General features: G+C 40.5%; 3 protein-coding genes across 3 annotated transcripts; 2 read left to right on the forward strand and 1 right to left on the reverse strand.

Moving 5' to 3' along the window:
* The first annotated feature begins 9367 nt into the window (after nucleotides 1-9367).
* Nucleotides 9368-20138, forward strand: LOC116718496 (zinc finger protein 710-like). The gene is made up of 5 exons (XM_032560488.1): nucleotides 9368-9496; nucleotides 12832-14409; nucleotides 17013-17204; nucleotides 17375-17546; nucleotides 19075-20138. Exons 1-5 carry the CDS (start codon nucleotides 9452-9454, stop codon nucleotides 19254-19256), a joined length of 2169 nt encoding a protein of 722 aa, XP_032416379.1. The 5' UTR covers nucleotides 9368-9451; the 3' UTR covers nucleotides 19257-20138.
* A 2145-nt stretch (nucleotides 20139-22283) lies between these two features.
* LOC116718497 (isocitrate dehydrogenase [NADP], mitochondrial-like) lies at nucleotides 22284-28244 on the reverse strand. Its single transcript, XM_032560489.1, has 11 exons — nucleotides 27862-28244; nucleotides 26137-26228; nucleotides 25849-26014; nucleotides 25146-25306; nucleotides 24914-25057; nucleotides 24678-24814; nucleotides 24393-24544; nucleotides 24189-24301; nucleotides 22967-23064; nucleotides 22792-22884; nucleotides 22284-22699 (listed from the first exon to the last, which is right to left on the reverse strand). Exons 1-11 carry the CDS (start codon nucleotides 27983-27985, stop codon nucleotides 22615-22617), a joined length of 1365 nt encoding a protein of 454 aa, XP_032416380.1. The 5' UTR covers nucleotides 27986-28244; the 3' UTR covers nucleotides 22284-22614.
* Nucleotides 28245-29084: 840 nt separating this feature from the next.
* mrpl46 (mitochondrial ribosomal protein L46) lies at nucleotides 29085-34631 on the forward strand. Its single transcript, XM_032560490.1, has 4 exons — nucleotides 29085-29706; nucleotides 29966-30164; nucleotides 30826-30996; nucleotides 34270-34631. Exons 1-4 carry the CDS (start codon nucleotides 29446-29448, stop codon nucleotides 34515-34517), a joined length of 879 nt encoding a protein of 292 aa, XP_032416381.1. The 5' UTR covers nucleotides 29085-29445; the 3' UTR covers nucleotides 34518-34631.
* Nucleotides 34632-71486: the final 36855 nt, after the last annotated feature.

A 71486-nucleotide genomic window follows, 5' to 3' on the forward strand; every position in this document is an offset into this window, starting at 1 on the left:
TTTCTAGTCTAAACACGAAGACTACAAGGGTTTTGTAGTCTTTGTGGATCCTAAACAGCTTCTTAAAAGAAAGGCATGGCGTGTCTTAAGCTTTTAGTGCCAGGTTTTATAAATTTGGTCTACTCTCATCACCAACAATGGGACATGGATTACTCATTTTTGAAGAAGGCGAATCAAATTAGAATGAAAGCAAATACTGACAAATATTTGCATCCCATCTGAGACATTTCTTTTTAAGAGGGTTTTATTTTGCTTGCTCGTTGATCAAGGAAAGTATCAAAAGCTCTTTTTTTTTTTAAAAAAAAAACATCCATTTCCATAAACCACCTGCTCTGGTGGTTTAAGTTTGTATCAGAATCATTTTGAGGGCCTATAAGGACCACAAAAGTTTCTATATTTAATGACTTCTCTGACAGAAAAGAAAAAATAATAAAAAATTGTATCGGAATCGCCAGGTTAGGCTTTTTAAAAATTTGTAATCGGCCAGAAAACTGCAATCGGTGCATCCCTAATTAGAATATTTTGTCCAGGTCACCAAACATGTCATTTATACACAAATTATTTTAGAACTTATTAAAGCTTCTTAAAACTCTTAGATAGAAAGACATCTGCCTTGTTTTTTTTTTCATACTGATCACACACCAACAAATTGACGTTATCAGTCATCACCGCTCTATACAGCAGTAATTGTTGGCCTTTGACTTTGGGATTGCTGCAACCCTCCACTCAGTCAGCTGACTCCCAGCACAATGCAGAGCCGTGGCCTAGTTCATGCCCTCTTCGGTGTAATTTTAGCCGTGTGTCATAACGTGCGTGCATTGTGGTTGCATCTCTTCGTCCCCTCTCCGTCCTGCCCCCACGTCTCCTTCTCTCTGGGTGAGGCTCATGCAGTTCTCACTCTGTCCTGTCGGTGCGCCGGTTGGCACTACTGAGTCACTCGTCGCAGTTTTGCACCTGACAACGCATTTTGTTGCTTCGCTACTTTTACGTTGATCGAAAGATGACGTCTCGTCTCTGAATCAGAAAAGTCTCCTCCGAGTTGAACGACAACACAACAAGACAAACGTCAAAAATATCAAAATATATGGGTACAGCCTGAATAAATTGTTAAAATATATTCAGTTTCTTTATGATGTGACGAGACATTTAGTTAAAATGCCTCTTCATTAACTGGAGAATCAACATTACCTTTTTTACTGAAGTGCTTCCTTAAACATCACTCTGCAAGTCTAAGTTTGATGTCTAGGGGCGCTGTTGGGTCAAAGATGTCTCTGCCTGGTGAAGAACAAGATGAGAAAAAAATTTCCCCTCAGGGATTTTGCTCAGAGTAAAATCCCTGAGGGGAAATTTGTCAATGTGAACAAATGTTCTAAGTTTTCGTTTGCATCTGTCAGTGGAATCAGCGAGGTCCCGACCCCACCGTACGGTTTGTGCATTAAAAAGACAACTGTGGAAGAGATGCCGGTAAGCTGTGATGAAGTCGGAGTAGGGATAGTACAGGAAGTAGGGAAAGATAAAACATGGGGAAAGGAATGGAGCATTTATGGAAACGTAAAGAAAGAGGGATGGGAGTGAAAGGAGAGACAAATGAACAAAATGGAGGGCTTTGGAACGATCAGGAGAGATGGCATTTATGGAGACGTAAAGACGTTAACTGATTACTTTGAGTTCAGTGTAGCTATGTTGTCCTATGGCTAGAATGAAATTTGATATGGTATACATGTCTCATTTAAAAAAAAAAGAAGCAGGGATTCCTCTCTGACATTAATCCTGAGAAGTTTTTGGAAATCCAGAGCAGGGTCGCTGAACTCCAGGTTAGAGTAGTTGGACTCTTCAGCAGCAGGGCAGGACTTCAGCTCTATCACATCGATTTCTGGGATCTTTTTAATGGACGTAATTAGGCTGCTTATGCCGGATGACGGCTGCAACTCGCCACTACTTCAGAGGGTGCAGGGCTACTTGGGCTGTTTGTGTGGGTGTAGAGAAGCTTCTCTGTGGGGTCAAGTACATAACATTTATTAATAATATGTTGTTGATCATCGGGCAATGAATCGCGATCAAATTAGACAAACTGACTTCTGCAAACGTCTAGTAAAAGCTTTAATGCACTAGAACAGCATTTCTCATATTTGTCTTGTCTGATTGAAATGTATGATTTCTGTCCAGGATGGCTGTACCTTTTCACGTGAAACAATCTGCTATGTTAATTTAATTAGACATGTTCATTTGAAGGCGTGTTGTGATTAAAATTTATTGATCATTCTATCAATTTTGACACAGACTAGCAAAAATATAAACTATACCTTATATTTAGCCTACATTTAAGTTCATGTGTGTATTGCTCAGAGTATTAGGCCTTTGTGGTCTAACACTGTTGTGGTCCTCCTTTAGTTTTTTTATACAATTTTTAGCAAAAGCTGCAGGTATAGTATGTAAGGGGTAACAAACATACTGTCGCTCTGGGTCGTTCACAGTGAACCCAAAGGAATCGTTTTCATTTGAACGTAGCGTGAGTCAGGGCCAATAAACATGCTCAGTGTAATGTCATTTGTTGTTGTTCTTTTACTGGCAGCTCAGTCTGATTCAGTATGATCGGATTGCTGGGCTTTTTTTGTGCATTTGATGGTTCATCACTGGATCAGTCAGTCCAAGTTAAAACAAACCGTCCGCTGCCCTCTGGTGAACAAAGAATATAATGTCAGAAGACGTACTCTTAACTAAACCCCTCTGTTCCTCTGGACATTTTATAATTCACTATCCTTCAGGGCTCCATGCAGGAAGCCTTCGCTGATGCTCAGTTTATGGGTTCTCAGCTTTGAAACGGCACTTTTAATCACCAATGCAGAGTCTTCCTGTCTCTCCTTTTTACAAATCTTTGATGCAAAAATAATTTTTTTTTGGCGTTTTCATTTTAAAGTTTATTGCCTTTTTAATTTTTTAAGATTTAATAATAAAAATGTCCAAATAATTAAACAAGCATTTGATTATCTAAGGTCCAAAAAGCAATTCAGTGTTGGATACTTTCACGAAGATGATGATGCTTTAATAGAAACTTTAACTAGGGACGCACTGCTCCATTTTTTTTCACTTCCGATACTAATATCTGAGGCTTATTGGCCGATATCAATCTAATACAGTGCTGGACTGATTTAAGATGGTTCTTTTATTACAAATTTATTTGTAATCTCTGCACCAGTACAGCACACTTCTTCACAAGCTGGGTCAAACATGTAAAAACAACTTTAATTTGCTCAGTCAATGCAATTAGGAGTATAACAGGTAATATAAAATAAATAATAAAGAAAACTAGGTTGACTACCTTGGTCAAACATATAAAAAATAAACAGCTGCAAATCAAAAAGTGTAATTAGGAATTCTAAATATAACATGAAATAAATAATAAAGCATGACTTCATTCACAGCACCAAGCATAGAATTAGACTGAAAAGATCTGCCTATGTTGATGGGGCACATTGTCGTGATACTTGATCTAGAATTTTTTTTCAATATTGGGCCGATACAGATATTGAAATGAGATCGGTGCATCTATACAGTGTGTGTACGGTTTTGCTGTAGAAGTGTTGAAGCTGTGGTAACTTAGAAGACACAGGGGTTAAGAAAGCTGTCTGAGCTTTGGGGGGTTTGTTAAAGGAGAAAGAATGGCAGGTAGGCTCTTACCTGCAAAGTGCTTAAATTGTTTTTTTCCCCCTCTGTCCAGTTTGTAAATGTGAAATAAGAAAAAGAACAGGAAAAACACTTAAACTGCAGCTGCACTAGTCGGGTGGGAGAAAATGCAAATGTCTAACACTTTCCTGGTGTTCTTTGAGGTCTGCACTGCTAATTCTGACTTTAAATGATCTGGACTTTTTGTTTCACAAGTATTAAAACATGTGGAGGAAGGCAAAAAAGTACATTTTTATAGAGGTAGTCGTTTTGACACCAACAGACATGAAGGAATGAATAAAAGGTCTCTGTTATTTAAAGACCTGTCCTGTAAACATACCAAACAGTTAACTCAATGGATAGTTGTATAAAGCTAACAAGTAATAATTTTGACAAATCTTCATATTTAGTTGCAGCAGATTAATGTTTTAAGTGTGTGGTAATATTCGTGGTGTAGAAAACCTACCATTGTCTCCTTTTTTTTTTTATTATAGTGTGTTCAGGCTAAAACATTTCCCAGGGAGCCTGGACACTTTTTAAAGGTTCTGTCCATTTCATTCTTGAGAAAGGAAATGATGGGGATGGGAAAAGTTTCCACTATGATTTTCAATCTTAAATCCGATCTTTTTTGTGCCGTCGTTGTTCCTAATACTAATTAAATGAGACTGCAATATTTGTGAACAAAATGTTTTGCGACTCGCTTTCACAGAAGACAAAAGTAGAAGTCAGACTGTAACGAACTGTTCACTGAAGAAATAATAATGCATGACAAAAGTTTATGGATAGATTTAACATTGTTGAGCAATGGGTGAAGGAAGCTTTCCATTGAAAAGTTCTATCCAACATGTCGACACTGCTTCCTTCTGCAGTCGTTTACCGAGCCTGGCTTCTTCTGGTGCAAAATTATGACACATCTCACGTAAAAGACTTGAAAGTTGGATAAAATGCGACCGTTCTCACTGCAGACGCCTTGAAAACGATATGGTACGTATCCAGTTTAGTACCACATTTGGAAATAGTAGAAATCCAAATTTTCTTTCCTGAAAAAAATCAGAATTGGGCTATTCAGACTGCCATGAAAAAGTCAGAAATGGGTTGCAAAAAAAAAAGTCAGATTTGTGTCGCATTTACTTGCTGAGTGAACGTTAGCGTAGGATGCTAGATAGATCTGGAGTTTAGGCCAAAGTCCTTGAATGCCTGAATAAATTCAAAATGCTCACAAATAGACTTTAGTCTGCTTTTGTAAAATTTATATTTTCAATAATTCTTCTTTTTTTTAACTAAGAAAAAGCCAGGCAGCTAAGCTGACTGGTAAATTGAGTTATAGATTTTAAATGCTTAACATTTAACTTTGATTAAATGTTTAATCAAAGCAATTGCTAGACACTGAAAGATTATTTGCAATTAACAAACTTGAATTTTATCGGACTTCGTGGAGTGATTTTGTGATTTTCTTTTTTTTTTTTTTTTGGTAGTATGCAGGGTGGTTTAAAATCCCCCCCAAGAAAGTAAAATATTTTTTGTTCGTTTGGGAGCTGTTCAATCATTCGATGTCTATTGCTGTTGATACTGCTGATCATTTGGGTAAAAATTGGCCGGTTCCAGTCTGGAGCAGATTGATCGGTGCTCCTTCTTAAGCCTGGTTCTCCCACATAAAGCCCTGAAGCGTCTCCTCGCCGTCTCTGCAGTGTTTTGGTTCCTTCAGCTTGTCATGGCCTCCTCTCTCCTATGGGCCCAGTTTGTGAATTCCTATGATGCACCAAAACCAGTCCAGATAGTAGCCTGTGTAAGAGCTGCTTTTGCAGGACAGAAGAAGAAGAAGAAGACCACTGTACTGTACTACAACGTATTTGTATTCAACATAAAGACTTCTACTCTTCTTTTTCCTCTTTGGCTGCAGCCATGTTTGTAAAACCTCAAAAACAAAAAGCGAGGGGTTCTGTGCTCTCTTCCTCCCTCACTTACTCCTGTTTTTTTTTTTTTGTACCTCTTTATTTTTCTCTTCCCCTCCCCCTCTTTCTGTTCCTCCTCTCTTCCTCTTTCACTCTCCCTCCCTTCGTGTTTCTCTGTTCTTTTCCTCCTCTCGGTTTCCATCATATTTTACCCCTCCCTGTCCTCTCTTCCTCTCCTTCTCTTTCTTTCTCTCTCACGTTGCACGCTGCCCCTCCCTGCATCTGTCTCGCTCTCACGTCGCTCCCCGTCTCATCTCTCTCTCTTTTTTTTTTCTTTCTTTTTGCTGTCTCGCTCTCAGTCTCTCTTTGCTCTCACTCTGCATCCTCCCATCCCCCACTGCAGCCTCTCATTCCCTCTTTCTCTCTCACTCCCGCCTCCCCGTCCTGCTCCCTTTATCTCCTCCCCTCTCTCCCCCCCTTCAATCCCTCTTTCATTTCATGCAATCATCTGTTCTCTCCCTCTTTCTCTCTGCTTGCTCCATTACGCCCCCCATTTTGTCTTCTGCCAGTTCCCTTTCTTTTCCCCTTTCCTCCATGTTCTCTCCATCTGGTTGTTTAGCCATACTTCTTCCTGAGATTTTGGACACAAACTTTTATTAAAACGTTGTTTATATCATAAAAATCCAACCCGACCAGAACCAAGACATCCATACATCCAGATTCGAAGATGAAATTTGCATCAAAGCACATTTGCTTCTTTTTTTTAAATTTAACCCGTCCGTCCATGGTGCCGTTCAAATCACCCATCCTATTCACATTGTTCTAAATAAAATGTGCATCTCGACCAGTGTTGATGCCTGTAACCTGTGGTTTCTCATAATGTCGCAGCTGCTTTGTTTGGATATGTTCAACAAGAGGCCAACTTTCTAGCCTGCGACATAAAGTTTTGTTCAATGTGGTTTGAGAAAAAGGGAAAACACAAAGGATGTGTTATTAGAATGGCAAACTGGAATACTGCAGGCTAGGCCTTTTACAAATGCTTATTTTAGTAACTGAGTAATCTATTGATTATTCTGGCATGAATTGAACAATCACAGAAAAAAAATGTATTAGTCGTTCTGTAGTAGCTACTTAAGCTAGCAAAAGAAAGGTGTATAATGAAAGAGAAAATGCGAGTCAAAACAATTTGGTTCCTTTTTTTAAAAAAAAAAAAGAAAACATGAAAATGCAATTTGATCCAAATATCACTTTTAGTGTCATGTTTGAAGTAGGAAAAAAACTTTTTTTATAAATGAGATATTTCTAATAAATTTTTTCTTCTTCACACCATTACTCCTCTTAATCAGCAAGTTCGTGTAGCGTTAATTAGAATGACTCTCTGTCCACGTTGGGAGTTGGTGAACCTGAACTCTGCAGACCCTCCCCAACGTCTTCCCCCACGGTGGTGGCAGCATCTTGCTGTGGGGATTCTTACGAGCCCTCTTACTGTCATAGTAGTGTCCTGTGCCTGGCAGTCTGTGTTTCATTTACATTAATGTAATAGTGAAACATACCAGAAGACTACTGAGTCTTCTGTTGCCCACAGAGCAAAGGATGTACAGAGTCCAGGCCTAGCTGTGTCTTGCTGTTGGAAAAGGCGCAAAATAAATAATCAGTGATTAATAAATAGAGTTTTTAAAATAAATTATAAAATATGTATGCAATAATTAAGTCAATAAATGTTAATATTTTACATCGGACCTGTCACGATAGCAAATTTTGCCGAACGATACGTTGTCACACGAATTATTGCCATAAATGACGATAATGTTGTTTTGAGGCCATAATGCATCAAATACGGCACAAAAATGCAAGTTTGCCCTCTCAAAAACTAATAACCAAATAAAACACGACTAAAAACGATAAATAAAAGTTAAATAAAAACCGCACACAACTGAAATCATGAATAAAATGTGTTGAGGTTTCTAAACAAAATTGCGCTTAAAAAAATTGTAATCATTAGAATGGAAATATTCATCACGCGCTTAATTGCCTATTGCAACAGCCTTGTTTTAGATTAAATGTTATACTGAATATGATTATTTTTATTTAAATAATAGAGCTCAATAGGTAAAATTAGTATTGAACACACCACTACTTTCCTAAATAAATGCTTAAAGATGCAAATGACTACAACACAAAGAAATCAAACTACAACTTTACATAAATAGGTTTGCGTAATGAGAAGAAAAAAAAAAGTGTCCCATTAGGAAAGTGTCACAGAATATCTGATATGGTAGGGTTCACTCTTCAAAGTTGTGATATGGCTGTGAAATCATGGGAGAGCATAGTCTGCTCATGTTTGGAGGTCAAAGGTCTGAGCATGTCTGGTTAACAAAGTCACTCCACACTTTCCAACTTGTTGACTTTTCAGGCAAGAGAAAGTGATAGTAAGAGGTCATTTGTAAAGATCTCGATTGGCCAGAAATGACGTCCAGCCACATTGATGAAGTTTAAATGAAATGACAAGTTGATTAGGTCAATCCCAATCCGGATGAGCCCACAGCATTTGGCTTCAACCAGAGGAACTTGGATTAGATTCTAATATTTTTAATAGGACAATAAACTGGGCAATAAACCTGCCAGGAGCAGTGCATGAGAAGCCCTGGAAAGTTTTACTTCTTTAATGCTGACTCTATTTGATTTTTTCCCTATTAATTGAATTTTTGGTATTTGAAGATCAATTTTTTGGAAAATCAGGATTTTTTGTTTTTCTTACCAATGCACTGCTTGGGTCTCCATAATTCACAGCGGTGGCAGCCGCCATCTTGTCTGACAACCGTGTTTTACAACTTGGATTTTTTTTTTTAGTTTGAATTCAGGTCAACTCTACGGGGAAGTTCAATTAACACGTGAATAACGTCCTCATATTACCAGAATAAAGTCATTACATTAGGAGAATGAAGTAGTAAATTTTGTGAGGACAACCACACAAAAATAGCAGAAAATTGAAACGAGGAAATGTATTCAAAACAGCACGTTGAACGCTTGCGTTGTCTAGAAATGTGACTCGTTTGACGCTGGTCGGCCCTGGGGCTCGTTTTCTCACCTGCTCATGGGTTTCTGCTTCCTCCCTAATTCTGCTGGAGGAGTCGAGCTAAAAAGAGACGGAAAGTTCGTCACTGTAGAAATGAAGTTGACGTAGCATAAAGACAGAGAAGGAAAAAAACCATCTTTTGCTTTGTCATTTAACTCTGTTGTCCATGTTGCATTCTTCTCCCATCCCCCTCCGTCTCTTTCGCTCGTTCTGTCTGTTCCCTCCCCTCTTTTTTTCTTGAGTATCCTTTCCATCCACTCTCATCTCCCTTCTCTCTCTCTCTCTCTTTTCTTCCATTTGCTCATCCCCTTGTCAGTCACCTTCCATCTCTTTCATTCTCATCCTCTTTCCGTCGTCTTCGTCCTCTAACCCTGACAGACGCTTCCATGTGAGTCTGTCCTTGAAACAGTCTCGCAACTATTTGGTTTTATCTGGTAAAAATCACTTAATGATGGAGGGAAAAGATGGAGATGAAGAAAAAAAGAGAAACAGGAGTAGAAGGACTGAGATGGAGGAGTAGTTGGAGAGTATAATCTCAGACGTATATGATTTCATTGTTCTGTCGTGTGCATCTTGAGCTCGTACGTTGGGACTTTGAGGTGACTTAGCTCATTTATCCTCAGCCACATGCTCGCTCGGTGGAAGAACGTTAGTGTTTGTCGTTAGCACTGCTGCTGCGATCACTTTTAAAACTGTGCATGCGACGGGGGCGAGGAGGAGGAGGAAGAGGAGGATGGGTTAGCGCTCGTGCCCGCCTCCCCTCTGTCCCTCACGCTTAAAAAGAGAGGCAGACGGAGCCGAGTGTCACTCAGGCTGAAGAATGAGGTCCTTAAAGCACCTGAAACTTCACAGCAGGAGGAGCGCGGTGAGTTTGCTGGCTGCCGTGTTCAGCATGGTGGAAGGACGCGGTCGGTGGTTGTCTTCAGGGATCCAGTGATGCTGTTCTGTTTTTGTTCATTTGTTTGGAAAGTTGCTTCACATGATTGTCAGTCATGAAGGTTTCGTTCTGTTCGCTTGTTACCACCTTCCTTCATTAGAGCTCTTTCCTTTTTGCTCTCTTTCTCTGAATTGCTTTACCTGACATTTTTCTATTCAGTCTGGCTTTCATCTTGGATTCTTTTTTTTTCCCTTCCTCTGTCTCCAGGTTACTCATTGCCTCTCCCTCCCATCCTTTTCTCTGTCTGTACTTTCGTTCTCTCTCTTATTCTTTCTCTCTTTTAGCCACTTCTTCCTACTTTCTTCCTCCAGTACCTTCCTGCCTCTCAGTCCCTCGACCTTTCATTAATCTTTTTCTCTCTCCCGTCCTGCCCCTGCGTTAGACTCATGTATGCTCTAAGCTTCCCCTCCCTCTTTCCTTCTTCCTCTTCTTCTACTGTTTTTCCCCTCTCTCTTGCTGTTTTCCACTTTTTTTATTCCTTAATCTTGCTCAGGTCTTCCCTCCCCACCCCTACAGCCTCCTCTGCACTTCACTCTGTGTGTGGAGATCAGTAGGCCATCTAATCCTCCTCAACACTCACACCATGCATAGTTATCGTGGTGGATTGAGATGCTGTCTTTCATACTTCCTGTGGCTCATGCCCCCCATCTCAGGGTTTCCTTCATTCATGACAGAGAAAATCAAGATGCACATATCAGAGATTGTGTGGCTTATTGCCTATACCAATTTCTGCTGGCATTGATTTTAGCCCGTTTCTACCTTTAAGAAAGCCTACCTAAATAAATAACAAAACAGTATATGTCCCTGGCTCGTTCACCAGATTATAGCTTTCTGCATTCTGCCCCATATCAGAAGATCATGGCAAAATAAAAAGATTATACCAGTCTGTTTAGCTTGATACTTGAGTGGAAAAGCTCTGATTTTTAGGTTGTGTGTTGTTAATTTATTGTCACTACCATATACTGGTGATTAATAAAACATTTTTCCTTTCCTTCAAATAAAAAATATACTTTTTGTTGTGACTAATGGATAATTATTTAAATCAGGACCACACTAAACTCTGCAGGGGACCAAGATTTTATTTTATTTACAATCTAATATAAAGACAACATGAGAACACACGTGACATTTTAAAGTCTTATCGAGTCATAGCCAAGTTTATTTGTATCACACATTTCATCAACAAGGCAGTTCAAAGTGCTCTAAAAACATAATAAAGTAAACAGTTATGAAACAAGCAACAAACATTACATTTTTTACCATTGGTCAAATGCCATCAGCAAAATCATAAAGAATAATCATAATCCAGCTATCAATCAGAATCAACTCTACCCAAATGGGTTTTTAGCCTTGATTTAAAGGAGCTCAGTGTGTCTGCAGTTTTGTAGTTTTCTGGTAGTTTGTTCCACAGAGTGTTGACACTTGGCACTGACGTGCTTCCTGAGAGTTCAGTTTATAGCTGGGCATTTAAAAAAAAAAAATGTACAGGGTTCCTGGGGCGTGCTGTGGTGGCGCAGGGGGTTACACGCCCCGCGTTTGGAGGCCTTAGTCCTCGACGTGGACGTCGCGGGTTCGACTCCCGATCCCGGCGACCTTTGCCGCATGTCCTCCCCCCTCTCCTCGCCCTCTTTCCTGTCTGCCTACTGTCGCAAAAAATACGAGCCACTAGCGCCGCAAAATCTCTTTGGAGAAAAAATAAAAAATGTACAGGGTTCCTGGTACACACTCTTAGAAAGTCTGGATTAGTATAAAAAATGAAAATTGAGCTTAGAAAGAAATTAAAATGTCCAGAATTTATTTCATATCATTTAAAAGATAGAAATTGTTTTGAAATTGGTTTACATTTCAATTCCGACTTTCCCTGTTTATTTGCTACATTTAAGTCTTAGTCCAACTTATTTATCACTTTGGCTCTGGAGTTACTAGCAGTTCACTCATTCATTGATAAACGTAATAACAGGCTATTTGGCCTAGAGAGTATATTGTCTTTGTTGGCCCTTTTACTTCCAAGTTTTAAACAAATCACTGATGTTCCCATGTTTCAGGGATTTTGGGAACGGAAGTTATTACTGATCACTTGAACCTGCATACATTTAGCAATCTGAAAGTAGCACTTCCTGGGACTCCTTTGTTAAGATCTGACAGCTTATGGTACCCAAAAAAAAAGCAAATAAAAAAAAATACTGAGGACTGTATATTGAAAGTTTTACTTGATGGATTCTAGAGCTTGCAATATCACAATTTCCCAGGAGTGCTTGGATGTGATGTTTTTACAGAATATGATATTTCAAGTGTCATACATTCATGTTCTGCAGGCCAATAATATCGTTGGCTAGTTTCATGGTCTCCCAATTGCTCCTACATATATTTTTAGCATACTTAAAATATATTTTTAAGTATATTTTTAGCAGCTGAGATGCTGTAGCTCAAGGACAATGGTAGGGACATTGTGAGGATGGAAAAAATTAAGAAAATGTATGTAAATCTGAACTGATGTTACTGTCACAATGTTGAACACTAGTATTGTAATTATATTAAATTAGCGATTAGCACTACGAGTATCTGTGTGTACTCCTTGGGTGGCCAGTAGATTGTACCTTAACTGTGAGGGTTTCAAAACACTGCAAACCAAGTCCAGCAGAACCAAGTTATTTTTATTAGTTATTTGTGGGAAATCTAAAAACATTGGTGTAATACATTTAGCTACCTTTTAACCAACTTTAGTCTCCCATTCAGTTTCTAAGTGGCATTCCGAATGAAAGACTGACATGCGTCTATAGAAAATGGATTCAGTACCACTCTGATACTGAAACCAGCTCACTGAGTCTACTTCAGTCATCCAACCTAAAGATTGTTATGTTCAGTGCAACCTGTAAGTCTTTATGTGTGGTCCAATTGCTGATTTTTAAAAACACAATCTGGTCAAGCAAAACATCAACTGATACCAGTCAAAGGCTAATAGAAGTGTAGCTTTGGGGATTAGTTGATCTCGGTAGAAGGGGCGTGGCAGTGAATCTTGAGTTTTATGCTAACAACTCACTTGTAAATAAAGTTGCTTCTTATTGAATGGGATTTAGTAGTATGGTTTTCTTCCTTAATACGTCAGGGTACTTATGTCATTCCATTGTTTCTGCAACGTTTTTATTTATTGTCCAATATGGACTTGCGAATGTTGACCATAGAAATCCATAAGGAACTTTGCCTCCATGTGGTTAGACTTATGCAAACAATGTCTAAAGATGAACTGTCCCTTTCTGTTCCAGGAGGAGGCGAGCCGGCGCCTGGGTAGATGTGAGCCCAAGGTAATGGCCAGGCTGGTGGACATAAGCACACAGACAGATCCCGTAGTTGTGCTGTCCTTGGCCCAGGCCGCCGTGCTAGGTCTCATCTCCCAGAATGAAGTGTTTGGAGCTACCATCGCACCCAATGGCTTCTACACCGGCGAACCCAAAGAGTCCCCTGCACCGCCAGTAGACGGAGTCGACTACGAGTACGCAGACCAGCTTATCGGTGCCAACGGAGATTACCTCGGAGACAACTTAGGAGAAGACGGCCAGATGCAGCCCAGCTGCAGCCAGAGGCGGTGGCAACAGGCGGCACCGCCACCGCAACACGTGGACACCAAAATGATCCTCCCTGACCGTCACGCCCTCCAAGGCAGTGACGTGACCTCCTCCCACGTGAAAGGGGAAGAGGTAACCTCTGCTATGCCCTCTTGCGTCCACATGCTGAACAATATGGCTCCCAGAGGGGGATTAATTCAGGTAGATCCAGCCACTCTCAGAGGCCCCAACAAGAACTGTGCAGAGTGCGAGCGCGAAGTCACCAACCAGCAGCAAGCAAACACTCACGTCCATCCTCCACCTGCCCAAGTGGTACATAGAGGGGCAGAGCAGGGTCACAGGGGACTCCAGCCCCAGCGCCCCATGGGGGGCCACTGTCGAGGAGCTAGAGGGGACGAAGAGGAGGTAGAACACCCGGGCAACACTATGATGAAGCCCAATCAGCAGGAGGAAGCTATCAGCAGCTACTTTCAGACCAGTGAGGTGGGCAGCTATGACTCTACAGAAATGGGTATGGGCGGCGAGTACGAAGATGGCGGCCAGAGCATGATGTGGACGGACGGGAGCGGCGGAGCGCAGCATCAGCAGCCCCCACATCCTCAGCCTCCCCGGCGACATGGCGGCCGCAGAGTGGACCGGCTGGACATAAACATCCAGATCGACGAGTCGTACTGCGTGGATGTTGGAGACGGCCTCAAGCGCTGGAAGTGTCGCATGTGCGACAAGTCCTACACGTCCAAGTACAACCTAGTCACGCACATCCTGGGCCACAACGGCATCAAACCACATGCCTGCCCTCACTGCGGGAAGCTCTTCAAGCAGCCCAGTCACCTTCAGACTCATCTGCTGACCCACCAAGGAACGCGGCCCCACAAGTGCACTGTCTGCAAGAAGGGCTTCACTCAGACCAGCCACCTGAAACGACACATGCTCCAGCACACCGACGTCAAGCCATACAGCTGCCGGTTCTGCCGCCGGGGCTTCGCCTACCCCAGTGAGCTGCGGGCGCACGAGGTGAAGCACGAGCGCGGCCGCTGCCACGTCTGCTCGCAGTGCGGCATGGAATTCCCCACCTACGCCCACCTCAAGCGACACCAGACCAGCCACCAGGGCCCACACACCTTCCAGTGCACAGAGTGCAACAAGTCTTTTGCATACCGGAGCCAGCTCCAGAACCATCTGCTGAAGCACCAGAGCCCGCGGCCTTACACCTGCTCCCAGTGTGGCCTGGAGTTTGTGCAGCTCCACCACTTGCGTCAGCACTCGCTAACTCATAAGGTACTCCTACCTTTTGTGACCTTTAGGTTTTCCTGCAAACAGTTATCCTGTGCAATATTCTATGGGATGAATGTGGTTTGAAAGGGCAGAATTAAATTTTTTCCATCCACATAGTTCCAATTTATAACACAATCAATTAATCAACACAATTTTTTGCTATGAAATGCTCTATATATGAAATATGACTTAAAAGAAATTTGACTTTGTAATTTCATTTCTTGAAATTGGGTCTCTTTAAAATGCTTTTAAAACTCTTTCTTTAACTCTGGTATAAGAAACTCTTAAAGGTTTCTTTGTTAAAACCTTCAGGAGTTGATAGAGACCTCCTCTATTAACTCTTTCAACAAAATTTTTACCAGCGTAACACTGAGAAGTAGCTGCTATGATGAGCTCCGGAGATCCGCAGTTCCACCAGGTGTTTGCTAATTGCTGCTGGCTAGTCTGAAGGAGCTGATTTGCAGTCGTGGGGGACGGCAGCTCTGTGAGGCAGAACCTCGGCAGCTTGGAAACTTCAGCTCCGAGGAGGCGGAGCTAGGTCCACCCAGACGTTTTGCTTAGCTGAATGGTTGCCATGGGAGATTAAAGGAATTCTCAAACATGCATGAAAGAATCAAAGCAACACTCCACGTGTGTTTTTGATGAGGGAATAACATTATAACATATACTACCCTTTTAAAGTTTCTTTATTGAGACAACAGAAACACTTCTGGGATAATTTAAATTTGATCTCCCTCTGAAGTATAATTGGCAATCTGTTGCAGTTGCTGATGGTCAGCTTGACGAGCATCTCCACGAACCTTTTGTCAAAGTCCTCATCTGATTGAAATTGAGAACTACTCAGTTTCCCTGCCTGCTCACACATTTGAAAGTCAGAGGACAGCATGAGACCGTCTTTCCCCTGGTCTCTCCAAAAACCAATCACCTGGTGAGTTCTACTCACGCAGATGATAAAAATATGCCATAGAGTGACAGATTAAAAAAATTATAAAAGGCTTTCTTGCAAACCCCACTCCTTATGATGTTGATGGGTAATAACCACACTGCAGTCCATATTCCCCCCACTGTGTGGTATGTTCCCTGTAGTGGTTTGGTTTGGTTTTGTACCTGCTGTCTGTTTGGAGCTCCCCCTTGTGGACAAACTGTTGGGTAGAGAGTGGGCAGATGGACAGTTTTCTCACACAAACACCGTCTCTCAATCCACAAGCACTGATTTGTTCTCATTCAGTCCCAACTTTTAATCTCTCCCCACACTGACAGTAAAGTAGAGTAAATGAAGCAGCGGCACATTTAGAAGAGCCTTGAGGCTGCTCCTGTTGTCTTATAAAAGATGTCTAGAAAATGGCTCGTTTCTCTTTTAGTTATCTCTTTTTGATGCACCTGCATGTTTGGGCAGCGATTTCATCCCCGGCAACATTTAATTTCCCTTTGGGATAGAAAAAAAAAAGGATCTTTTTCAACTAAAATGAATTAAAACCGGCATTATACCACAGGCTGCGTTTGATAACTTCTAGACATGCTCTTTAGTATTAGTGTGCTGCAGGACTTGAGACCTGGATACCAACAGTTAATTTGTTGGTATTAACTGTTGGTAATACAGTTACCAATGCAATTTTTTTTAAATTGCATTGTTTCCTGTAACCAAAAAATATATTGCTTTAGTTGTTAGCAATCTCATCTTCAGGGATGTACAGAAAACTTTTGCTGGAGTACTTTCTCAGTTGTAAGGATTTTATATGCCTATATTTTATGTACATTTTAACCACCATTCAGAGGAATGGTGTATGATCACTCATGGGCTGCATACAGTCTACCAGGGTGGGCAAAATTAGACACACTCTGGGTCAAAGTCATGGGCAAGTCTTGGAATTTATTGAGAAAATGTCTGCAAATCAGGAAGATTTAATGATATAATGAGAAATATTTTCATATGTAAACAAGCAAAGTTTCAGATATTAATTAAAAAAACAATGTTAGGCCTCTTCTCTCGTTGTAACCTTCAGAGTTTTCCTTAAGTGGGAACCTTCGTAGTAGCCTAACAACAACCACCACAGTGATGGTAATCGTAATAATTTCCTTCAGTAACATTTCAACCATTCAGGTCCATGTCTTTATCAAAGCTCAATGCTAAACTCATGAGGTCGCTAATGTATATCAGCAGAGAACCTTCTGGATCGCCACCAGAGCATTCTGGGAAATGTAGTATGCACGGTTTGCCAGCGGGGGATTTGGAACACATGTGGGCCAAATGTAATTACACTGTGAGTTCCACATGAGTTTGACACGTATGGTCTATATGTAGTGTCTTAAGCCACAAGCATACATTTGTTTTATTGGACTTTATTTGATAAATAAGGTTTTACACAGCTAGAATCTGGAGTAAAAGCCTATGTTGAAGGGTTTGCGTCAAAGCATATTCAAGAAAAATTGTAATTACCTGCAAGGTGGGTTTTTCTTGTTGTTTTTTTTATCCAAGACAAGCGTAATAATTAGCATTGTTGTGAATTCGAATAATCTGCAGATCACCGAAAACGAGTTCAAAACGGGTTTTTTTTTTACATTCCCTGCTGCCTTCGCCGCGCGCTGATGTCCCCTGTGTTCCACAGGGAATGAAGGGCCACAAGTGCGAGGTGTGTTCCCGGGAGTTCACCCTGTCCGCCAACCTCAAGAGGCACATGCTCATCCACAACAGCGTCCGGCCCTTCCAGTGTCACGTCTGCTTCAAGAGCTTCATCCAGAAGCAGACCCTGAAGACCCACATGATCGTCCATCTGCCCGTCAAGCCTTTCAAATGCAAGGTGAGCATTTGGACTCCCACGGTGGCGGCAGATCGACAAGATTCCGGTGACACAAATTTAATGCAAAAAGAATGAGACACCTAATCGTGTATTTTCATTTAGTGTATGTTTTATTAATGTCAACTTTTCTAAATTGCTATGTTGTATTTTTTTTTTTTTTTGTGGGCCAGGTCTGTGGGAAGTCCTTCAATAGAATGTACAACCTGCTGGGCCACATGCATCTCCATGCCGGCAATAAGCCCTTTAAGTGTCCTTACTGCACCAGTAAGTTCAACCTGAAGGGGAACCTCAGCAGGCACATGAAGGTCAAACATGGAATGGACGTCTCACCAGAAGGTCAAGGTCAGTGCTGCTTTTTCATTTCAATGTAGAGTAAAGCATCATGTCATCTTAGGTTAATAGATACTACTTACTGTTTGTTTAAATCCTTATCTTGGATTTCTGATTTTGCTAAGCTACAAAATGATACTTTCAGGGAGACTTTATTGATTTCACCAAAGGCAGCAATCGTAGCTGCAGTCGTGTTTTTGTTAAAGAAGACCATTCTGTCTCAATAATGAGTAATTACAGGAGTAGCAAACATAAGAATCTGGGCAGTGATCATTAAAAAGCCACAAATATCCACCTACGGTCGGGCTGTCAACCAGAACACAGTACTAAGACAAATGGGAACATGTTGTAAATTCTGTTCGTCAGGCGTTTGTTAAGAAGTAACAAAAGGTACAATAACTTTCGTTTTGACTCCAGAAACACATGATTGCTTGTTCTTCTGCAGAACATAACTTCAAAAATCAGCCAACAAATTTAGATTTAGCTGTCCGGTCTGGTCTAAGGAACATGAGGGTTGCATTTCATCGATGTGTCTAAACATTACACCAAATAGCAGTTTTACAATTGTTTCTTTAGCTTGAATAATGTTTAAAAATGAAAGTTTGAGTCAAAATGCTAACTTTGTCGTGATGATTATCCATACTTTTGTTAATGACATCTTTAACCTAACTAAGACTTAGACATCAACTCAGAACCTTTGTGGTTCCTTTAAAAGGCGGGTGAAGACTTCTTATCCAGACGAGCCTTTAGTGATACATTTTTATTTTATAAATCTTTTGGACATTTATTATTTTTAGGTTTATATTTGTAATTTTGCTTTTAGTTCTCTTATTGTATTGTTTATATTTTATTACAAAGCTCTGTGTAATTTGCATCTCTGGATTGAGCTACAACAATGTCAAGTTTGCTTACTTGTAGTTTTGTCTCAACAGTAATGTGTTAAGTCCTTCTCTCTTGGTGTTACTGTATCTCAGTTCTATGTTCGACACTGTTCATAACCTACTGACTGATGGCCTGGAAATGTGCGTGGCAGTGTCTGTTACTGTGCTCGGTTAGTTTAGGTAATACTTGTCAGATGGACTACTTATTTGTTATAAAGCTCAGTAAAAAAAAGATTACATTGGGGATTCCTCAAAGCTCTGTTCTCGGGCCACTTTCGTTCATCATCAAAAGCTGCAGGACACTGGTCCTCAAAACCTGGATTTGAGGACTTGTAGGCAAGGGTGAGACGTGACAATGGAGACAGAGCTGATGAGTTGCTGGGTCACAGTTGTCCCCAGGTTAATGCAGAGAAGAGCACCTTCTTTGTTTTTGGTCCCGAAGTTGGAAATCAGGCCTGAACCACAGAAACCTCTGTGTGGCTAAGTGATTGAAATTGATCTTAAACCTAAATATATTTTAGACTTGAAATTGTTCTAACCTTTTAACGCCTTTGTTTGTATTCCTTCAAATCATTTTGTGTTTTAATTGTGGCATATCAATAAGCTTGCCTTCCCTTTGCCATTAAACTCTCCTTTCCTTTCTACTTTTGAACGTGCAGAAACTCTCCCAGAAATGGAAAGCCAAGGCGAATATGAAGGCCAGAACTTTAACTTTACATCAACAGACAATATGGACAACAGCGGTTCCCAAAACCTCACAAAACTCACCACGGCGAACATAGAGGACATGGAGGAATATTACAATTTCGGGAAGGATACGAGCAGCTACACCACGCCATGAGTGTTAATGGACCAGAGAAGATGCTATTTCCCCTCCTCCCTTCTTCCTCTGAAAGCTGATGGGAATTACAGAGTTGTTTTCACAGACTCTGGGGGAAAATGTTTTTTTTTTCTTTCTTCTTCTTCTCCTCCTTCTTCTTCATCCCTTCCTAGCTCGGGCCTCCTTCCAGAATCTGACGGACGATGATGGGAGGCCTGGAAGGAGGCGCGCTTCAAAGGAGCCGTTTCAACCCCCGCCCGCCTGCAGCAGAGACTCTGAAGCTGCCGATTGTGGTTCTGGAAGCTCCTTTCACATAATAACCAGACTTACTGACTCACAAAACTGTCGCTGACGGACAGTCGAACCTCTATGTTGTGTGTATGTGTCAGTTACTTAAAAAAGAAGAAAACACTGCAGATGTGTTTAAAGAAAAAAGAAAGAGTCATCGTTCGCCATCTTCGTTCACACATCCAACACACGGCATCGTATTCTGGACTGGAAGTGCCAGCTAGAAACATTTTACGGCTCATCTTCCACCCTGTCCACCTGTTGCTCATTAAATGCTGAAGTTTTGATAAATAGTCACCACATATTTATAGATTTCAGGTCAAGAACTGCTGGCATGTAAAAGCCCTCTCACTGTACAGATGTTTTCTGCGACGTGCAGCGTGTTTACCCACCATTTCTATTCCACATGGTCTAGCTTTACATGAATAATCTATCCTGTGTAGTGAATATATCACTCTAGTTTTTGAATTACTGAGTAAATGATACGAAGCACTTTTTTTTTTTTCTTTTTGGGTTGAAACTTTTCTTTTTGTTTGTTTGTTGGGGAAATAAGATTGTAAAATCTTTCAACCCCAAATATGGCAATATTATTAAACTATATTATTAAACAACAGATTTGGCTTCACTGGCAGGGTTATTTTAACTCGGAGGTGTTTCATGGATGTCCTTTGAGACGCAAGAATTAGTTTCAGGACTAATTCTACGGCTGCGCTCATTTCAGATCCAGTTTATATAGAGCTATCAATGTAATATCTAACTAAAACAGCATGAAAACCTGGAAGAATATTTAAATTTAACCAACATTATGCATAGTAACATCGCTCTTATACACACACAAGTGAGAATAGTGTTCAATCTTGTGACATTTCTGACTTAAGTACGTTGTTCCAAAACATTTTTATGTCTAAATTCTTAAGTTTTTCATACTTTTTTAGAGTTTAGTATATTTCTAGAGTATTTATATAGAACTTCACATTGAATTTATTACATCTATTTCTAAAGAGGTTGGGTTTTAAACAAGAATTTTAAAAAAACAAACTCAAAATGGAAATTTCCCTGGCCGATGCCAATTTTAAGTTTACTCCGATGTAAAGTATTGGTCCCAATTTTTCATTTGATTTTTTTAGTAACTCGCAGTTAAAGTACATGCGCTTATGGAGCAAAAATCATTCTTCATTTTGATTCATTTAGTACAGTGGTGTCCAAACTTTCTCCTACAAAAGACCAAAAATTGTCACATTTAAAATGATTTCTAGCCACAAAGACTAAAAAAATGTCCAGCTGAAAACACAAAAATAAGCTTAATGTGATTTTTATTTGTACGTCTTGTAATGACAATGAATATTATAGTAGAAAAGTGCTCTCTAAACTTTTGTAGAGCCGAAACGAAAGAAAGCCATATTTTCTGTTTTCTTGTTCTGGAAAAATCAGATATTCAAATGAGCAAGAATAGCATCAGTGAAAATGGATTGATCCAAGTTTAACAAATGGATAAACTCAGGTCTAAACGCTCCTTACTTTGAAAATTACAATGAAAGCCAAAAGCTTGATTCATAAAATATGAATACTTTGTGGTTCACTTCAAATTTTCTATTCAAGAAAAATAAATTGATGAAAATCTCAAGCAAAATAATAAGTTTGTATCTGCTTTAACTACCGTACTTGAGCCGTTCTTGACATGTAGTCAAGGGTAACGCAAAATCCTTCCGAGGACGAACACATTTGAGACACCTATGGCTTAGAGAACAAGGAAAAAACATATATATAATTTTGTGAACGTTAACAGAGCTAGTCAATAGAAAATTGGTTAATTCCAGACTATGGCTGATTGATTGGTGTTCTTTTATATATATAAAAAAATACTTTCAATGGATAAATACAACAGTCCAATAATGAACATGGAATAATGTGTAATAATAATATTTTTCATATTCTTCTAGTCCCTAAATAGAATTCCAAATTTTTCCAGACTACATGGAAACCCGGTAAGGTATTGAACTTCAGTACTCTGTTTTTATCCCCAATGTTTAGACAGGTTGGATGATGCACCTTCGCCTCGCTATCTCCGTAATTTACTGTTTATGTCCTCTTCCAGGTCGGTTTTGATCTTTTTAATGGAGGCTTTGCGTTCTCAGAGATTTGCTCTATCCTTCCTTAGAAAGTATTTTCCAAGAGACAATTGATCATTTATCTCACAATTGCCCTTAAAGGTTGTAAACAATAGGATGGAGTTCAGGATCCTCCAGGGGGGAACATTCTGGGAGGAGAAAATTAAACATTTGGAAATGAAGGTCGTCCAAATGCTCATTTCTATTCATTTTTGATAGAGGCGTTTCATTTTCTTTGACATCTAATTTCAAACAAGGAGACCGTCCTATCTCCCAGTCAGCAGTTGTTTTGAACTTTTAGAGACGCGTCGGCTCCAAATGACTAAAAGTGAACTGAAATGAAAAAAAACGTTGGTTTCATATCTGAGAAGTGCGCTGGCCTTACGTTTGGAAGTCTGTTGCGACGGCCTTGAAGGAACCTCATCTAATTCAAATTATATGAAGCTCAGGCAAGAGTCAGTGATTTAAGGTAACCATGTATTCTGCTTTACTAGCATTGGTATTAATCTGCTTCTGAAAGTTCACCAGCTTTGTAATGTCGACATCTGCTGGCGAAACACTGCATCTGCAATTTGTAACATTTTCTGTATGCATGTCTGTGATATTTTTGCCCCGATAATCTGGATAAGAGAAAAAGGGAGACGTAACACCATTTTGTTCTTGACGTTTTTTATATTAATGTTGATACTGCATACATAGTTCAGACTTGCACTCTGCTCTGACACAACCACTGGTTAAATAAGCCTGAAACTTTCCTGTCAAAGTCAGTATTAGTTAACATTAACCTTCATTTCTATTGTAGCCTTATCTGCTTTATACAGTATAAAAGCATTCAAAGCTGGAAGAGTGCAGGCACTGAGCAGGAAGTAAAATAAAAGGCACGATTGTTTATCAAAAATATACAATTCATTCATATACAAAGATTCATAAAGGCAAAAGGTAAAAATATGGAGAATTCTTCAAAATCTGATGACATCCTCTGTTTACTTTGCCAGAGCTTTGTCCAGGTTGTTTTTAATGGCGTCCAGGAAGTCAGTTGTGTTGACGTAGTGTTCGTTCAGCTTGACACTATATATATATTTTTTAAAATGTGATCAAAGAGACAATAAATAAAGCTTACCAACATGCACTCTTGAAAGAAAATGAAAATTCAAACTCACTTAGCCAAGCCGTGGATGCAGCCTGCAAGGTCTTTGGTCATCACTCCGCTCTCCACCGTTTCCACACACACCTTCTCTAACGTCTGACAGAACCTTCGGAGCAAAGATGTGGTTTGTAGAAAACTGTTGAGGTGCACAAATACATGAAAATGAACATGAAGGGAAAACGACATACATTATTAAATCTTTGTTTCCATCCAGTTTTCCTCTGTGCTCTAGTCCTCTAGTCCAGGCAAAGATGCTAGCGATGGGATTGGTGCTGGTCGGTTTGCCCTACAAAGAAAAACAATACGTTAAAAGATAGCATTAGCTTAAGAAACCATGTGTTTACATACTGTAGTAACACACGCTAAACGTTTTCTCCCACTCTTACTGTTGTGACATGGCAAAAATATCTTTGCAAAAGTTTCCTTCAAAGCCTATGACTTGGGTCAAAAATTCTGGGTTTCCTTCCACAAGCTTCTCCTAATATTTTGCTGGATTTTTGGCCCATTCCACCTGGTGGAACTGAACCAGGTTGGTAGGCCACCTTGTTCACATGTCTTCAATGAGATTGATATCTGGCCTTTGCGATGGCCACTCTTGTATCTGATTTCATTGTCCTTAAGCCACATTGTAACTAACCAATGACTAGTTACCCACTTAATCCCAAGTTTCCCACCGATCTGCATATCGGTGGATAAATGTGTGTGCGATTGGGTGAAAGTGACTCTAGTGTAAAGCGCTTTGAGTGGTTAAAATTATTGGAAAAACAATAGATAAGTTCAGTCCATTTACCCTTTATCTGTTGGTTACAAACACCAAGAGATGCTGCATTGAGAGATCCAGAAGAACACCCTAGGGGTTCTATGACTGAACTCTTGGGAAATGTCTTGGTGAGAAAAGAAATAAATCTTTGTTCTTGCAACTCAAGAGAACAAATTTCTCTTTCCTTGCCAAGTATGTATTGGTCTTCAATATTTCCACAGATTGCACTTTCCTCGTGACGTCATCCATCAGACCCTCAACACATGTTTTTGAGTTTCCCTGAATCCTCCAGATGTAGCAGTGTTCATCATGGGCAAACACTTAACAGCTGTTCGTTAAATATCTCTCATCATTCCAGCGTTTGGAAAAATTATTGGCACAATTTTGGCTAGCCCTAAAACAGGAAATGTTTCTTTTGACCACAGTAAAGAAAAAGGGTTATGCTTCTTTTTTATACTTTGTATGAAAGTCTCTGGTTTCCTCTTTTTCTAAGAAAATGCCATTTAATGTACTGTGTTTTTGTTTTTGTCCCATCTTTATCATAAACTTCTGATTGAATCTAAACAAGATCTGAATGGAAATAAAAAATATGACAATTTTCTTTCTCCCCACGGTAAAGCCCGTCCATCAGACTGATCCGGAAGCCTTACTATTTGGTGATCTCGGTAGTGCCTGGTGACGGTGCCATGAGCAGCTTCTGCCTCTATAGTCTTGCCATCAGGACACACCAGCACTGACGTCATCAGACCCAGAGAGCCAAAGCCTTTGTACGTCACACACAGAGAAATAGAAATCACTGTGAGGAATAAGAAACGGCGATGTATGATGTCATGTTCCTGTTGCAGCACACTGACCCTGAGCCAGAATGTCTGACTGCACATCTCCATCATAATTTTTGCAGGCCCAAACAAATCCTCCGCTGGACTTCAGAACCTGGGCCACCATGTCGTCAATGAGTCGGTGCTCGTACCAGATCTTCAGCTTGTCAAACTCAGGCTTGTACGACCTGAAGGAGGACACGGTAAAAAAAAATCAGGTAACGATCAGATGCAAAGTGGTTTGGAAAGAAATACAGGATTTGTACCGAGAGAATACTGTCTGTGTTAAATGCCCAAAGTCAGAGGAACTGCTTCTTTTACTTTTCATATATATCCTCGAAGATGTCTTTGAAACGGCCGTCGTAGGCCTTGAGGATGGTGTTCTTGGTGCTCAAGTACAGAGGCCACCTCTTCTGGATGGAGTACTGGAAGCAGCTGTGAGCAAAGCCACTGATAGACTGTGTGATGAAGATATCAAAATCGTCACAACTCGACAATCAAATACCACATATAGAGATGAGATTGGCCGCATTTCAGATCCTGTAATGTGCTCTCACCTCATCAGTGTTGTACATTCCCATTCCACAGCCTCCAGCCTGGAAGTCATAGACCTCCCACTCCCGGGGGTCACTTCCGTCCGCTGGAGTGAATACCATTTTGAACTTCCCAGGATTGTCCACAACAAAATCTGTTGCCCTGTACTGAGAGCATTTCCACATTTTAAGCATTTAGCTGTTATCCTCCTGAGAAGAAATAATACAAATATCTTTTTTTTTTTTTTCCAAACACCTGATCTCCAAAGGCGTGCCTGCCAATGGTTATGGGCTGTGTCCAGCCAGGAACGAGGCGGGGAATGTTTTTACACAGGATTGGCTCACGGAAAACCGTGCCACCCAGAATGTTCCTGATGGTGCCGTTTGGACTCTTCCACATCTTCTTAAGGTGAAACTCTAAAATAGGAAAATGCAGTATGTGTTTGAGGATTTCAAAAAAATTTAACTATATCAGAAGCTGCGTTTCCATTACAAATGTGCACAAAGCTTTGTCAATATTACGCTGTCGAAAATACACAATTTCACATTTGCAGCGTTTCCATTAAATACAAAACGCAGTTAAAAATCACACTTGAATACATTTGTTTATCAGATAAGTCATTAAAAAAATATCCTCCTCCTACCACTTTTTGCCGTCATCTTTTCCAGCAGTAGTAACATCCGGTTGTGGATTACAAACCTCGTGTAATGAGAAAAGTGCTTCCATGGCGGTTTTTGCAAAATACGCTAATTTCGATACAACCATAAAACCACCTCATCCTAGCGCAAAACCTTTTTATCAAAAAACAAGTTGTTTTGTTTTAAATCGCCATGTCTTCATTAAGCAAATTAATTTCGTAATTTCAGTTTGCGCGGTTATATATCGTCAGTGGAGATGCAGCTGCATGTATACCAAATCTGCCGTTGAGTCAAAACCTTAATGACGCGTTCAGATTCACCTTCAACTCTAGCCTCGTCAGGCGTGATCGTGGCACACTTGACGGCCACGCTGTATTTCTTCGTAGCCAGAGCCGAGTCGATGGTGACCTGGTCGTCCGTCTGGTCGCGGTAGGGCAGACCCAGGTCAAAATATTTCAGCTCTACCTCCACATTTGGTAGGATGAGCTAAACAAGGTGTTGGTTTCCCCACATTGGAGTCAAAGGCAACAGAGAAAACTCAAAATCACACAGCTTTTAAACAGATTTAATCGAAAGGGTTTGACATCAGCCACTAAAGCAGGCTCTACCTTCTCTTTTATGAACTCCCATATGATGCGGGTCATCTCATCTCCGTCCATCTCCACCACCGGCTGGTCCACTTTGATGCGCTTCGTTGAATCTGAAAAATAGAAATTTAGAAATTGAGTTAACGAGGTCTCTCTAAAGGTTCAGTAGGTAAAATTTGAGCCTTTTAGGGTTGAAACTTCTATTTAAGACCAATAAGAGTTGGGTTTAAGACCAACGGATCAGAATGGGACTATTTTATCTTGATATGAATTATCTTGATCTTTTATGAATTACGGACATAAAGAGTCAAAAGAAAGTCTGAAACCTCATCAAGTAATTTAATTCGATTGCATATTATTATTTTCTTTAAATTTTGTTATACTACATTGAAATTAATATACATTGCAACTCCGTAGTCTTTGGAGTTGATTATTTTAAAATAAATAATTACAACTCTACTTTAATTTTCACCTAAATGTATTTATTTATTTTCAATTTGATTTCCTCATTTACACACTTATTTACAGTTTCATTTGCTCATTTATTTACTTACTTATTGTCCATTTTGGCAGGATCAGTCCTCCATAACAGTGTCTTCCCACTGACCATTTTCACTCCATAAATGTATCAACTCTGTGACTTTAATAAGCTCAGATAAAGGTTTGGGACATTTGCTTTCATTAATAAATATGGATAATCTTCACCTGCAGTCCAATTTTTAATGTCACTAGGGAAAGGAAAAATCGGTTGAAACTGGAGAAAATTGGAGAAGAAGTGTGATCGGTGCACTCCTAATCAGGAGCCTTTTATTTTGTCACGTTGTAAAAACACTCAAATTTCTTAACCAAAACAATAATGCATGGAAACAATCATCACATTTGTGAAAAGTCAATTTAAGACTTTGATGCCTTAAATCAAACAATTGATCTGAGCCCCAGAAATCCAAGTAAAAGTTGTCTAAAGCTACACAAGGACGTAGGAAGGGGAAATGGTAGCAAGGGTCAAAGTTTGCACACAGTCAATGCTGCCACTCATTAGGTTGGCAGTGAAGATTTATTATCAAGAGGGAAACTCTGAGGATCATAAATACTCCCTGCCTTTGGGGAGTCCAAAGGTTCCAACAGGTGTCACAGGATGTGACACCTGTTGGAAATGCTGAACAAAAGATGATGACTCACTTCATTTCTTTTTAAATAACTCAAACACAACTCTCAGGGTGTGTACGACAGGTTTTATATATGAAGCTATAAACGAGGTCAAGCTATCTCACCTTAAAGATATATGAGAGCTATGATAGCGTTTATTACACAAGTGGATGAAAAGACCAGGCAGGTTGCACTTAATTTAAGTATATCAAAAATTTTTCTTTTACAGTGATTAAAAATATTCCATAATTTGACTGTTTCTAAGCACCTGATAGGTTAGTTTTGTTCTTTTTCATTATTATTTTTTTTCTTTTTCTTAAACAAAGCGATGAATGGAGCCATTCAGTGTTAGTGAACTGTATGCTAGCAGTCTCTTCTATGTGATTCAGCAATGGCTGGTCGCCAAAAAGAAGAAACTTTCTTTTTTCTTTTTTTCAGAGTCACATTTGGGACCGTTTAAAAAAAAAAAAAAAAAAAAAAAATCACACAACTGGCACAAATATGTCCACGTGCACTGTAATGCTATGAACCTGAGCAACAAGAGCAAACAACAGCGGTGTGTTTTCGAAATATTGGAGTTTCAGTAGGAAGCTGACTTACAGTCCCTCTGCTGCTGCTGTCTCTTAATGCAGACGGCAGACGGTGAAAGCGCCGCGGGGCTCGGTGACAGCGGAGCGGCCGCGCTCCTCAACACGGTGCGCAGAGCTCTCAGGTAACCCGCCATGTTTGGAAGAGGACAGACGTGCGGCCACAGACGGCGCGGCTGGACCGAAGAGTACCTGCCCGCATTCACGAGAGCAGGTTCACGCGCACCTGCAAGGCGACGTCACCGGCGGAGCTCCAGTGGTGGCGGAAATAGCGTTGCGTCAAATAGGAAACGTGAAAGCTCTAACAGCAGACCTGACCCAAAATGAACTGCGAGGTATACCAAAAACAGTGTAAGCAGGAAATACTTTCTCAGTTTAAAAAAAATGAACACATAACCAAAAACTAAATTTAATTGTTTTATATAAACTCACAGAACATTGGATGACCTTACTGCCATACTGCTGATGCTTTTCTTTCTTCTTCTTCTTCTTTTACCATATTGGATTTATGATCCACTTTAAAGTGTCAAAAATAATTTTCAAGTGAAAATAAATATATAATTATTGTTGTTTGTTGTGCTGCCCTCACAACAACTGCGTAGACAGCCAGCGAACAACTAATAAAAGGTCTGCAAGGTTTGCATTTGAAGATGTTTTATAAATGGGCATTTTGCAACAACAAAATTCCTAGTTAATGCACATATCTTAATGCAAGGCTCAAAGATTATGTGTATGTGCTCTACATTTTATCAACTAAAGAAAAAAAACAACACATCGAAGTGTCTTTCAACACATACTTACAAAGACTACAATTTTCCACGGTACAAAGCATACAAAGTACATTCAAAGTGTCCGTGATGAGTTGTTAATTTTATTTGACTAGATTCTTGTTGACATGGTTACCGGAGAAAAAGATAGCTTGCTGCTAAGAGCGCTCACTCAGTCACGTTTCTGCAAATGTCAAATGTCAATACAGATGAAGCACTGATCACATTTCAAACCCATAAAATTTTATACATTCTTAGCATGAATTTAGTCATACAATTGCTTGCAATTATGAGTCTACTTACTAACTAAATCAATATAATTTATTTCCACTATTACAGTGTTTGATCGACTAATTTAATTATTAATAGTCACCACATACGCCTATTTTGCCGTCTCTTTTTTCCTATGTCATTATTAGTTTTATGTCTTCAGTAGGTCCATAATAACTAATAACAAATAAATCAATATAATAAATTCATTTGAAAACCGGAGATGACATTTTTCCCCGATTTACTGAGGAGCTGCACTGATTTCCGCTTACCACTGGAGCTTGGAATTGTGGGTAAATTTGAGAAACTACAACCTTCAGGTTCATCAAGGAGACTCGGAAATATTGACATTTCATTAACATTTGCTTAGAGTCAGAGAGCGCCATAAAACTATGACAGTGATGGCTGTATATTAATTGAGAGTATTTTATTTCAAGAAAGACACGACGAAGTTTTAGGCTTTATTATTTTCAAAAGGCCAACATTTTGAATTCAGTGTTTTGTAGCGCAACGGCTAACGTCCCGTTTTTCCGAACGTACATTGAACCCAACAAAAGAAGATGGCCGCGCCCTGTAGAAAGATGGCGAGTCGGTCCTTCCCTCAGCTTTTGTGTTATTTTAGTAGGACAGTCGTCGGAAGCGGGGCATGTCGCCGGTTTTCCGTCACTCCTATTGACAGAGCGACTCCTCGGGCCAGTACTGCAGCGGACAGAGCGACTTCTCCCTGGTCTCTGATGGCCGCGGTGTGTCTGCAGAGGTTACCCGTCATTACAGCGGACTGCAGTCCGATAGAGCAGCGCTTCAAGCAGATGTTGCAGCAGGTGAGCCGCTGGGGATAAAGACAGAGTTCTGGTTGGAAACGTGTCCAGGGGATTCTGTGATCTGATGGATGAAGAAGTGACACCTAGTGGAAGATAGGGAAACTACACTTTGATAATGTTCCGCGCACAGGAAGTTTTTCCTCTTTTTTTATAGGCTATTTCATAGACCACATAGGTTTTTCGGAAATATGTGTCAGAGCTTGCACAGAAAAAAATAGTAACATAACAAAAGTAATCTTAAACACAATGTTCACCCCAGATGGAGCTGGAGAAAAGCCTGGTGTCGGACCATGAGCTGCGGCTCATGGAGGACGCGGAGAGGATGAGTCGGAGGCAGGCTGACGACTATGACTCGGACGAAGAGGATCGGGGTGACCAAGAGATTATGATGACTCAGGACTTGGAGGACACCTGGGAGCAGAGGTTAAAGAACTTCCAGCCAGCTCCAAGGGTCAGAGGTCAGTGGAGGGGAGGACTGGTAAAAGTCAGGAAGTCACTTGGGTGTGCAGTGCTCTTGGAATGTTCCTGGAAAAAACGTTTGATAATTTATTAACGGAGACAAAGAAGAAAAATAGGTAATATAAAGGAGTTTTATGAGACGGTGTTACATCCCCAAGGCAGTCTAGTGGTTTTGGAGGGGGGTTGTAACAATAGATAAACCAGGGAAAAATGAAGAGACAAAACCAGGAGGGTAAAGTTAAAGGTTTAATCTTTAAGTGGGATCAGAAGAAATCTCAAAGGTGAAAATGAGAACCTAAAAGAAAGGGGAGAATAACAACAAAAACCGGGGTTTCTAGCAGACAAATCCTCCATCACAGCGCCACAAAGCTGCAGCACACATGCTGCCCAATTGGCCAAGAGGCCCTGAAAGTCAGTTTCCCAGCTAGCCTTGTACTCTGCTCCTCAAGAGGCAGAGTGAAACCAGCTGGGCCTGCTAAACCCCCCGGAGCTCAGCAGCAACCTGAACTGGGGGGGAAATCCTACATGCAGCCACCACTGCATGTAACGGACGGATGAATATTTTTTTCTTTAATAGGAATTTTCCTTCTTGTGACATTATAAAAGTTAGAGTAAAATCTACTGACACGTCTCCCATCTCTCCCCCTTATTCTACCTTAGCCGACGTAGACAAGGACCTGAGCTCGGCGCAGCGCTGCCTGGCCGACTCTCTGGTGCTGCTGGCCGAGCAGCAGGTGGGAGCAGAGAGGCTGTGGCTGCTGCCTCAGGCTGCGTGGCAGGAGGGAGAAACGCTGCGACAGACGGCGGAGAGAGCGCTCGACTCCGTGACAGGTGCCACAAAGCCACCGCGTCTTTGTTTTGAGTCTGTTAACACCGTCTTTAAAAAGCATTTTGAGTTCCTCCAACGCTAACATGTCCCCAAATTTAAAGGGGCAGTATTATGTGAAGTCTTTTTTTTTTTTTTTAGCTTTCCATCATAATGTTATTCCCTTATCAAACAATGGTTGCCTTGATTCTTTAATGCATGTTTGAGAAACCCTTTAATCTCCCATGGCAACCATTCAGCTGGGCAAAACGCCTGAGCTTCTGTAAGATGTTTTTAAAGGGCTGATAGTTTATTAACTAAGTTTCAGAAAGAGCAGGAGTTTTTAAAGTGACAGAGGCCCAATTTCAAGGCGTTAAATTTCTTTAAAGTCATATTTGCTATATATATAGCATTTTTATGACAACTTAAGATCACATAGATACTTGGTTGTGCTAAAAAATTATGCTATGTGGCTGGAAGATACATAATACTGCCCCTTTAATCTACTAAATTCTAGTAGTTCGTACATATTAACGCTTCAGCTGGTGGACTTTCCGACCTAATGCATAATGATTTTATCGACATTTTAATTTTAAAAAAATGTTTTTTTAGTGTAGAGAACTTTTTCTCATTGTAAAATCTAAAATAATGTAAACAGAATTTAAATATGCATATGTGTGACTACAGAATATGCTGCTCCTTCATTTCTCTGTAGTAATAATAATAATATATTTTAGTGTGTTTTTCTATAACTCTGAGTCATCTTACAGAGCAGAAAAAAATAAATATTTAATCGACAAAACAGTTCATCAAAAAATCAGCACATAAGATTTGACAAGAATTTAAATCTGGGTTTAAAGCGAATAAGCCAGTGTGAGCAGGTGTGTTTCGGAGCTGTGGCTCAAATAAGGGGAGAGAATTTATATTCCTAATGACTGGAGGAAGTGAGGCGAGGAGCAGAAAGCTGAAAGCGGCACTCCCCATGGTGATAAGACGGGCAAACGGAACAATAAGATGAGCGGCAGACGAAGATCTGAGAGAGCGGGAAGCAGTGGCGATGCGAAACTGGTTACAGAGATAAGGAGGGCCAAGGTTATGAATGCACTTAAAACGTGAGCATTTACATTTTAAAGTTTATCCGTTAGCTTCCATGGGCAACCAGTGAAGCTGTTAAGGAACTGGAGTAAGCTATTTTCTTGAGGGACTTCAAGTTATGAACCAAGCTGAGCTGTGAAGGAGTTTGAGAGTTCATGGAGGGACAAAGAAGAAGGAAGCAAAAATATGCAGACCAGGTGATATAATTAATGAGACTGAGCTGGGAGAGTACTCCCATGTATGACATCCTGAAGGGAAGTTATAAATATTAATGTAGAAACTGGGAAGGCTAAATGTGTGTCACAATGTAACATTTCTGTCGTATTAAAGTTAAGTTTGAGAAAATCAGTGGAGAACCAATCCAGAAAGGAGGAAGGTTTTGGAAGAAATGTAGAGCTGGGTGTCATCTGCAAAACAAAGAGAGTTAATATCACACTTCCAGAATTTGTGGCCAAGAGGGAGAATGGAAATGTACAGAAACAGTGCTTGTGATCTAGGTTATATTATTCTCAGTTTAAAATATCTTCTGTGATGTATACATTTATAAATATAGTTATAAAATATAGTTATAAGTATTATTTAGAAGCTAAATTGAGCTTGCTGACTTCATTGCTAATATTTACTTAGCAATAAAGGTTTATTGCTAAGTAAATATTTATCTTGCTGACCATTTAGCAAAGTAAATATTTAGCTCTAATCCTTTTACCTTTAGCTCCAAAATTAGTTTGGAGCTAATTTTAACTATGCTAAGTATTTACATCAGCGCTAATAAATATTTAGCTCAAAGCTAAGTATTTTGCTAACTAAGCTAAATGCTTAGTTAGTTAGTTTTGGCTTAGTAGCTAAGCCAAAATTTAGCTTGCAAAGTGAATATTTAACTTGCAGCTGAGTGCTTAGTTAGCAACATAAATATTAAATTGGCAAACTAAAATTATGCTTGCTAAATAAATATGTAGCTCTCCACCTAAATATTTGTTTCCTAATGAAATATTTCTTTAGAAACTGTGCCATTTATATATGAATAAATTAGTTGGTGAGAATATGACTTTGAAAAAAATGTCTATAGCCTTATCTTAGGACATGTTATATAACCCAAACTACTGCTGTTAATGTTTGACTGTGTAACTTTACAAACGGCAACCCAAATTCATCACTGCCTCATCTCAGTTCTTCCATGTATTTGAACAGGAAGTGTGTAAATTTAGCGACTTTGACCATAAACATTTTGAAATTATAGAGAGGGCAAATATGTAGAACAGTCAAGTGGACAAATTAAGTTTCTCTAACCATTTTTTTTAGTATTTTTAAGGAATGGGTAGAGTATTTTAAGAAACATGTATTTTACATGTTTCTTCATGACATGACGTGTTTTGTTGCCCTGCAGTTCTTCAGCAGATTCAGTGTTTAGTTTATAACAATTCCTGAAAAGAAATTCAGAATCAGTTCTAATTAATCTATTATTACTCATTTTAAATTCTTAGTTCATGTTGACACCATGCTAAAAGCTACATGTTTAATTTTAACCTTGTTACAATTAGTTTCAAAGCTGTTTAATAATAATAAAAAAAATAGACTTTTGAATAGAAATCGCCTCTTTGTCAGGTGGCCTGTGCCTGAAGCGCGTCTTAACACTACAAATCCTTTCTGCTCCCGCTAATACGCAGAATTTTACTTCACACAGTCACGCTAAATATCCAGTCTGTTAACAGGATTAAATCCAGAATAAAGTTTCGGCTGCAAATATTTTCATTGACTCGGTAAAGATCTTTAACACAACAGAGATTTAAAACAAAGCTGCAGTTGTTGGCGTGCAGCTGGAGGAAGCCTCTAAGCTACAAAGTCTACAAGCTAATCAGCACTTGAGTGACTGCTTTAGCAAGGGCTCACTCCATCAAACACTTTCTATGAAGACCTTGATACTAGAACGTAATGTTTAGTGGAGGGTTTTATTTAAAGTGTCTTTCAGTTGATCCATTTTTAATAAAGCCAGACTCATATGGGAGCGGCGCGTCTATAACAAGGCAGCGCTGGTGCTTCGAGCCGCCTGGGGATTTGCATCCTGCGAGATTAGAAATTTAAAAAATGTTGTGCAAATTCAAGCAGCAACCGAGAAAGAACGCAAACCGAACGCAAACCGAACGCAAAGCAGAGCACGATTGACGCCCTTTGCCTCAAACTCCACCTCTGTGTCCTCCCGTCCACAGCAGCCGGCGTCAAGGCGACTTTCCTCGGCAACGCTCCCTGCGGAGTTTACAAGTACAAATTGCCCAAGGCCGCTCGGACTGAGGGCTCAGTCGGAAGAAAGGTGTTCTTCTTCAAAGCCATCCTGGCCGACGGCGCTCCGGGAAGCGCTCCGACCGCGCCTCTGCTTTGGGTGAAGAAGAGCGAGCTGCAGAAATACCTGAAACCAGCGTACATGATGAAGGTCGACCGCTTCATCCTCAACTTGTGACCAGGGACTTAAAGAATATGCATCAAGCCAACATTGGTACCGTTTGTCGCTGAACTGTTATTCACTGTCAATAAATATTTTGTTGTTCAATAAAGTATGATTCCGTAAATCTCAGTCTGAAGTTTTGGATATAATCGTTGCCCACAGTAATCAATGGAACAGGTAGTTTGAACTGTCTCTCCTTTTCAACTCCTCTGAAATTTGAGGTCAAAGTTCAGGTGTTGTTGGAGGTTTTGTGATGCAAGCCTCTTCCTGTTGTAAAAAAAAAACAAGAAAAAGAAGCTAAAAGTACCTTGTTGCAGATGTGTGACTCCTCCTACACAGCAAAATGAAAGGAGCTTGAATGTACAAGCAATGGTGTCGCCTTGCAAGCAGCAATTGGAAATATGGACTTAATAAAAGGCCTTAAAGAACTTAATCCATGTTCAGAAACAGCACTCAGGACCTGGTCAAAATTAGTAAAAGAAAATAGAGTCCTGTTTACCAATCAGATGGATAGCATGTGATCAAGATTTTACCCCAAATAACAGATACTACTTTTAAAACATGGATTGAAAAGGGCTCGGTAAAATATAACGATTTATATCATAAAGCCTGTCTGAGGTCCTTTCAAGACATTAAGCAAAAATATGGTCTTGATAACAAAGATTTTTTTTTGTTATCTACAAATCCGGCACTATTTAGAAAAAAACAAATAAAGATGAACCAGACAGGACATTTGTTGGCATAGTGAAAATCTTTCTAAAATCGTATCAATTAACCTCCGTTAATAAATTAACATCCAAAATGTATAATGAACTACAAAACCTGGAGAGAGGGGATACAATATATATTAAGGAGAGATGGGACAAGGAAGGGAACCACCAAATTCACATTGAAGACTGGTTAGACATTTTGAATAACTGTTGGAAATGTACACCATCACTAACATATAGAGAATTTGCTTGGAAGGCTGTTACACTCTTCTTCAAAACACCAGCTCAGAGGGGCAGAAATGCAGAACATGGTGGAGGTCATGTGGGTCGAAACAAGCTGGCCACTTTCATATTTTATGGAGCTAAGCTATTTTCTTACTGGGGGATAATTAAACAAAGTGTGGAGACTGTTATTGGGGCCAATTTTGCTCTAAACTTTGAGACTGTGTTCTTGGGCAAACGACCAAACTGTGTAAAGGGATTCGATTAAACATACATGTTTGATATCATGCTAATTGCAAGTAAAAAAGCAATCACTCGGAAATGGATGACTTACAAAACGCCCACACTAGAAGAGTGGATAAACATCATCCAAGACATTTGCAAGATGGAGGAACTGATATTTGCATTGAAACTGGAGCAAGACGGATTTGAAAAGTGTTGGACCCCATGGCGGACTTTCATGAACACCAGATCTGAAACTAATGGAAATGAGGTGACACCCTTTGTTCCTTAGCTACTCCGCTCGGACTAGACCGTTTGTTTTACGGTTCGGAAAAGTTATTCCAATGTGATATTGGTTTGTTCATTCTTTTTCCTCCCCATTCTTCTGAGAGGATTTGGGGTGGAGGAGGAGGAAAGAAGGAAAAACAATGGAACACTAAATACCAGAGATGGGATAATCACATGAAGGGGTGCGTTGTATGGATCAATATAACAAACTGAATAGATGATTGTATAAGACTACACCACCTTTGGTGAACAGACGAGATGCACATTGTTCATGTTGTTCCTTAATAAAAATTTGAATGAAAAAAAAGAAGTTGCTACAGTTGTGCACCATAACAACAGTTTGAAAGTTTAAAAAAAAAAGTAAGACCAAAATCCAGAGGGAACAACTGACCAAACAAAACATGGATTAAAGAGTTTTTTCTGGGATTTATCTGCAGAAGGACAATGACAGCTACTTCTGTCAGATGTATCTACAGCTTCATTCTCTAAGCAATAAGTCAACCAGTTGTAAGCCTCTGGAAATGATGCATCACTCATTACTCATCACTTCATCATACAGTTCAGTGTTAAGGTTGTCAGTCGTTCCCTCTTTCAGCAGCAGGTGTAAAAGATTCTGTACCTGCATCAGTTTCATATTATTTCAGGACTCTTAATATTTCGTTTGAGCCATTCTTTTTCCGGGGCCTTTTGTGCAAAACCACCTCCTTAGATTTTCAAACCGGGTAAACAAGTTTGAATTTAACTGTGTGTAAGCCAAAGAAGAAGAAAAGAAATGTACGTCAAAGTTTCAATATCCGAGAAGAAATGGCGCAAAAAACCCCAAAATAAATAGTTGGCAAAAATCTTGAAATCTGCATTTTTTCAAACGTTTATGTGAACAACCAGCTGCTTCAGCAACGACCTGTTGTGTCTTACGCTCCTTATGGAAGGGGTCAGTGACTCCTGGACATCTGTCCAATCAGCAGTCTTCCTCATACTGACTCAGTAAGCGACCGTAGAGCAGGGGTCTCAAACTCCAGTCCTCAAGGGCCGCTGTCCTGCAGTTTTTAGATGTGCCACAGGTACAAAACACTGGAATGAAATGGCTTAATTACCTCCTCCTTGTGTAGATCAGTTCTCCAGAGCCTTAATAACCTAATTATTCTATTCAGGTGTGGTGCAGCAGAGGCACATCTAAAAGTTGCAGGACTGCTGCCCTCAAGGACTGGAGTTTGAGACCCCTGCCGTAGAGGCTCAGGAAACTTTCGCAGGTGTTTTGAGTCAATTAGCAAGCCACAGAGAAGCAACTTCAACTAGCTGGTGGTGCAATTCTGTCAAGATATTTGTTCGCTCTTCTTGACAAAATTTGTAGAGCTTCCTGCCATAAACCCGGCTTTTAAGCTCAGTCCAAAGAGTTTCCGTGGGGACTAAAATTACATCCCTAGCCGGTTCTGTCAACTCCAAAACCAGTCTTGTTTGTTTGTTTGTTTGGGGTTATGTTCTCGCTGGAGCACCCAATTATGTCCAAGTTTCAATCGACTGACCCAAACTGTTCTCTTTAATTAAGGACATTTGGTACGGATGTTCACGAATACCACACCACAACCCTGTCAGAATCTGGACAATGACAGAACACCAGCGTCACTGCCCAGGGTGAGGTGGGTTTTACATCACCAACCAAGAAAGACCTCAAGACCTAAACCTCTGAGCTCGTTTATTAAAATTTGCAGCTGCCAAATAAATACGCCAAGTCCTTCTGGAAACAAGTTTTATGCTCATGTAAATGCTGCTAAGAGCCGGAAAAATGTTTGCAAGCAGGTGAAGCTGTTGAGCCTTATGCTGGTTGTGTCATGCTGTGGGGCTGTTTTGTGCAGTTTGCAGTAAAGGATTACTCAAAGTGGGTGGATTAATGGTGAAGGAGAATTTATGAAGAGCTTACGGCTCGATTAATGGCAGGACACCAGTCAATTTAAATGAAGTCTGCTTTTTTCGGATAAGAAAAGTGTTTGAATTTCCTTCCAGAACTGTGTCAGATGCTAGTTAATGCTTGCAATAACGCTCGAATGCAAGTTGGTAAAGCAGCTTGACCTAAGAGTCAGAGTCTATGTGTATATTTAAACTTTTGTGTACAAGTTCAAACCTGTTGTGACTCCAAGTAACGTTATTAGCTGTTTTCTTATCTTTGAATACCATGAGGACAATTCTGAACATTTTAGGTGTGACACTGCTCCATACAAAAAGTAATTACCTCTTCACTCGAACACCAAATTTGAACATTAAAATCTTTATTTCTAATAAGCTTTTTGCTGTTAGCAACCTCTGGTTTTAATTCAAATTCCATGCCATTTACTTCCTGGACTGATGTTGGTATTCATGGTTTTGACTCTCCTGTCAGAAGAATGGTGATTCGACTTGACATAATATAAATCGCTTTTGTAGAAGTTGTACGTATCTGACATTTTTGTCTAACCTAAACAGAACATCTAAATATTCTGGACACATGAAGCTGTGGTCATTTTTATATATAACAGTCGGAGTGGGTATGTGTTGCAGATCTAATTTAATTCTTCAGAGCGGGCGAACATTTTCAGATAACCACAGTGACATTCTGTTCTTCTGCCTTTATGTGCTTGAAGTTTGTAATGTCAGATAACAGTAAATCCTTTTTTTTTTTTTAATATTCAGTTTATATTTAACGTGGATATCTGCAGCTGAATTGCTTTCCAATCTATAAGTCAATTACTGGTGAACAAATGTTCGCGTCGGATACAAGCGAGTAACAAGTCCAGATACCTGCAATGCAATTTTAAATATCAAAAGATCTATAAAATATTCATTTGGGAAGTCCGTAGTGTTTGAGTAGCAACAATACAGTCACAGGCCAAACTGAGAACCAGTACTGCATCATAGATCTGTCAGAAGACATTTAAAACGACTCCCTGGGGTGTCAAATGTGCTCCACAGACATCTGCAGCTGGTCTTCTTGGTATGCATGAATGTTCAATTAGAGGACAGAATAAGGACCATAAATAACCTGGTGCGATGTGCGCGCTAGGAAATATCTGAGAGGTCTCAATTTTAGTGGTGGATGCACCCGCGATGAAAGCAGCGGAAGAAATAATGTCACTGACAATGTTTGACAAGAGGCTGGGAACTTTCATGAATTTATCATCTGTGGCTGAGGACGGTCTCTTGTGACAGCCCGTTTCATCACCTGCTGATTGTGTTATGAAGCTGTTTTAGAGAAATAATAAACGAGATCAAAGCTGTCAGAAAAGAAAAAAAAAACCCTTTCCTTAGGTTTTTTTTTTTTTTTTTTACACTTCTTTGTTTATCAGTTTGTTTCCTATGGTTTCATGTCTGACGGACCCCGCAGCAGCATTTCAATCAGAATGAGGTGTTTTGACTTTGACTATTGCAAAACCTTGATTTCTTTCTTTTTCAGCCATTCTATTGTGGATTATATGCTACTGTACGACCCAGTCTGGATGAAGCACCAGCTGACGGGTTTATGTCCAATTACTTGACTCTAGAATCCTTTGCTATACTCTTCGTCGACTTATTGACTTGAAGGTGACTGCAGAACAAACCCAAAATGTGACCCACTGTGCCTGGCAGTTGGTAAGAGGTGTATGTGCTAAAAATATGGGATGAATGTGGTTTACACCAAACTTAGTCCTGGGCAACAACTCCACTTTGCTGTCTTCTGCCCAGAGTTCAGACGCCACTGTTTTCAGAGACAAGAGTCTTTGCCATGACAACCCTTCCAAGCAAGCCTTACTTGTTCAGGCATTACCAATTGTTCTTTTGTGACCATTATCATTTCTTTTGCTTCGTGAAATTTGTCTGAGCATTGAGGTGACTTTAGCTGGGGCCTTCAAAGAAGATTGTCAACTGTGACGAATCTTTCTGACTGTGGAACAGTCAACTTCAAATTGTTCAAAGTTGCCCTCTAAACCCTTCTCAGATTGAGGGGTAGCAACAATTGCATGTCTCAGGCCATTGCTGATTCCACTTTGGTAAGTTGCTAATACAACATGCTAAAAGTCCTGCTTTTATAGGGGTGGTCACGCTTGTTGAATCAGTTAATCAAGTGCATTAGAAAGAAAAATCTAGATTGGGTATCGATAATGTGCCTGACCCACAAGGGCAGATCTATTGAGTCTAATTCTATGCTTTGTACTCTGAGCGACGGCATGCTTTATTATTTATTCTGTATTGTATACTACTATATGTCGGCTGTTATATTCCTAGTTGCACTGACTGAGCAAATTAAAGTTGTTTTTACACATTTGACCAAGCTTGTGAAACTGTTGGGTTGAAACCAATTTGTAATTCAGTACATTTATGTCTGCATTTTAAAACAAAAACATTTTAATTCGATTCAGGTCTGTTTTCTTTTTTTTTTTGCATCATATTGGTATCGGTCGATACGGAACCACAGATATCGGTATCAGTAGTGAAAATAGTGGATCAGTGCAGTCGTACAACATACTAAGTTTCCAAAAAGTAGTAACACGAATCTGACATCTTTCTTGAATAACCAATTACTTGGAAGTGTCATACATGCAGTGCATGGTGTGCATGTAACATAGCGGTGTGTGCACTAGGTTGTGAAGCTAAGGAGCAACATCTGGGGGGGAAATATCGAGCTATATTGGGGGGAAAGTCCAAGGAAGAAGATGTCATCATCCCAACACTAGATGGCAGTACTGGCACACCGCTCAGGCGACACGTTTGTGAGAGGCAATGTAATTAGGCCTGTGTGTAGTGACCCTAAAGGAGGACTGCAGAGAGTGTTTCTGATCAGCTTGGCTTCATCTTACACATACTGAAAATATCCATCATTGCTGGCTAATGTTCCTTTGCAATAGCCGCGATAATTCGTCTTAGGTAAGAGCTTTCTGGTGTTCCTGAGCCATTCTCTGCCCGCAATCAGACTGTTCTTTCCATTTGTGTCAGCCAGGACAAGGAGTTATTAATGTAGCAGAGATTGACATGCCATTTTTTTTAACACTCTCTCTCTCTCTCTTAACTTTATTTCTAGGGGTTTGTTGAAAGATACGGCGGCCATTGCTGTTTGAAGGATTTGTTGAGTGCAATTCATCCCCCACTGTGTCAGGTGAGATGCGCAATTTGAGTATTTTAGAGGTGGGGGAAGAACATTTCTAATCGGTGAGTCTGTTGGGTTTGAGAACAGACTCGACCCCCGTAAACACAGTTTCCGGAGGGGGGGTTTAACGTTTCGACTGCTCTTGTCCTCTCGCATAAAAAAAGAGCAACAGTTGCTGCTTCAGTCTCCGTGGTGAACCTCATGAAAGCTTCTTTAGTCAGGAGTCTTGTGAAAACCGCCATGTTTATCAGTTAAACGAGCGTCGTCAGGTTGTGCGTGGGAGCGAGGTAGGACTGAGTTGCATCGTGGGAAATGTAGGAGTAATTCCTCGGATTTCCCGGTTTGTTTTGCGGGGGTTGACTCACTTTTGGCGGAAGCACGGCGTAAATAACAGAAAAATTATGACGTCTTGGTCGACATTTTAAAACAGCAGAATAGCAACAGGACGCATCAGTTCACTGTGTGACTTTTAGGAGAAATAAAAACATTTGCTGCCATAATTGGTTCAAGCATATTTTACTTTGCTGTCCATTTATTCAAAATTTGAAGTTTCAAAGCTATCCTAACATGTTTACTTTTGGATGACAGGCGTTTCAATGAAGCTTTGCCACAAATGAATTAAGGTTGTAATTTTTCACCACTTCCCCCTTCAACAAACTCAAAACTCATTGCATCTTATTTTCTATTTATTTGCGATACTTTAGTGCCGTTTTTGGAACCTTGCTTCACACACCGTCGTAGTTTTTGTGGCGTTTATTAGCATTACGTCTGAGTTTACATTTACGCATGTATGTTTTAAAGCAATAACCATTAAGTAATTACTCCATTTGAATTTTATTTACTGAGTTTAACATACATTTCTGCCATAAATGCTTTTGCCAATACTTTTGTGTACTCTCAGCGTAGTTTGCTCCTTTATTCAGATCCTCCATCTGTTACATGTATTTGGGAGGGGGCCAGTTCAGCATTTCCTGTTTTTAAAAGGTTGAGTTTTCAGCAAAAAGCCAACAGATCCAGATCCTCAGTTCACATTGTGGTTGGGTGAGAGCTTTACTAGGGGTGTTATACATATAAGCACTGAAAACGGTATCAGCCGATATTAGTGATATTTTAAATTATCGGTATCGATCTGATAAATAAAACTGGGCCAATATGAACAAGTAATATTTACTTTTATCTTGTTGCTGTCTGTTCTGGTCAGGTTTTTTTTTTCCACCAAAGATACCAAAACAGTAGTGAAATAATATATAATATCGGTTATCGGTCATAACAACAATATTACTATCGAATATTGATATCGACTCAAATTTTCGTATCGGCGCATCACTGCATTTTACCCATATTTGCTCTGTGAGAGCACATTGCTTTCTTTTTCTTTTTTTTTAATCTTTATTCCACAGAAACATAAGGAGATGAAACAAAAGCACACAAAAGGATATGCACACATAACTCACACAACTCCCAATTTATAGGAATACTGTGGATAAAAACCTGGCTGTGTAGCCCCGCCTCCAGAACAGAGACGGCTTTGAAACCGAAAACATTGACAAAAATTATTCATCGTAAACACAACAGTCAGTTAGAGAGGAACCAGGACTGCTACCGTCACCACACAGTTAATTTGGTCTTTTGAAACGGCAACCATAAAATGCATCCCTTGCACCACCAGTGGAGTTTGTTCCCCAGTTTGATCACAATGGTTCCAAAATGGTAACTGACAGCGACGCTCACGTTGTTCGACTTGTACAATTTACTCGAAAAAAGTAAATTGTCCAATCACGTCGGGGACACCATTTGTAGGATCGAAAAAGGTCTCAACTCTTAATTATATTTGTAGATAAAGAATAATACTCAGAGACGAGTCCTTTAGCTGCAGGCCACGGCGGGTGGAGATTTATTACACCGTTCCACAGATCATCTTACAGTACAAAGTCAAATCTCCCCTAATCTCATCGTATTCTTAAGAGTCAGTCTGTTTTATAGAATCTCATTTTCATTGGTGTAAGTTGGTAAGTTTTGACCAATAGCGTTGCTGCCCGTGTTTGACGTGTGTCCTTACGTAAGAATTTTATCAGCTTTTAAATGAGTGTGTATTGGAGTTTCTTTGGGAATATTAAGACCTGTTGACCTCCAACATCTCCTCCGTTTCAAAAGTGCAAAACAAGCCACTCCATCACTCATATGTTATTCTTATTGGTCTAAACAGCTTTCCTCCCGTCACATTTTGGTCCAATTTTATGCTTTGCAATCAAGAAAAGGGAAGGGACTTCCAAGTTATTCAGGTCAAACTGACCTTTTATGACACCAGATTTCCTCAGTAAAAAACAACTCCATAAAGAGTATTTCCACTTCTTCAGATTGACCCAGTCCATTTGACACAATACATTTCTTTTAGGTTAAAACATATCTTAGTGCGAACCCACCAAACAACATAATTTTTAAGTCTTAATATAATTATATTCCTCTACACTTTCACGTTGCGTCCCGGCGTACTTTTGCTGAGCGTCCCTGCCTGTTTCTTTTTGACTTCACCACAGTGACATCGGGACTTTGCACCTATTAAGAGGCTGTCTCTCCTCTTCCAGTCACGTAGCAAGATGGCACCAATATAATATCACAGATCACAGAAAAGGTCACGCTGTTCTTCGTCACTGGAAAGGGTAAAAAAAAAAAGAGAGAGAGAGGGAGAGAAGATAAATGCAGAAGGAGGTTTTCTGGAGGTGACTGCTGTTCTGAAAACCTTTTTGGAAAGAAGGGATGCTGAGCATGTTCCATACCGGTGCCACGCTCCCCACTGGAGCCATTCTCACTGGGGATTCAGTGTGATTTAAAAGAAAGAAGAAAAAAAAAAGCAGCCACGACTTCTTTTTAAAATTAATTTCCAAGATTCTTTGAAGTTCAGCAGACCGAGGGGAGGGGGTGGGGGCTCCGCTGGGTCGACCTGTTCTAATAATAGCGCAGCCACTTGTGACGGTGTCGAGCTCCATCACAGGTGTGAAAGCCAGTCAGTTTCACCGAATGGGAACTGACTCTCAGCGACGGCTTCCTCGGATCCGAAGCGACGATATGCAAAAGTTTCCGCTTAAACGGCTCAGAGAAACGAGCCCGTGCGCGGACGAGATGCTTTGTGACGCCATTTCTACACGGGATGAGGCTTCGTCCTGACCGGTCAGTGGCGTCTGCCGTTTTAGAAACCCAAGCCCGACTCCTTGGAGAAAAGTCAGCTCCACCTTTTCGCTCTCGCTGTGTTTTTTTTTTTTTTTTTTAGTATTATTAATATTCTATTTCATGCAAATCTGCTCTTACTGAGGAGGATGTAAGCAGGTGACTCATTTGCAGCAGCTTTAGCAAAGCTTTTGATAAAGACTTTTACTTCTTATGCTTATTGTGAAATAAAAAAAAGGCAGAAAAACGTGCGAGTACTGTAAAAGCTGGACTCCTGTAAGCATCTTAACGTCCATGTGGTTGTACCAGTGCTGCCCAGTAAGCCTCGCCTTTAAGCATGCGTAGACAGTCAGCTAAGCATGCTAACGTGTAGCTTCTTCCTCTTTACCTCTACTTCTGTTCCACCCACAGATATGGACATCTGTTGAGGCCTTTTTATTAACCAACATTTAAGGGGTCAGTATTATGTATTTTCCAGTCACAATCAAGTAACTATGTTACTTGTTAGAAAATGCTACGTACATCAAATATGACTTAAAAGAAATTTGACTTCATAATTTAACACTTTGAGTTTCAAAAACTCTGTCTCTTCAAAAACGATCACCACATGGCTCCTCTATTAACCCTTTAACAGCGTTTTTACCAGCGTTGCACTGAGAAGCAGCTCTTTCACGAGCGCAGCAGATGCGCAGTTCCGTCAGGCGTTTGCTAATTGCTGGCGCTAGTTTGAAGGAGCTGATTGGGGGGGGGGGAGCTGTGGGTGAGGGCTGTTCTGTGAGGCTGACTCTTGGAGACCGCAGCTCGAAGGAGGAGCTTCGTCCTTGGCGGGTCGTAATCTGCGGAATAAGCTTTTGTTAAACAAAAACAATCCATCAGGTAACAAAAAGACACTAAAAAATCCCACAACTTTTCCTGCCCTTTTGACTGAATCTCTGATCCAATTTAGGGGTAGTGAGCTGTGCTCTTCTTGAAAGCGGTGGCCAATAGCAAAATGTCTAAAAAAATAATCTGTTGTCTCCACCTCAGAGTGCAAGATTTTCAGCAAGTCTCATAAAAAATGTCTTAAAGGTAAGTGTCTGAAAAGGATTCTTCTTTGCCAGCAAACGTTTCAAAACTGCAGAAAAATAAAACTGGACTGTTAATTTTTCTGTTCACAATGCTTCCCTCGAAGTTTAGGCTCGCTTTGTAAAGAGAGACTACGAAAAACCTTAACCTCATATACACTGCAAAGACGAATTATGGAGCTGTTAAATATAAGCTGCCACAATTAAGCATATTAGTTTGATCAACATTGGTTATATTTTTAGTAGATTTTTAATTGAGTTGATTGCAGGGTGTGTAATTAATTAATCACATTTTAATCAAAAACCATAGATCAACAAAAGAGGCAACGCCTTCAATTCAAAAGCCTGTTTTGCTGCTAAATTATTGAATAAATGAACGTATCAGTTCAACTACAAATATTGTTTTTAATCCGTTAGAGAGGTTGCTCAACCATCGGATTGCTGCAAAGTGCTTTCATACCTGAACATTCATGTAACTTCTTTGAGAAAAAAAAAAATTCCTTAAAAGAAAAACCTCTTCTCTGCACAACTTGCACACAACAATAGTGTTTTTATCACATTGGTTTTTTTGGGGGGGTTTTTTTAAGCAAAAAAATATTTGCGGATGTCGCCTGTGCGTCAGATTTACGGTGTGTACCAGAAACGCGCAAATTCAAAGATTCCGGCGGGAGCCTTTGCATGCAAATAAAAATAAATAAATAAAACTAGTAATTTTGTTTAAAACTAATTAAGTTGGTTAAAATCTTTGTAACTGATCAATCAAAAGTAATGCAGCCAAGTCCCTAATCTTTAGTCATTTTTATGTTGGACAGTGATCACCCTTACTGTCTGAAATGTAAAATTAAATTTGGAGTGTAATTAAATATGTAAAAAAAAAAAAAAAAGGATTTCTATTTTTATTTTGTAAAAAAACCCCCAAACTATTCTGTAATGAGGCTCGTTGTGTGGTCGTCAAGTAACATGTTGTGCTTCAGTCACGGCCAGATCTTCTTTTTCTTTATTTCCAACACAGAGAACAAAACTACAGTCCCTCACGAAAGAAAGAGCCGAGGCGCCTGTTAGTCATGAATCTCTGCAGTTTATATGTTTCAGTTAAGGAAGATGACGTCACACTGAGAAAGGCTATGAACATGGCGTAATGTCCTCCTGTTGTTTTATACTTTCATTTGATTAATAAAATCTAAAATCGTAATTTGGACAACTGTTGCCAGCTATTGAAGCTTAAGTCGGCATAAGAAAGAATAAAACCTCACCGATTGCCGCAATTGAGTAAACTACTTAGTTTGAATGAAATTATTGATGGTAATTTAACACAAACTAGTTGGTGTTGAAGATATGTTTAAAAGTTTTAGCTGTTGAACTTGTTAAATTTTTTCCTTCCTAATTAGATTAAAATAAATAAATCATTACTGATGCGTGGTCAGTTTAATGGTGCATTAACGGCTTGATTGTGCGCCTTAGTATATTCAGTCATTCCTGTACATACATTACACGCAAATAATCATTTGGCTTTCGTACGAGTTTTGTGACTCTAACAAGGCTCGAGTTCTCCTGTTCTTTGTGCTTCTCCTGCTGTTAAAATCACAAAATATTCTTTCTAGGTGTAAAGACAGCTCACAGTTTGAAAGCCCTTTATTCCAAAACCTCTGTGTTTGAGCAAGTATGCGCTGTTTCGCTATAGGAACGCAGAGTGCATGTCAGATTTACTGAATAACTTACGTCAAAATGCATGTTGTTAAATTCAAATCAACTTCCAGAGTCACAGGGCGCCAACGGCAAAAGGTGGCGCAATAAAAACAGAAGCGCGAACCTTCCTCGGACACCCGTTTGGCGGGTTTGAACTGGTTTCGGAAACACTTTTTTTGCAAAAGCAGAAAGTCTTTGAAGACAAAAAAAAAAAAAAAAGATTTAGCTTTTTTCTGTTTCACTAGTTTGAAATCTATTGAAGCCTCAACAACATGGCACTAAAAAGGGGAACTCCGAGACGGGGTCTCTGCCAAAAAATAACAAAAACAAAAAGACGAAACACGGAAGACATCTAGAGAGCGACATGATCACTCGCAGCGATGCGGAGTGAAGATATTCAACATATACTTCAGCCTGCTGCAAGCATCAAGAAGAGTTTCATAACAGGAGAAGAAGAAAAAAAAACGGGACCCAAAGGTTAAAAACCCAAAACGACGCACGCAGGGGACATCAGGAGGAAAAAAGTGGAGGAGTAACAAAATCAAAAAGTTTCCAAGGGTGAACGTGTCATACGGTGATAATAGTTGACCGACCCGCTGCTAGAACGGCCCTTAGCGACTGGAATGAGCAGGAAGCTGGAGGCCGAGATGTGGTGAAGACCAACCAGCTGTTTATTCCCAACGCTGAAAAGACGATGGGACCCAGAAAAGACCCTTTTTGTTGGTCTCAGCAGCTGCTCACTATGATCTGAACCGGCAGCATATTTATCTCCTACCATCCGCTAAACCACACACACAGCCGGTGTATGTGGGTGAGCCGTCCTCAACCTTTCCTCTGCCATCCATCACACCGCAGCGCCTCGCACAAAGGGGACCAAACAGAGACGGCAAACAGACGTATTTGTAGCGGCTCTCGTTCTAAGATCTGTCCGTTCACAGAGAGATTTCTCCCGGGGAAAATGTCCTCATCTCCCCTTCCCAAAGCAGACACTCGGAATACGCTTTGCCCGGACGTAAAAAACGGGACTTTTACACGCCGGGAGAAATACGACACCGATTCAAAAACACGCTAAGGCCTGATCAGCGTTATTGATCTATGAATTATAACCAACCGCTCATTTCGGTGTGAGCAAACGCATTGCGAATGCACTTTGTAACATCTTTACTGGGATCATAAATAAATGCCCGCTCCTGCAGTACAAAAACATAATTTTAAAGCTCAGCGCAGCACTTTACAGCAAAAATTGCGGATCGATAATTGGAGAAGGGAGTTTAATCGAAGCAAGAAGAAACAGTTTGTCCATATCAGATCTATCCACTTTTTACAGGCTGTTAGAAATCAACGGCTGTAGCTGGATGGTGCAGTATGTAGTATTACTCCCTGACGCGTAGAAATAACTCCAGTTTCTATTTGCTTTCATTTCTCAGTGACGAGGTGATAAAAATAAATAAAAAAAACTGAAGAAAATAATAAATAAAAATGAAAACAGGCTACATTGTTAAGGAGATGTGCTTGTTGAAGACAGGAAAACTGAAGTCTGTTCAGTTTGCATCCAGCGTTTCAAAAGTTCTCATACCCTTTGAACATTTTCATGTTTTCTAACTTGTCATTATTTCACGCGTTTTGCGTTTTATCTGGATTTTTCGGGGCAGAGCAGCACAAAGCTGTGGATAGTCGCAAAATAGAACGAAGAAGACGTATGGCTTTCAGCAAATAATAATAATAATAAAAACAACCCTTCTATGAATGCCCTGCATTTAGCTCCGCCCACCACAAAGGCACTAATGTTGAAATATGTCTGCTTTGCTCTAAATGTGAGCCAGTCAACTGTCCAAAGTTTCTGTCTCTTGCGCCTAAAGACGTGAAATCTTTCTGCGGTGCATGCAAGCGTCCCGCACACATAACCGGGCTCTGTCTGTAGATGACTTGAGTTGTGTGTTCTGCGCCCCAGGGAAAGGAGGAGCATGCTGCGGAGCAGGAGGCGAAGGAGATACGATAAGATTTATTTGTCATTGTCATCAACAGATTACAACGAGATTGAGATTTGCTCGACTCGAGTTGAAATGCAGGTTATGTGTATATACATAAACAATCGTGACCAACAAGCTACTGGTGATTGTGAGAAGGAATATTCACGTATAGCACAGGGGGTTTTTAGACCCAACTTCAAACGAAAATCAGATAAAAAAAAAACAAAAAACAAAAGACTTTTACAATCAGGATTAAGGAAATCCAGAGAAACCTGGAGGAAGAAGAAAACCCCCCCATTTTGCTCGCTTTATGACTTTGCTTCCCTTTGTATGAGAACGAATGAAGAAAGCAGGATGAGCAGACATAAGCAACATCCGCCCAGGAAAGGCAAAACAAATAAGAAACACGTCAGCTGTGCTTGGTTAAAGTCGACTCCTTTCACACTAGCAGAAACCTGCAGACACGAATCAGGTTTTTTTTAAAAATAATAATTTTATGAACTCGCTTTGCTTCGACCGCCAGAACTCGCGCGGCCCCCTCACGACCCTGAACGCCATAAAGCAGGCAGAGGAAATGATTAAATGACTGAGCGAAGAAAATAGAAGCACTAGCGCTAACAAACTTTAGCATCAGACTCATCTGGTGTCAAGGCCTTAATTTGTTTCTCCCTGCTGCATCCGCCGGTGCATATAACAAAAAGGGACAAGCCGCAGTTAGAGCCGCGATTGTTTTATTTCCTGTCGTACAAATTCGGTCTGCGCGGATGATTTATGTTCATTAATTTCACCCCAAACGACTTAAAACCTTCATGCCAGCATGTGGTGAGAATTCCAAGATTCGTTGGCTTTTGTTTTAAGATGCTCACAGAACAAAGACAATAAAAGAAAAGAGGCAGGTTATTCCCAGATTTATCCACTTTTTGATGAAACGGCCTCTCACGACTTTCCAGTCGGGTTTTTAACCGCACCACGGCGCTCCGACCTCATAATTAAAACCTCTACATGACATCGAGCTGAAACCAGACGTTTCCATAAACAGAATAAAAAAAGACATATGCACATTTGTTTTCCTCGCTGTCTGAAGTCGAATCCGACCAAGCTGCTCTTGTTTTAGGTCAGTTGTAATTTGCCAACTTATTTCTGTTTGCAGATCACCACAAAATGTTTTACTTTTTATTTCGTTTACCTTCATGTTCATGTAAAAGCCCTTTGAACTTTGAACCCAAACCCTTTGCATCGTCTACAAGTCAGTTTATTTTTACCTCGTTGCCATTCAGCAAAGTTAGCGTGAACAATTCACATGAAATTCTTGCTATGTGAAGTTTGAGCCATCGCTTATTTCTGACAGTCGGTTTTCGTGGTCTGTCAACAGGACAAACGTCGCTGGACGATAAATTGTCCCAGAAGCCACTGCGATAAACGGTGATGTTGATGGCATAATAACGCAAGAGCACACTGTCAAAGATCCATAAACTTTAAACTCTAACGAACATTTAACACTAAAACTTCAAGACATTTTAAATATCCAAAATAAAAAAACAGAAACAAATTTTTTTTTTTTTAATCAAAATTGTCCTTCAAAAAAAAAAACTGAAAAAAGCGCTAGTTGAGACCAAAGCACCAGAATGAACTGTTTTTGAGAGAGAAAAGAGAAAAACGATAAATAATGCAAATGTGAGTTATTATTTACCATTCGACTGATTTATTGCTACAGGCATTCACGTGCGCCGAACTTCCTCCGGGCCTTTGGATTTGGAGTCCAAGGAACTGTTCTCTGCTTGTTTTTCGCCGTTCCTGCGATGCGTTTGTCATCCGTCTGTCTTACGCCGATGGAACAGTTGGAGACGGCAGACGCTCCTCCTGTTTCCTCGTGTCCCAGTCTCTTCTCCGCAGGAGGACGCTTTGGTCCTCCACACCTCTGCTTATCCTGCCTCCCCTTCTCCTCTTCCTCCCCTCCATCAAAAGCCGTGTCTCTGCAAAGACTTTTTGCATTTTGAACAGTGCTACCTGCAATGTGGATTCCTTCTTCTTCTTTTTTTTTTTTTTATGTATATTTTTGCATTTATTCATGCGGCGGGGGAGGATATAAGTGTTGAACCCGTCAACGTTTTTCTCTGTAAATACGTTTCTGGTGGAGATATTGGCATGAAATTCACTCCAGACGTCAAATAAGTCAGTCGCTGCAAAAGAAAATAATCTATATATATACTGTATATATATGTAGCCACGGGGAATAAGTATTAAACACGCTTTCTGGTGATTTTATATAACAATAATCTAAAGAAAACTAGTCAGATCCAAATTTCTTTTAAGTCATATTTGACATATATAGCAACTTTACCATAACTGAAGCCAACATAGTTACTTGATTGTGCTAGAAAATGGCACTGTGAGGCTGGAAGACGCACAATACTGCCTCTTTATTTTGTGTGAGGCGAATGTAATTTTATCCTTAAGACTACGGATAAAATGTAGTTATTGGTCTATTTCCACCAATCTGTTAATTAATCTGCACTGCTATCAATAGATAAATACAGTCAAACTTTTGTTCAGTTTCTTTATGCACACAAACCCGTCTCATCGTCCTCCCCTCCTGGCTACATCTCTCTCTCTCTCCCTCACACACACACACACACGCACACACACAGATCCGTTCAGCCGGTGTTTGGCAGGCCACCCCTCCAGGCCCTGCAGGTCAGGTCCTCCTTCAGGTTCCCGACTGTCTGGATCTCCCAACCCTCTTCAGTTCGCCCAGAACTGGCTCTCTTTCCGTGGAAGCTGTCCATCCAGAACAAACCGTTGGGTGAATCTGGAGCTGCGGGGGAACAGACGATAGATATATTACAACCGAGCAAAGGTGTTGGCCCTGATGGTGGGGTGGGGGGAAAAAACGAGAGCGTGAATAAACACGAGGTTCAAGGTCAACTGTGCGTCATGTCAGGATGAACAGCCGCTCTGCCTACTTCCTGCTCTCTCTTCCTGCTTCTCCTCTTCCTCTCTAGACCTCCGAACCATCTGATTGGCTGTTGGGGTTCACAGTTCCCCTCCGACTGCCAGCTGGACGGGAACGTCACGATACCCCCGGGTCACGGGCGAGCGTATGGAAGAAGGCTGGAGCAGCTTTGTAGGTTCGGAGGAGTACACTAACGTATAAAATGACCGTTTGATGAAATGCGCAGCAGCTGCCAGGACAAAAAGTCACACCTTGCCCAATCAGATGAGTGCTCTTTATTAGAAGGTTTAAATGTGGAAAAACGAAACCCTCTGCACACGCACTGACATGAGCCGGCGGTCATTGATCGGTGTGGGTATTTTACATTTAGCTGGCAGCAGCCCGGAAAAGGGACGAATCCCCTTCCAAAGACCTTTCCCGATGACGATCAATGGCCCTCGTGGGAGTTCTGAGCCGGCCCCGCTTTGGCAGGAGCTCTCCCCCCACCCACCTCCAGAGTCTCCTGGGGCAAGACAGACAGCAGCTGCTGCCAAACATCTGGCACAGAGAGGTAGGAAAGTCAAAGTCCACTCCGTGAGCTTGTTAAAGGAAAAACATCGGCACCGACGGGGTTATGTAAGACTGAGCCGTCGCCGTTAACGGAGACGGAGGAGTCGTCTGTCTCTTTCTCTCAGAAGTGCTGCTGAACGTTCCTGTAACGATGAAAGACCGTTTTGATAGGAGGACCCCTGGGTGCGGCGGAGGAACGGGGGCTGGGAGCGCGTTAGACAGGGTGGCCTCGTGCATGCAGAAGTGGCAGAGCTCAGTTTATAAAGATGTCTCCGTGACTTTTCAGCTCCTTCCCTGGCAGGCGTTTAGTTTCCATTTGCGGATCCTGAACTTTATCTCGACCGGAAGACGGAACGTGGGAAATGTTGTGAAGAAAACCTGCGACGGCACTAATGACAACTTCTGATTGCCGTGAACAACGACATGGTTGCTGGTGAGTCAGGCCGACAAATGTTTCTGATTCACATTAAAGCCAGCCCAAGCTGTCCCTTCAGCATTTGGCCGTTTTTTCCCCCCAAATACTTTAATGTTCCAGAAAAACTCCCCTACTCTGATTTCATTGGCCTCTCCAGGAAAGAGTGTCGGCACATTCCAAATCGAAACCACAAATGAAACATTCAGTTTTTAATAGTGCTGTCAATCGATGTTAAAAAATATCTGATCACTTAATCACGCTCTATCGTTAGTCTGACCTTGAACCTGAACCCACTTGAAAATTTGTGAACTTTACACTTAATCTGTGAAAATGTTCGCTTATGAAAAGCCAATGTTGCTGAACGAACACAGAACCAAGACAAGAGGTCCACTTTGTGGCATTTTCAGATTATTGATTAAGTTGCACACAAACTTTTATTCTTAAAACTTCTCAAAAGCCGTTTCTCGTCTGATCCTCCCACCGTGCAAAAAACTGAAGTGCATCACGAAAAGGTCAAAATAAATTTGTCAGAAATTACAAATACATCCTTTGATATTTCTAACTCAGAGTAAAGACTTCTTTGGGCATCGAAAAAGTCGCGTGTTCTCGTGTACGGTCTCGAAGCTGACGGGCGGCGTAGAAAACAAACCATTCAGCCACGCGAATTGCCCAGAGCTTTGCAAGGTGGGATTGTGAAAGGACAAATAAAAGTATTTGTTATGTAATTTGAAGTACACAACGGCCCGGCTTTTCGAGTTCCCAAATAAAAATATCAAGACGTCTTTATTCAAACTGAGCCACTTGGGACAGAGGAGGAAATTGGAATATAAATCTAACAGAATTGACCAATTGTAGGATCTTTCTTTTGCCGTTTCTGTCAATATTTTAGAGCTCTTTCCTGTAAGTTTGTCCTCATTATCCTCAGTATTATTAAATTATTATTGTCTTTGATTAAAAAAAGGGCTCTTATTGAATGACTTCATCTCCACTGATGGTTTTGGATATGGCTGTCTGCCCAGGCATATAACAAACCGTCTGAATTGCTTTTGAAATTCTGTAGTTAAATTAATGAAACATTTGATACCAAACAGAGTTTTTAAACACAATATGACATTTATAAAATGTTTATACAAGTGATGAAGGTCTGTAATTGATGACTAATTATTGACTATTGACAAAATAAGCAACATCTTCAATACAAAAATCCCGTTTTGTCACTAAATTATTGAATAAGACATACATTTATTGTTTTAAATCTGTTATTTCAACCATCAGATTGGTGCAAAATGCTGTTATATCCACTCAGCTTTCAAGCTTCAGATCGTCTTTCAAAGCAAAAATGAATCCCAGGGGGCCAAGAGAAGCATCTCTGCTGTTTGCGAATGTTGCTTGTGCGTCACCTTTATTGGCGTACCAGATACGTGGCTCTGGCTGGAACCTTTGTATGTTTTCAAAAATATATATATATATAAAAAATCCAGAAAAACACTAGTGACTAGTGACTAATTGCATTAAAATTTTTAACGCGGTAAGATCTTGGTAATTAATTAATCAAAATTGATGAGTTGAAGTCCCAGCTTCAACTCATTAATTGAAACAAATTTCGTTTGTTTTTTAAAAAAAACAAAAGAAAAAACAAAATGACAACATTTCAGGGATTTTTATTATCTTTTGAGAAATTCCTGTTTTATTCTTTGATTGAAAAGATTCTTAAATCTAAACTTAAAGTGAGTGTTGGAGATTTCAGGCTCAACTCTGTGAGATCGCTGTGTTTTTATCTTAAAGTTGCATATAAAAACATGGTTCTGGTTGCGCGTGGGGTGGCAACAGGAGGCGTTTGCCCGGGGCGCCGTTCACCCCAGAACCGCCACTGTTGACTCTGGAAAGGGGAAGAAGGTGTGAAAATATCAAACCGTCTCTGAAAGCAACATGCATCCAAATAAAAGAGATTAGCGAATGCATATTGAATGAAGTCATGCACGTTACGCTTTATTTTTTTATTTATTTTGGTTTTTAGAATCCCAGGAGTCCGAATCAGATGGTTCAGGGAGCCGAGGTAAAAATGGCCTCTGGGTGAGATCAGTGGCGTGAACGCGACGACTGAAATTGTTCAGACAATGTAAAAAAAAAAAACTGAAATGAGATGAAAAACAAATTCCTGTGGGAATAATGATGACTTGTGCAACTCAACCTCCCACTTCACCCGCCCCCCTCCCCCCCAAAAAATCTAAAACATAAATAATAATAATAATTTTAAAAAATTTGGTACCATATTTATGTCATGAAAATCAAGCAATGGCATGAATAAAAAAAATACTTAAGAAAAATCAACCCAGCTTCCGGCTTCTGAGGAACACAAACACGTTTGTGTTCTGGCAAGGACTCCTAAGGTTGTTTTCTCTGTTTTTTTCTGGGGTGGAGAAACAAAACCCACAAATGAGAGGAAGCTGCATTACATTCAGATTTTGTGCATTTGCATCCTGCCTGAAGCCTCCTTCCTTCTGCAGAGCCGAACAGAACCATCTCTCTTCTCTTTGAACAGAACCAGAGAGAGAGAGATGGTTCTGTTCATCTCTCTCTCTGGTTTGCTAGGCTGACAAAAAATAAAAATAAAATAGCCAGACAGTGCAGATGGTGCGTTACGCACCAAAAACACAAGGGCAGCAGACATTCAGCTGCCATACACACGCACACACACACATGCACACACACACATGCAGTCAGGGGACATGCAAAGCTGGTTTCTTTGCACAATCAGAACAATTAACAATTACTAGAGATAGAAACTCACAGAATGTTGAATTTCCTGTTTGTAGATTATGCAAAAAGTCCAGAAAGTGCAACTTTACGCGGTTAACCTCCTGAATTTACTTCGTTTCGGCTGCTAATCAAATGCTAATTTAGGTGAAATGAAGAAATATTTCGTTGAAAACACAAATTTAAGTATTTAACGTGCATGTTTGGGTAATTGGGTCTACTTTGGAAAATGTCGACTGCCAGATGCGTTTCCATGACTTATATTGTTAACTGTTGAACATGCATCAGGACTGGGAGCAAAATGAGACAACACAATATCCTGAAGGAGGACAAGTCAAAATGGGTGGTGGCAGCATTATTCTGCGGGATCAGAACATTTAAAACTTGACAGCAAATGGATTTGTGCTCTCAGCGCTGCACTGCAGCACACCTGACCTCAAAAATCAAGTTTACTTCTACTTTAGCGAACAGCAGCTCCATGTATTGAATAAGTGAAAAAAAGAGAGAGAGATCGCGGTAGATATTCGAGTCCAGACCAAAGTGTTGACGAGGGTTTTGAACTTTAGTTTTCCTGATTATCAGAAAACGATGTTGGTGGTGGCGTTTATGGAACAGTGGCTCGGATTTGGTCCTGACCGTGAAGAGCTTTCGACAATATCCATCCACAAAAAAGTTGGAGCTTTTGATGGTTTAAAAAATAAAAGTACAATTACAAATTGACTTAAAAAGTACATGCTTTGTATAGACGGGCTGTCGGGTGAAAGCGTCTCAGTGGCACAAAGATTTCACATCTTGATGCTCACTTTTTAAAGCGTCTTTTTTTGCCAAGTCATTGATGAGACGACGCTGCACACTGATGTCCAACTTTTAAAAACGTGTTAATTTGCTTTATGTGAGCAAATTGAGTGTATTAAATACATAAAGTTTTAAGTTGTATTAAACAAATGTATAAAAGAAAGCAATTTTGACAAACTTATTTCAACATGTAACAAATTAACATCATTTCTTAAGTTCATTTCGGGTGGTACAGTTGTAATCCTTGCATTAGGTGTGACAGGCGCAAAATGTGAATAAACATAATTGTGTTTCTTAATTTCTCGACTTATGTCGACAACGTCAGACTGTTTGCGAAATGTTTTTTAAAGTTCAGTTCGTGACAAATTGCTCTATGGGACTAGAAGGGAGAATTGAAACATAAAATCCAGTAATAAACGGTAACGACGTATCGACCAGCGTCATAATCCGCTGGTGAGTTTTTTTACCTTCTGAATGAAGAGTGAACAAAAAAAAATAAATTCAGCAGCATTTTCCTTTAGAGAAGCATCCGTCTACGGAGGTGTTTCTCTTCGCATTTTACAAACCAGCAAAAATAAACAAGTCCATCCTGGTGGGCAAACCCCCTGAAACAACGCGATCTGTCGGTCGCCCAACCAACGTTTCATTTTATTAAAGCAGCAGCTTGAGCAAAATATCTGACAGCCGGACCGTGAAAACAGATCAACTGCAGGCGATGGCTCCCAACTTTGAAAACGATTTCCAACGCGGCTCGCGGTGATGTAACTGCCTTATAGCTTTCACGCCGTCACGTTATCGCCAGTCGATGTTCCTCCGACTGTTTTCGTTTGGCCTTAGCCCCCCCAACGCCCCCAGCCTCCTCTTCTCCCTCTGAGGAGGAAGGGTCCGCAGGAGTTTGCTGAGCATACATTCCTGACAGAATCCCTTTTCAAATTAAATTTAAATGAACCCCTCAGCTCATAACCAGAGGCTCTCACGACAACTTAATTCATAATTCAGTGCTGAGCCAGGGCCTTGAGGCCTGTAATGACGGCCTAAATGGAAGAGGGATGCTGCTAAATGGGCTGTTTGTTTGCACCTAAACCTCTTTATAGGCTGCAAGTCCACAGCTCAGCATCGGCGCGATGGAGGAGAGGAGGCGGAGGGGGAGAGGTCGATTTGCTGACCGCCCACTTTCACATCTCGGATCGCCGTTTGCCAGCGATCAGGGGGTTGGGGGGGGGGGAGGTTTTAGGAGCGTCCTAAAACACTCAACAGGTCAGAGGACTGGTTAATGTCAGAGTGTGTCCGCAACCTGTAAGAAAGGCGTGCGCTGGACAGGATGTGGAGGGAAGAACTGAAGAGGGCAAAGAGGCAAAGAAGGCAGACAAAAGAAGCTTCGCCGGGATTCGTTTTGGCTGGCGTGACTAGCTTTTTCATTTTCTTCATCCGAAAGAGAAAAATGCAGACACGACTTAAACTATTGGAGAACTGGAGCATTTTTTAATGTCTTCACCTCCCTAAAATAGTCCTTCTTTTGCTTGAAGTGATTTTTTCTTTTGTTTTTTGTGCTTAAATCACTTTTTGGTTAAAAAAAAACAAACAAGAAAAAAAAAAAGACTTTGGCCGCCATTTTGGGAAGGTGATGGCGTGCCGTCATAATTCAATGTAATGTAACATTGCAACATGATAAAATCTTACCAAATATTTTTGGTCTCGTTTCTAGTTCTATTGTCGTAGTACACCTGAAATAAGATCAAACTAACTTAAAGTCACTTTTCAGCAAGACACAGGAGCTTGTAATGTCACTAATTCATTATTATTGATGAAAAAGTGCTGGTTTCATTGGCAATTTATTTTACTCATGTTATAAGTGAAATAATCTGCCAAAATTAAGTCATTATTTACCTCAAACAAACTCCTATATCTTGTTGAAAAGTTATTTTTGTCTTATTTCAAGTGTACTAAGATATTTGCAGTAGAAACTAGAGCTAAAATACTTGGTTAGTCTTTGTGTTTGTATGCCATGTGGTATATTACCTACTGTTAACAGGAGCCATAGAGACGCTACACGATGAACACAATCTATTCTACATTAAGAACTGATCTCGGTGTTTTCATCCCTAATGGGCGCACTAGAATGACAATAAGAGGCCAATATTGTTGCTGGTGTTTCCATGTTCCTGTAACTTATGTTAACACCGGATAGAGAGCACGTATGACTCGAGCTACACGTTGATCATTCCTAATGATTCCTTCGCCGTGACGTTAATTGAGGTGAAATAAACCCGTATTTCACAGATTTTGTGCCTCAGACTGTCAGATCACGGAGCTGTTATGGCAAAAAAACAACAACAACACATTTCTTTATTGAGACCCATGCCAGTATATTCTGGGTAATGTTCTGTGATTGTTGTTTTTTGGGTTTTTATTTTTATTTTTACTGTTTTAGAAGTCAGCAGGCTTCCGAAACAAATTCATTTTTCATTTTTAGCTCTTTGATTATTCTACTGCACGTTGATAACCTTGGATTAGACTTCTGTTTCCAGCTAGGAGTACATCTTATCTAGCTTTGTTTTGGAACTTTCTCACCCTGAAAATGTACACTGTAAAAACAAAAAAACCAGTCTGTATTTCCTGGCAGCCCTGTAATGGAAGCGTATCTAGAACATTTCCTGGTAGGGCTCCATCCGCTCGGTGCCGAGTCGCACCGAGACAGAGACACACAACCGGCGGAGTGAAAGACGCACCTATTCCACTTCATTACAATCTGGTTGGTTTTTTTTTTGTTGTTGAATATTCTTTGTGATGCCTTAATATTTTAGCTTCCAGAATGTTTTGTCTTCCTGTACAGGCAGTGGAGACCGGAGCCAGCACATCTAGCGACAGAGGCTCCTGAGCCGAGCGACTCTCTCTGGAGAGACGGCCAATCAGGAAGGTGTTTATCTAGCACTCTCTTCCTGCTGGACACCGAAAGCCTGTCTCTCCCCCCTCCCCACCTCCCGCGTCTTTTTTCTCTGCAAACATCCCCTCGACTTGCGTCAGTTGTCTGGAATGACAGATTAGAGAGAGAGAAAGAGAAACACTTCTGTCCGCTCTAGTTTGCGAAACGCCTCAGACACGCAGGAGATTATTGATCGGGTTTAATTCTGCATCGCAAACAAACACTAAATCTTACCAAGTGGTTTTGCTCTAGCTTCTACTGCAAATATCTTAGTACACTTGAATTAAGAGAAAACTAACTCGCAAGTAACTTTTTAGCAAGATACAGGAGCTTGTTTAAGCCAATAATTCCCTAAAAATTGATGAAAAAGTTCTGGTTCCACTAACAGATTATTTCATTTAAAACATGGGGAAAATTTATTGCTGTAAGTGAAATGATCTGCCAATGGAAGTAGTCATTTTTAATCAATATTGAAGAATTATAGACTTAAATAAGCTCCTGTATATTGCTAAAAAAAAGTTACTTGAGTTAGTTTTGTCTTAATTCAAGTCTACTACGGCATTTACAGTAGAAGCTAGTCCAAATTTACTTGGTGAGATTTAGTGTTTTTGCAGCATTACATTATGTATTTTAATACAGCAATACGGTGAAATAGTGTTGTTTTGCCCAAAGCGATCAGAATCATATATGGTTGAATCCCAGCCAGAGGCACATTGGGCGTTTCTTTACTGTTAGCTGGAAGGCATCTTAAGAAGAATGATCGGTTTCTCTCTCTCTCTCTCTTGCTCAATGAAAGCAGAAGATTTCACCACGTGAAATATTTTCAGAACAAGTGTGATGTGCGCCCATGGCTTTTAATGACACGATGCACCGTTGTTTCAAATCTCCGTCAGCAACCGTTCCAGAGGAACAACCGCTCTGGAAGCGCGATATTCAATAGAAAATCACACAACGTTGTTTAACGCTGTCAAATGTTGGTGTAATCTTCCATCTCTTGTTAACTCGGGGTGCCCCATGTTACTTCTCCATGGTTTTTCACGGGTGGAAGATGGATCTGTGTTATTACCAGTGTCATCTCCGATGTTGCTGGGTGTTAATCTTTCTGTTTCAACTGCGCTTCATGCACTTTCTTACATCATTTAATAGTGGCGAAGGGTATTAAATGTGGGGTGCTCTCGTCTAGCATTAACCAGGAGAACCGGTCTCAGCATGACAGTAATTTATGTTGTTAATCTGTCCAACTGTCCATAAAACAGGCTAAAAAAGACATTTCACCTGGAGGTTCAGCTAAATTATTGCCGTCATTAAGATTTTTTCAAGGAGGCACATCTCTTTAAAAGATCTTCTGCCTCTATTAACCATTTTATCTTATGTATCTTGAGAATATTCCCCATCTGCTGAAAAATAAAATAAGAATGGATGTTTTATAAAGCTAGTTTGGTGTATTTGTTAAGGCCATAATTTGCTGAATGAGATTGAGCGCGCAAGAAAAGGAGATTGCTGCTCTTGTCAGCAACTGAAGACATTGAGGTTTTTTACAGCAGTATTGGAAGAATGTTATTTTAGCATCTCTAACCGTATAGGTAAGAAATAAAAGTTCAGTAAGGGTGCATTCACACTAGTCCGCTTTAGTCGAACTAAAGTCGAAGGTTTTTTTGGCTAGAAAGTCTGGTTCGTTTGGGAAGGTGTGAACGCACAATCAAACTTTGATGTGAATCAAAAGGAACAAACTCTGGTTTGCCTAAAAACCTCGGTGTCGGTTCTATTGAAGTGAACTCTAGCGAGGTTCAGAGGCATGCGTGGATGCAAGCAGACCAGAGACCGCTCCACCAGCAGGTAGTAGACTGTGGCGCAGGGCATTCTGGGTAAATGCAACCAAGAAAAAGGTGTGAGTCTAGCGGTAGCGGGAGAAATGGCTTGTGGTCTTTTAGCAAAGACAAGAGAAATCCTACAACTGCCACTCCATTTTTGTTTACATTTCCTGGAGACGGAAGTTATGCTCAATCTCTTCTTTGGAGATCCTCGTGTTGCTTCCTTCAGTGGTTCTTGGTGCAGCGCCACCACAGGCGAGGAGAGGAACAGGTTTTTCAAAGGGTTTGGATCATTTAACAAAGTGCAGAGTCTGCATCCTGTCCTTTTAACAGACTCTGTTAAAAGTCCTGCAGACTCTGCACTTTTGACAAAGTGCAGAGTCTGCACTTTGTTAAATGTAACAAATGTTGCAGCTTTGGTCCCCGATGAAACCGAGTCTACCAGACTATCAGGTGTGAAAACACCCTTAGCTGCCTTGGTGAAGTCCCCACCTCACATTTTAAAACCTCAAATCAAAATGAATTCTTCTATTATTTGCTGAACACAATCCAGAATATGTTAGGCGGACTGATTTCCAATTTTTTAGATTATAATAATTAGAATGGCGTTTAGTTGCACAACTTTACGGACTCGTTCATTCGTGGCTGTTCTCACGTTCATTGCTCTGTTCATAATAGTCTCGATGTTTGCAATTTTCTGGAGCGCAACGCGAAGCTCGACATCATTCAGAGGTTAAATATATTGACTTGACATTAACAAAGACACAGCGGGACGGATCATCCGGGAAATGATGGACAGGGAGAGCCTGACTAAAACCAACTGGACGTCAGACAAATTCTGGGATTTATGTCTGCGTATTTCCAAGCCCGAAGAGGCTCGACCCGCGACTCATTAAATCTACAAGCGACTTTAGAAAGAAAACAAGCCGAAAGCCGCTTATAATAATCGGACTTGGCGAGCGAAACACAAAATAGTTCCCGTTTTTCCAGCAATAAAATGTGCATCTTCCTCCTCCCTCCGTTGTTTATGTTTCTATCGCTGCTGATACTGTCGCATAGAAACGCGCAGAGGAAATACAATTAAATTACAAAAGAAAATAGTAACGCACAGTAATTTTAATAAGTAACTGTAGTCTGACTACTGGATTTGAAATAGCAACGCGTTAGATTACTCGTTACTGAAAAAAGTGGTCCGACGTCAGTAACACGTTAATAAGTAACGCGTTACTGACGTCGCTGTCTTCATCACAGACTCACCCGTTTTCTATCTCTGGACATCTTTTATTAGATACTCTCTAGTTTATACCAGGAGTACTCCACAGTTTTCAGCCGCCCCCCTCGTCTAATCATCACAACTTAAGTCTTGCAGATTTTTCCTGCTTCTAGCACATCAAGTTTGAGGACACAATGTTCTCTTTTTGTCTCATATATCCCCAAAACAGGCACCAAAATTAAGAGTTAATCAGCGTATTTTCCATCACTATGAAAACAAATCATGAGAAAAACATTATTTAGCATGTTGGTGAGGTTTTTGACATTTCTGAGTGTGTTTGTGCTCTTTGTCCCTCCCTGCGTAATTTGATCATGTGAGCCCGTCGCTCTGCGTTTTCCCTCTGGCCTTTTCGCTACTCTTCGTCATTAGTATTCACCTGTAGGCTACTGACTACAATTTTTGAACAGAAAAAAGCTTTAGAGGTTTGTTCATTCATTGAACTGAAACTAAAGAAATGTTTAACTTACAGACCTGTATCGTGTGCTTGAGCTCTGTTACTGCAGGTTAGGGGTAGGTGATATAAACTTGGACTTTTATCAAGATATTTTGTGGCACCTTTGTGATCAAGATAAAAATTATGATTAAAAAAAATATTACTTATTTTTTAGATAACCGCAAAGCACAACATTCCCACCGCCATAAATGCTTCTCTTGAAAACCATTTCTATTTGAAAATGGCCTTCAGGATACAAGCTACTTAAAGAAGATTGATTTATAATACTAAGCTGCGCTGAGACTTTGTCTAATCACATTTTCAAATGTACTGATGTTTATTGATGCTCTTGTGGAAAATGAGTGGAGGAAATAGTAAAAATAACATTTCAGGGGTGCTGTGGTAGCTGCAGGGGTGGAGCACAACCTGCCTAAGGAGGCCTTAGTCCTTGATGCGGCCGACACAGGTTCGATTCCCAGCCTGTTGACCTTTGCTGCATGTCTTCTCCCTCTTTCATTACTCACTTTACTGTCTAACTACTCTTAAATAAAGGCCACTAGAGCTAATAAAACATGTAAATAAATAACAGTTCAGTCAGTTTTTTTTTATGTTAAAGGGGCAGTATCACGTATTTTCCAGGTATACAGATGGATTTCATACCACAGTACACTGTGTTCCAAATTATTATGCAAGTGATATTTTCTCAGGTTTTCTTAAATGCAAATGGTGGTCAGTATAATTTTCAAGTCATAAACTATTACAGTATAAATCAAATTTTACTGAACAAAGCTCCCCATGAGAACAGTATTTTTTTTTTCAAAAATAAGAAACTCAAAATGCACTGTTCCAAATTATTATGCACAGCAGATTTTCTAAACATTTTATAGATTATAAAGAACTGCAAACAGTCATTCTTTGAATGTGCAGCATTAAGTGGTCACATGTACTAGAATCAAAAGCTATTTCAATCAAAACATCTTAACAGACCGAGTTACATGTTAACATAGGACCTTCTTTGTTATCACCTGCACAATTCTTGATCCACTGAACTTGTGAGTTTGTGGAAAGTTTCTGCTTGAATTTCTTTGCAGGATGTCAGAATATCTTCCCAAAGCTGCTGGTTTGATATGAACTGCATTAAACCCTCAGATCTTCTGCTGGAGGAAACTCCAAAGGTTCTCAATAGGATTGAGGTCAGAGGAGGATGGTGACCACACCATGAGTTTCTCCCCTTTATGCCCATAGCAGCCAATGACACAGTGGTATTCCTTGCAGCATGAGATGGTGCATTGTCATGATGAAGATGATTTTGCTGCTGAAGGTACGGCTCTTCTTTTTGAACCATGAAAGAAAGTGATCAGTCAGAAAGTCCGTATACTTTGCTGAGGTTATTTTCAAACCTTCAGGGACTCTGAAGGGGCCGACCAATGATTCTCTCCTCATTATTTTGGCCCAAAGCATGACTCCACCACCTCCTTGCTGACGTCACAGCCGTGTTGGGACGTGGTGGCCATCCACCACCAATCCACTACTGCGTCCATCTGGACCATCCAGGGTTGCACTGCAGTCATCAGTGAACAAGTCTGTTTGAAAATTAATCTTCATGTACGGCTGGGCCCACTGGGACCGTTTCTGCTTGTGAGCTCTGGTTAGGGGCCCAATAGTAGGTTCATGCACCGCAAGCCTCTGGAGGATCCTCCACCTTGAGGCTCCAGAGGCTCCAGCAGCTTCAAATAACTGTTTGCTGCTTTGTAAGGGCATTTTAACAGCTGCTCTCTTAATCTGATGAATTTGTCTAACAGAAACCTTCCTCATTTTGCCTTTATCTGTACAAACCCATCTTTGTTCTGAATCAGCCACAAATCTCTTCACAGTACGATGATATCGCTTCAGTTTTCATTAAATATCTAATGTTTTCATACCTTGTCATACGGCACTACACTATCTGATGATTTTCATCAGCAGAGATCCTTTCTCTTTCCCATATTGCTTGAAACCTGTGGCCTGCTTAATAATGTGGAACATCCTTCTTAAGTAGATTTCCTTTAATGGAGCTCAGCAGACAAACTAATCAACCAGCTCTCTGAAATTAATTATAGTGATTCAAAGAGCCCTGACACACAATACCATCTATAAATTTAATAACACAACAAAAACTTTCATCTTTATGACACTTAAATCCAATTTGCATAATAATTTGGAACACGGTGTAAACTATGTTATCTTCAGTTTTTAAAATGCTGTACATCAAATATGACTTAAAATAAATTAGCTTTTGCAATTTAACCCCTTCAAATTGGGCTTCCGTCTCTTTAAACTTCTGCTTTTCATGAAACTCCGCCGTTAGGAAGTCATCACAACATGGCTCCTCTATTAACCTTTCAACAACTTTTTTTTTTTTACCAGCGTTGCACTGAGAAGTAACTCGTATAACGATCTCAGCAGTTCTATCAGGTGTTTACTAATTGCTGCTGGCTAGTCTGAAGGAGCTGAGTGGGCAAGTCACAGTGGGAGAGGTATAGCGCGGAGACGTGGCTTCTTGGAAAGGAGCTGCGTCCTCAAAGGCATCGCTAGGTTCACCTAGGTGTTTTGCTTAGCACAGGGGTGTCAAACTCCAGTCCTGGAGGGCCGCTGTCCTGCAACTTTTAGATGTGCCTCTGCTGCACCACCTGAATAGAATAATTAGGTCATTAAGGCTCTGGAGAACTGATCTACACAAAGAGGAGGTAATTAAGTCATTTCATTCCAGTGTTTTGTACCTGTGGCACATCTAAAATCTGCAGGTCAGCGGCCCTCGAGGACTGGAGTTTGACACCTGTGGCTTAGCTGAATGGTTGCCAAGGGCGATTAAAGGATTTTTCAAACATGCATGAAAGAATCAAAGCGACACTCTAGGTGTGTTTTTGATGAAAAAATAACATTATGACATGATATAAAGTTCAAAAAAGGCAATGTTATATTATACCAGTGGTTCCCAAAGATTTTCTGGGCCCCCCTATGGATTATAATAAAATCCCCCCCAAAAAGGAAAAAAAGTCAATCAACTGGGCACACACATCGTTCAACCAGACATAAACCTACACACATATTTTGTTTTCAAACTCCACTGAAGTTTATTTCACACTTCAGGTTGCAACGAAACTACAAACCATCTTTACATTGAAACACTTACTTTTGTGTAACTGTTTTTTTTTTTTTTCATTCATCCATACCGCTTCCCAGCCCCCCCTGCAATGGCACTGCGCCCCCTGCAGGGGGCACGCCCCACACTTTGGGAACCACTGGATTACACTAACCCCATAGCTAAAATATGATAAATCAAACTTCTTATCATGAAAGCATGATAAATGCTAACCCTTGCTGTAGCCCTTGTACTTGAACATCCCCACCTCCTTTCCAAAGGAACCAAGCAGAGTGTTGATTTTGCAGAGAGGAGCTAGCATTAATTTTAGAGGGAGCTTCTGTTTCCAGAGGGTTTCAAAAAGGCCAGTCCACCCATGTCCTGTTGTGCCATTACCTTCTTTAACAATGGTGATTTGTCGACGACTCTGGCCGGCTCACTGTTCGGTCTGTTTGGGAGTGAACTCTATTAAAAAGTCATTAAAGTCAAGAGAAAGCACGGTGGGCTCAACCCTCTTGGCTAAAGGCACTGCTGGAAATTACTCCATCCATCATAATTACGCCAACTGGACAGTGCCTCACACAGGCCAAGGGACACTGATTCTTCAACAACCTCCCCGAACCGGGCCGGGAGAAAAAAAAAAAACAAACAAAAAAAAAAACAGGGAAGCGACAAAAGGACCAAACGGGTCCGGAAATTGAAGGCGTTAAAAACGAAACTGCAAGAAAGATGGAAGAAACCGGGCCTGGAGTGAAGTACTGGGAGGAGGCAGGAAGTGAAAGGATCAGCCGGAAAAGAGGAAGGCTTTAGGCAGAGAGTGTACAAAAGAAGGAGATGGAGAGGGGAGGAGGAAGATCTTGTTTGATTGCAGGTTAGTGGTGAAGAAAGTTGCTGTCATAAAAGTGATTTTATAAAAAAAAGAGAGAGAGAGACAGAGAGCTTATATCCTCTGAATCTGGCTATGGGCTGCCAGCCGGTTTTTGGTAATCCCGATGCCAGAGGCAAACAGCAGTGCTGGCGGAAATTAGGTTGGATTTTAGAGAAACGCATTATCTGCCGATCTGGCTTCGCTCATGACCAATCAGACGAGCACTTTTCCATCCCTTCAAAGTCGCAAAAGTGCACGAGGTAATCAAGCTGAACAATACAGAAAATAACACAAAAAACTGACATCTTTGTGTGGAAAGCGTACTGTACCTTAAATAAACTACCGAGGGCTGTTGATTATATTTGCTGCCGTGGCCGCAGGGGAAAGCGGTTGCTCGGCCCAGGAAATGATATTACAGAAACAAAATGTTATCAAAGGTCGGCAACAATCAACAGCATTTGCTCACGTCTAAAACTGCGGCTCATCCTCGCACACTGAGCCTCGAGCGAAGAACTCTGATGACCTGATCATCTTTTATGGAGCAATCACCAAGTAAACACCTCCGTATTAAAAACTCATGCCCTCTTCAGTCGATGTAATCTAATCAGCAGCTGTGTCTCCATCGACCACGCGAGTGCGCAAATTGGACTTACGAAAATAAATTTGCCAATTTAGGAAAACCAAACTTTTTTGGTAAGACGTTTGTGTGCAACGTGTGCAGCTTCAAGAATACGATTCAAATGTTATTCTTCATAACAAAAATTTAAATGGAAAACCTTTTTTGTTGTTGTTGTTATTACTACTAAAATTAAGCAAAAGCAAAATGGTCAATTACAAACAGAACGATGTTAGAGGGAGTGTGGAAACCATTACAGCAGATCGCCTTCATTTCTTTTGGGATCGTCAAGTTCTCCAACCTTATTGGCTAGAATCATTCACTCAGTTATTGTCCAGGGTAGGTTTTCGCCTCCCTTTCATTTTGGATACCGTCTATATTTCATGTTTGCCTTTTATTGTGGAATTCATTAATATCATTAATAAGGAAATTTAAATATATCAATTTTTTGCCTTATGTAAAAAATTGATATATTTTTTACCCAGGCAATTTTTTGCCTGGGTATTTTGAGTTTTTACTCAAAATACCCAGAATTCATCTGGAAGACAAATATTTGACAAAAATAATGGTAAAAAAAAAAAAAAAAAAAAACATTTACGAGGAGATGCCAAAAATAAAGAGCTGCCAATGAAATAAGATAGGGTTAGAATCATAAAAGAAATGTATAAAATAGAGAGGATTCCCACTTCAATTAATTTACAAATAAAAATACTTTTTTTTTTTTTTTTAAAAAAAGGAAATTGAATATTTTTTTAATTCATTTATTTCTGAATTCAAAATTCAAAACTATTTTATTGAGCCCAAGGGGAAATTAAATAATGTAACTGGAATATTAATTCAATTTCTTCAAAGAGTTACTGTAGATGATGACGGATGTTGGCAAGAGAGATGTCAAGTAGCGGTCTGTGTTACAGTGAATCAGAAGAAGCCTCTGACTGAAGACGCTTCGTTTTCTCGAGTTGTCCATAATTTTCTTTTGTTAATGAAGAATCCTTATTTTCATTAACCATTGAGTATTATAAGTAGGTAAGCATAAAAAGGGCTCAAAATTAACTAAATAATGTTAAAAAAAAAATCTCTTTTAGTGCTGATAGGACCGGAATTTTTTCTCTTATAGTTTTCCACTCATTATATTCCTCACATTCCAAACTTCCACTTTATTTTTTTGTGTTTATCTTTCATTCAGAAATGACCAAATTCCACACTAAAATATTCAGTTTTTGAACCATCTTTACATCTTTGCACACTCACAAAGGCGTGAGTAGCAAATCAATTTCTCCCCACTGACAGCACTGGTCCAACTTTGGCCTTCGCCGTAGCTCATCTTTCCTCCTCTCTGACCCGATAAGTCCCATTTTTCAAAAAATCTGTACGAGACTACCGAGCTGGAACTATTGATGGCAGGATTTTACTTATTCACACCCCGAGCTTTCTGCGTCCCCAGAAGCTAACGCTCGTATTTGAAATACGTACACGTTGCATCAGTCCTGCTGATCTGGCTTCACTTTACATCTACACTGTAAGTCAGCATTGAAAAAAAAAAAAAACACACACACAAAAGAAAAAACAACAAATCAGCCAGAACGACGAAGAAAGCACATCTAGACACAGGATAAACAGTCGATCTGCTTTATGTGCGAACACTAACTTCGTCTTCAGCTTGCTGCGCCGCTGGAGCTCGGCAGAGCGACAAAACGAGGGGGAACAAATCGCATGTGAAATGCACACCTGTCCGCTATGACGGCTTGAGTCGCAGAGGAAAAGAGGCGAGAGATGAGGAAAGTGATGGAGACGGACGAGAGGTCGCGGGACGCCGTCGGGACCAAGCAAAAAAAAAATCCCCCTTTCCTTTATTGGAACAGGAATCAGACTGGAGTATGGGAGAGGAGGTGGTGGTGTAATACACTGTACAAGAAGAGCAGATCTGCAGAGCTGGAGGTGGTGTAAGTGTTTTAAAAAGGGGCGGGGGGGAATTGTTGAACACTACAGAGGGAAGAAGGAGAAAAAAAAAGAACAGAGAGGGAGGTGCGGAATACTGACGAAAGAGGAGATGTATAGCAGTGTTGCAGGAAAGGAGTAGGTGGAGGAAGACGGTGCAGAGGAGGCTCTGCTCAGCTGTGTTTGAGTCTGGCACAAAGTCACGTCTGCTGGGTCTGACGGAAAGTAGGGGAAGAGAGAGAGAGAGAGATGCTAACCCATATTTTTATCACGATGCAGTGTCAGTGGTCAGTGTGTGAGGTTTCCTGTTGCTTAGTTACTGTTTTGCAACAGCAGCGCCGGTTTCTGTGCTTGTATGTGTCATCCTCCCAGTGGTGGGTGTTTGCACGATTCTCCCACTGCTGCCGCCACGTTTGCTGCCTTGAAACTGTAACGCTGTTAACAGGAATCAGACTTCTGACAGAAAGCTTTCACCCCCACAACCCCCACCCCTCTCTGTTGCCCCCCAGCAGGTCCAACGCCTCAGCCGGCTCGCTATAGACTCTCCTCCAGACTGTCCGTACCAGAGGAAAGGAGCGAGGGAAACACTCTGCTGTCGAGTGGCAACTCCCCCGCACCCCTTTCCACCACCACCCAATGCTCCCCCGGATGGGGCGTGTGCATCGGCCCAGCTGCCCTGTAGTAACCCCGCCCATCAATCACCATTGGCTGACAGCTACGGCCGCAGCGCTCACGCCCTGAGGAAACATGAATCGCCTTTTTCACCCCCTTCAGCATGATGGATGAGGTGAGAGCTGCTGAGCCTGAGGGCCGGGCTGCTGCGGAGTGTGAAGCCGCACTGACGGGATGGATGGGGATGCGGGGGGGGGGGGAACAAAACCAAATCTGAAGTTTTGGGGATTTTGCTTTGGCTAAAATATGAGCAAAAATGCCCACGTGTGTGCCAGTTGTACCCTCCATCAGGGGAATTTCAACGCATTTTTGTTACTTTTCTGACTGAATCTCCAGAGGGTAGCCACCGCAAATACAAGGGATTTCTAAAAGTTGAGTGAAGATGGATTTAAAGGGGTGGTCTGTGTTTTTCCAAGCACAAAGTGCTATTTCATAGCATAATTGTTGTAAAAATGCTGTATATATAAAATACAACAAAAAAATTGACTTGAAATTGGGCCTCTGTCTCTTTAAAAACTCCTGCTCTTTCTGAAACTCCGCCTTCGGCAAGTCGTCAACACAGCGCTTCTCTGTAGTAAGGTTTTTACCAGCGTTGCACAGAGAAGTGACTCCTAGAATGACCTCAGCCTTTACCAGGTGTTTGCTAATTGCTGCTGGCTAGTCTGAAGGAGCTGAGTGTGGGAGTGGCGGGGGAGGGCTGCTCGGTGAGGCAGAAGCTCGGAACTACGTCTCATCCAGCGCTCGTCCACCGTTCTGCACAACTGAGTGGTTGCCATGGAGATTAAAGGGTTTCTCAAACATGCATGATAGAGCAACACTCCATGTTCGTTTTTGATGAGGGAATAACATTATGACATGAAGTAAAGCTCAGAAAAAGTGATTTTACATAATACTGCTTCTTTAAATGAGCAGCTATGCTAGCAGTTGTTTTTTTTTTTTTTGTTTTTTTGTACAGTGTGATCATAAAACATGCAGGGAGAGTAAAAAGTTATAAAACCAAGTGTGAGAAACCTGGTGTAACAGGGAACAATGCTGCTCTCCATTTCACCTCACGAGAAAGTCAATGTGACACACAAGAAGCCATAAACCGCTCAGGCGTTTTACTGAGCATGACTTTAAACAGTTTGGAAAATATAAACTGTAATGGCATCTAAACTCTATTTGTGATATCTGAAAAATACTAAAAAAAAAAAAAAAGGACAGTCTGCAAGGAAAGGAAATCTATTTAATCTCCCTTCATTCTTAGCTTCGCTTTGTTCTGCTTTCAGTTTGGCTGTTAGTTTTCTTTCATTAGAAGCTGCTGTATTTTTTTATGTAAGAAACATTGAAGCAAATAATTCAACTGAGGTGTAGTGTTCAGTTTAGATTGATGAACCTCTTTGAAAGTTTTAGGCGTTTTCCGATGTTTTTATTTGTCTTTGTTAAGCCTTTTTTGCAGCAT

The sequence above is a fragment of the Xiphophorus hellerii genome, chromosome 4 (assembly GCF_003331165.1).
Source record: "Xiphophorus hellerii strain 12219 chromosome 4, Xiphophorus_hellerii-4.1, whole genome shotgun sequence".
NCBI lineage: Eukaryota > Metazoa > Chordata > Actinopteri > Cyprinodontiformes > Poeciliidae > Xiphophorus > Xiphophorus hellerii.

What these genes read in the sequence shown, in the direction of transcription:
- LOC116718496 (XM_032560488.1), top strand. Translation starts at nt 9,452, where the DNA reads ATGAGGTCCTTAAAGCACCTGAAACTTCACAGCAGGAGGAGCGCG. An exon ending in TTCACAGCAGGAGGAGCGCG is followed by an intron (nt 9,497 to 12,831) that starts GTGAGTTTGCTG and finishes TTTCTGTTCCAG; the next exon opens with GAGGAGGCGAGCCGGCGCCT. An exon ending in CGTCTCACCAGAAGGTCAAG is followed by an intron (nt 17,547 to 19,074) that starts GTCAGTGCTGCT and finishes TTGAACGTGCAG; the next exon opens with AAACTCTCCCAGAAATGGAA.
- LOC116718497 (XM_032560489.1), bottom strand. Translation starts at nt 27,985, where the DNA reads ATGGCGGGTTACCTGAGAGCTCTGCGCACCGTGTTGAGGAGCGCGGCC. An exon ending in GGGAGTTCATAAAAGAGAAG is followed by an intron (nt 26,015 to 26,136) that starts GTAGAGCCTGCT and finishes CACCTTGTTTAG; the next exon opens with CTCATCCTACCAAATGTGGA. An exon ending in ACTACCGAGATCACCAAATA is followed by an intron (nt 23,065 to 24,188) that starts GTAAGGCTTCCG and finishes TTTTCTTTGTAG; the next exon opens with GGCAAACCGACCAGCACCAA.
- mrpl46 (XM_032560490.1), top strand. Translation starts at nt 29,446, where the DNA reads ATGGCCGCGCCCTGTAGAAAGATGGCGAGTCGGTCCTTCCCTCAGCTT. An exon ending in TCAAGCAGATGTTGCAGCAG is followed by an intron (nt 29,707 to 29,965) that starts GTGAGCCGCTGG and finishes TGTTCACCCCAG; the next exon opens with ATGGAGCTGGAGAAAAGCCT. An exon ending in AGCGCTCGACTCCGTGACAG is followed by an intron (nt 30,997 to 34,269) that starts GTGCCACAAAGC and finishes TCCCGTCCACAG; the next exon opens with CAGCCGGCGTCAAGGCGACT.